Below are 61,969 nucleotides of genomic sequence, written 5' to 3' on the forward strand. Positions count from 1 at the left end.
TATTTGTTCTAGCAAAATTTCTTCGTGCATGGTCGAAAAGCGTTTCGCGCGTATAAGAGTCTTAACGGTGACGCCCATCTACGTAAAAGGGAATGTTTGCCGGCGACCGGGGTATAATAGGTGGGCCCCATAGAGAGGATGCGCTAGTACCCCGATAATAGCCCCAGCCGCAAAATAAAAGACCGCGTAACGATCGGGTTTAGTGTGGTAGACCGAGCGACATACACAGGGCCTTCCGCGCTTCCGCTGCCCCGCGTCGTCGTCTTTAGCCGTCGTAAAACACACCGCGGAACGACACGTCGTTTCACGAAATGAGAAAAAAGTCGTGGTTGAAACGCGCATGGCGCGGGGGGATGTTCGAAATACAACGAAACCCCACCCTCTCGCGCGGGAGCCACATGTTGCGAAAGACGGTTCGCTTTTCTATTATGGTGCATCTGTCCTGCGCTTAATTACTAATTAAAATACTTTTGTGATTGTTAATTGAAATGCACCGTCATCGTCTGTGTGAAAAGTTTTGAACCGAATATATTTTTCCACAGCGGCTCTTCTTCAGCGAACAGTTTTTTTTCTTTTTTTTTTAATAACAAATCTTCGACTGAATCGTTTGGTAAAATCCATGTTAATTAAGGATGAAGGAGTCACCGGAAATTCTATATGTATAATAATATAAATATTTTAATATGTTGATGTTTTAGTAAACTGTGCACTTGCTAATGTAACTCTTTATGAAGCGAAATACAGAAGCATTACACAATTACATTCATTACAATCTCTATTACCGTAAAAAATGTTATGTTCACGTTCATTAATCACGAGTCATTTATGCAGAATTATATACGCGTTTCTATTGGGATTTTATTCACCTGTATTTTGGTCAATGCTGATAGTTAATAGATGCTTCTAATCTGCTAACTACGCCTGAAATAATTATTAAACAGATGAACGTACTACGCAAACATCCACAAATGATATACAAACAATATAGTAACAATATAACATAACAACGTTATACTACATAACTATGGTAACAGGTATTGGATCAGCAGGATGGGAAGTCTTATTTACTGCTGCGGGTACGGATATTGCATCACGATAATTAGGCGTTAATGTTTATTCAAGTACATATATCGATACAATTTTGCCGGAAACGTATGCGTAATGTCACAAATATGTGAAACATCCAATGCGTCAAGCCGGTATACATTCGCAAATAACGCATTCTTTTTACTGCAATGTATGTCGCTCGGAAAGTAAATCTAAACGAATTTCGGCCCTCAAATACATGTGACTCGGGTTATACACTATCTGATTTACTAAAAATATATTATATCTAAAAATTCTTACACACCTCGTTCCGGAAGATTTTTCTCTTTTACGCGTTTCCTACGTTTTTTCAATGTAGTGTTCTGAAATGTAGGAAAATGTGGCTCTCAAGATACAAAATACACTATAAACCCGTGTCGACGCAGTCGATAAATCTCGCAGATATGTTAGTAAAAAATTTTGAATAGAAATTATCGAAAATTCTAAAATAAATCCAGGTAATAATTAACATATAGCAATTAAAAGCACATCATCATGAATGAATTTAAATCAATTTACATAAAATTTCAAAAGAAAATACCGTGATATCATATCAAGATATATTCCATGTAGGTATGTTGAATATTTATTTCTTGAAATAATACAACAAATCTATATCTAGATCTAAACAAAATTTTCTTTGCATTCAGCGAAATTTTATATTCTCCTCAAAATTTGAATGAGAACGCATGTATTTGGCAAAAAAATTTGCAAAATATTTCACGGAATACGTGTTCGAGTATCATGAACGCAAATAATTCTTTTAATAATTCTGATTATTTATAGTAACAAATAATATAAATGATACAAATAATTCTTTCATGCATCGAATGCGTATGACGAGGAATTAAGGATTTAATCGAAGTTTACGACCAAATTTCAATGAAAGGGGAAAGCAGGTTTCCTCTTCATTTAATTTCTATTCATAGGAACAATACTGCTAAACTCAGAATTTTTTTGATTTTCAAACGATAATATTATACACTGTATAAAACATTCATACAATGTATACATGTATACAGAAATATAATTTATGTAACACATTTAATTCTTCGTAGGAATTTTTCTGGCAACGAATACTGATTCGTTAGAGCCGTGATTAAATTATTCGTGCGGTCGGTAAATACGCTCGACAATAACGCATATGCAGATAATACAGACATTGTCGTGTAAGTAATTGCGGAAATTTATGCTCGTAGCCCCGGTCGTGCCTGCGCACATTGCAACATTGAATACATTTACAGAATACAGTTACACACGGGAAATACGTTATTATACTATCACGCGCTGAACAAATGTTTGTAACGTTACACATATAATTGCAGTGTTGCTCGCGTAATGGGTGTGAAAGAATTTTTTATGTTCGCGTGTCATTGAATAATTTGTTGATTAATAATCAGATGGTCGCGGGATTCGCGCCCGCGGCGCGGCGTGTACAACTATTTTGTTCTAACATCACGATCATTAGCAAGCAGTCGCCGTGTTCAAATCAGTAAAATATGTATCGCAATTGCCGATCTATCAATCGCTAAGCAAAATTACAAATTAATAATGCTAGAGATACACGTTATTCAACGTACAGACCCAACTGGCTTATAATATCGTTCGGTTCTTAGCTTACTATTGGAAGTATTTCGCATCGCAACAGTACGGTACTAAAATAGAAACGAATATCGCGTTAAGCTATCAGCCATTTCTTAGTATTATACAACGTCAACAATTGCAACACTTCGACGAATAGCGTTTTCGCGATTACGAGTACTTTACGGACTAAATAAGAGAAAGTATTCCCAATTAATTAGGCCGGTTAAAAAAGCGCTCTCTCCATTTGTCGTTATTGCTTTTCTATTTTGAATAAATGAGAAATTTTTCAGATAAAAATGTTTTTACGTTGAAAAAATGGTATAAGAATTTAAAAAGAAAGTCATGAGTAATAACAATTTTCTTACTAATAATGATTTTCAGACGATTTTATTACTAAACGACAAAATGATTTTATATTTTATGCTGAATTTTTGCAAGAAGATATACTTTGACGTTTGAACCGATTCGAACAAATTAAAATTCTGGTTGCAACTTTGATTTAGAAAATTACCAAGACAACATTTTTTGTGGAATAAAAGTCTCAATTCCTTTCGAATAATTTTATAAATATATAACATATCTTTTTTATATAAAATTTGATTTTAATTTTATAAAATACTGTTAGAGAAGTGTCCCAGACACTAAATATTCTACTGTAATTGATCGGAAGTGCTGATTGTAAATGCAAATGTAATTGATTGCAAATGTTTTCTGTTTAAATTTGAAGCAACAGTTATCACAAAATTAAAAAAATACTTACATCACCGACGTTAGATATTTTAAAAATAACATTCAGTTTCAAGTAAAAAACGGAAGTTTTCTTTAATCCTATACATCGCATCATAAACGCATTATAATGTTTGCTTTAAAAAATGTGTAACTTGAAAAAATCTGAAACTTGTGCCGTCGAAGTTGAATGCAGAGTATAACCTGCTAGAACTTTGTGATAGAAATATTCTGTATCTTGCTACAGTCCAGTTGATTATTGCGACTGGTTGGAATCGAAAATATCTCTTCTCGGTGAACGCGTCTCCATATTTATTACGAATATTAAAAATTATATTTTTACTTCGTTACTTGTACTTCAGATATTGAATATATTTCGTAACTGTGCCAGTATCCTTATTCTATATACGCTATATTCTTATTATATTTCATGTAATTGCAGCAATTCTCTTAACGCGCTCACCAGGAAGAGCCTTCAACTATGTGAACATTCACCAGTGTACTTGGGAATAAATCAAAACATAAATTTCTCTTTGCCTTGCAGACCATACTTCAACGTGAGAACCTTCTGTTTCCTCAAACCAGCCGAATTATCAACTAAACGACTTCTCCCTCCGTTAAAAATTCATATACTTATCGCGATATGATCGCGATATAAAAATAGACTTCTTTCAAATTGCCCGTAAATAGCTATCTGAATACTAGCGCGGTTTAATACTATTATTACTTCTAAATATTCCTTCCCGTCCCGTTTCCAATACTTATTATACCCTTTATTGAGTATCTTATCAGCTTGGTCAACACGTACGAGTCTAATTGCGATAACCAAATAATTTTCTTCTCGATTAAAATTCTCTATCTTAAAACATTAACAGCTGGCATAGTATATATGTTAACAAAGTATTTAAATAATTGAATTTCGAACATGTTTTATGAGACAAATATATCCTTATCTTCTTTTTAAAACATTAATCTATTATTAAAATAGTATATAATTATCATATATATATATTATATATAATTTCTTTTAAAAAAAGTCTCTTTGAAAATGTCGTTTCTCTTGTAAGCAATAAGAAATTAAATATGATAATGTTAAAATGCTACAGTCAACCAGCTATTAAGGAATTAAGGAGAATCTCTGACATTCTTACCAGAAATACGTCACTAAAGAAATATATTACTGACTTATTATTAAATAAACAATAGTGTAATGATTGCTTAACTGAGCATACCTGTATGAAACTGATTAGTTTGACACGCGTCCATTTTGACACAAATTACTACTGAATGTCCAATTGTGCTGGACCCACTATATATAGATATACATATTTATCTTACTATAAATATTACTTTTAAGATAAGTATAACCTAACAAGTCAGAAGTGATCGCTAACGCTAATCATGTTTGACTCAGGAAACTGTTATTTTTCGTAATTAAGCCCGCGCTGCTCTCCGACATGGGTATCACGGCTGACTTTTCGCCTTTCGGTAACTTTGCGTGCGATTTTATATTCGGTTGTAAACCTTTCAGGATATTCTGAAAAAGAAGCCATGATGGTAGATTACATCTACAATTCAAATGAAGTTTGCGGCAATAATTATAGCCATTACCGCGAGATTTACACGATTATAGCCCGGGTAGCTTTTTCATCACATGCATATGATTTGCACGCGAATGCGTTCAGATTTACCTCTTTAAATGATCCTGGCGTAATTATGACGTAGAACAACGCATATCCTGGTATCCATAACATAGACGAGAGACTCAGGCATACGCCAACTATTTCTGCCCACGTGGGATACTCGTAGTCGCTGCCATATTTCAGTGGTTTGTATTGCACAATTTGGAATATGAAGATAAACTGCGAAAGTAAGAAAAGAAGCTTTTATTTTTGCTGCACATAATACATAGGAGCTATTCTGCACGAATCAGTTCCCTTTGAAGGGAACAATCAATCTTGATTCGCTATATAATTGGATGCAAACGTGATATGATACTTACGAGCATGATCACCGGCGCGAGTAAAATCCAGCATATATACCAGAATTTACTTAATCGAATACCCATCATCTGATGCACGCAGTCGCAGAACTTCTTCGCCCCGAAAATCCACGATATCGCGATCGTTTGGAAGAAGCACACCCACAGAATAGACATTCCGCTCGCGGAGTAGAAGTCCATCAGTTGGAAAATATAAATTCCCCCCTGAAACAGACGTAATATTTTGATTCCTTTCTTGTCGATAAATTGCGCCTGGAATTTTCGGTTGTACATAACGCGTATCGGATAGAAACATGTTTTCGGATACTAACGTTTGTGACCATCGGAATTCCTAGAGCGAACATTATCAGGCAGATAGCGATGGTGAATTTGATTCTGTGAGGACGAAGGGTATCTGGCCAGTAGTCGACCATGCCGGTTATGAAAGATTCCACGATGCAAAATTCACTGTCGATGCCGAGTATCTGTGTGAAAACGGAATGATTCGTATATAATTTAAGATTTAAATAATGACTCGGTAAAATTCTAGTTTCTCCATATGCTTGACCGTTGCTCCAAAATCTAGATTTAAATTTAACACGATACATTTACAGCGTTACGTTAATATTGTTATTTAACAGCTATTTACCAGCTAGAGAAATGTATTTCTTATTACTATTTATACAATTATTTTAATTTACTATTCGATATTTATTAATCAATCTTGCGCAAAATAATTATACGAATAATAATTTGAGTTGGATTAGAAATTGATATTCTTAAGGAAAAAATTGAATAAAGTTTGATTCAAATAATTATACTGAATTTATAAATTGTGAAATTGTCTATAGGAAACTTTTAGAAATTTAATTTATTGTGCAAACATTTAAATTTGCTATTAAATAATTTCTTTTTAGAGAAAAATATTTTTTGAAGTACGTTTCTTAAACTTACTTTTTAATTTTGCACTTATATCGTTTCCTATGAACATTTCACAATTTCTTTTAATAAAAAGCAGCGATATTAAGTGACGATATATCGAGAGAAACTTCCTGCCGAGGGCGACAACATGTTCAAACCCTTTTATAGCGATGCACATGAACAAATATAGACGGCGACAGCCGATTCCGTCGTTGGAATAACAATTTCTTACGAGCAGCATAACGAAGAATATAATGGCCCACAACGAAGCACCGGGTAGCTTCAAAACGACCTCGGGATACGTGAGGAAGACGAGACCAGGTCCGCTCTTGACGACCTCGGACACCTGCGTTTGCTGTTCTTGGGCGATGTGACCCAGTATCGAAAACGTTACGCAACCGGCCAGAAGACATGTCAGGGTGTTGACTACGCAAGTGATTATTGCGTCTCTGCAAGACAAAACTATCTTTTTGAAAGACCCCAGCAGCGACGTCACTGCGTTTAGTGCGTCGTTATATAACTACATCTTTCTTGAATCATAATTTACGAAATAAGAACCAACGAATTCTGAAGTGGCTAAAGTAGCGATTATGTGGATTGTTCGAAAACCACTTGGAGCTGCAAGACGAATTCAATTCAATTAGGGAAACATATGCTCTTATCATCTTTTTTTTTCACACATTGGTGCCTCAACATTCTGACGAAAAATCGATGAATATTATTTAATCGGGCAAGCAAAATCTATTATCAAAATTTTAACGCTGTGGAAGCGAGGACGTCTTATCGGTGTCCAGCTACGGGTGGAACAGCTGCGCGTCGCTTACCTATAACAATTATGATGGAACTTGTTGTACGAGCCCAGAGCGGGCAGGGCACCGGTGCCGATGCTGTACGCGAAGAAGATCTGGGTAGCACCGTCTATCCACGGTCCGGGATTGAGCAATTCCTCCCATCGTGGCGTCACGTAGTAAAGCAAACCGTCAACGGAACCCTCCAACGTCACCGCTCTTCCCAAAAGAATGAAAAGCACCACGTACGGGAACAAGGCTGAAAACCAGATGATCTTACCGCTCTGATGAAGACCGCGACGGATGATAAAGTAAACGAGCAGCCAGCCGACAATCAGGCAGCCTAGCAGCTCCCACTGGATCTTGCCGATACTCTCGATGCCGGATGTAATGCCGAGGACCCGCTGTCTGAAAGTTCAATGCCGTTTTTTGCCAGTCGGTTCGAATGGTTACATTCGACATAAAGCTGTGATAATTAATATGAAATATTGCAAACGTTATTTTACAGAAAGCGCTTCTAAAAGGAAGGAAATGACGTAAGCTTAAATATCAGATTGAATTAAAATTATGCATATTATCCGATTGCACTAACAATGTACACGTGTGAAAATTGCATTTTTACAACGCAATGATTTTTTATTTTGCTTGACTTGTTTCGTAAGATATATCTAATCTAATGACAGTTTTTTAATGATTTTAATTCGATAAATTGCAAATCTGCAATGCACGTGTAAACGCATTCTGCCAGCATTATTATATCATCGATATTTTACATTATGTAATTGCATTTATACACGAGGGAACTCTATACTATGACCTGATTTGAGAAAATCAATGTTGCATTTCTTATAGTTGTTTCATCGCGTAAGTCCCCTAATAACTTTCATCTTACATCAGAGCCTATATGACTCACAAGCACTGCCCAAGGGATATAAATCTGATGCATATATAATACCACTTCCATTTCATTAAACTCAAAGCTTTCGAGTTTGAAAAGTTTCTTTCGAGAGATTACACTTTATTGAAAAAAGATGGAATGAGATTGAGGGTTTTTTCCATCACATTCATTGTGTACACTTTATGTACAGCATTTTATATGTGTTTCATATTTTGTATAGCACTTTTTAATGCTTTACTTACTCCCAATATTCTTCTACTGGCGTGGTATGATGATAGGTACTATTTTCAGTGAAATTCGAATAGTTTATTTTTCCGTACATACTCTTGTTTTCTTGGTTCGCATCGTAACAATCGTCCGTGTTCCACCAGTTTCCTGAAAAGGAAATAATTTATTACATTTTATGGTAAAGAGACGTTATTAGATTCATTCAGAGTTTTATGGTATTATAGTATCTTATATCAATATATCGTCTAAAAATAAAAACACGGAATTAAAAACATCAAAATATTTTTAATTATCTTATTTTTTAAGCAATACTATGAAGTACGATACTACATAAATGTTAGCGTTTAATAATTGAAAAGTATGTTATTTACCACATCCACTCCAAGGTACTTTCGGTAAATTCACGAATGTGCTTATGAGGTAGAAAAGAGTCCAAGAAATAATTATGCAGTAATATACGTCGAGAAAAAATACAATGGTCATCGTAGCATACCCCACACCTGAAATCCGATAATATATTTGCGATCATTAATTTCTTGTTGACATACCTAGATTATATAATCTTGATGTCGGGAAATGTCAAGAAATAATTATTACCTTGCAAAAGAGGACATAATTGTCCTACTAGCGACATTCCGCCAGCTCCAAGATATTGTCCAATGGCGACTTCTTGAAAAAATATAGGGATTCCGCAAAACAGCATTGCAATTCCATAAGTGATCAAGAAAGCGCCTGCGACAAAATTCCAAAGTAAAAAAAAGTTTTATGGAAATAATAATAATTTTTATGTCACAGAAATAATCTGTCGCGATCGCGCAATCTAAACTTAAGCAACTTTGACTTGTTTTCTTTTTTAATTTTATTTTATTTTAAATAAACATGAAAGAAATTTAGTTAAACAGCGAGATAGTAATCAAACTCGAGAAGACCGCAAACATTAAATTTTAATGCATGCCATTAAATCATTATGTTAAAGATTGCATGACTTCATAAATTAGAAGGCAATTATAAATGTCGGACATTATTGAAATCCGATGCTGTCTGTATCCTCGACTTACAACGGCAAATTTAATTAAAGCACGGAGGAGAAACTTCTAAATAGAACAACAGAGTTCTGTTACTTTATATTAAATTTATATTAAATACTTAATATTAACACCATTAATTATAAATATTTTCCATGTTAGCTGCGTTAGCAAAATAAATCTTAAAGTGAGAGATTCTTTTAATTAAAAATAAATCTTGTAATTTGTAATAATGAAAAATTTGATAACATTTGATAAAATATAATACAATTATGAATTTACACGATGATTGAAAATCTTAACATTTAAAGAGCGTTTATAATATATTTATAAATTAATATTATGAATAAAAGTTTTAACATTTGAGAACCGTTTATGTGTAAATCCAGCAGCGTTGACACTTACCACCACCATTTTTATAACACAGATAAGGGAATCGCCAGACGTTTCCCAATCCGACAGAAACGCTTATGCAAGAAAATAGGAAGTCGAGTTTATTGTCCCAGCCGCCGCGTTCGGCATCCTCCTCCCTTTTACCGAGTTCAGTCATTTTACCCTGCGGCGAAGACACCGTCATCTTCGGCACAGCACGAGACGTCTCGCGTCTCTTGTCCGCCACTGATTTGGCCTTGAATTGTATGAAGGTCTGATCAGGATCGACCTGATCCTTCTCCTCGCCCCAGTAATACATTTTCTCCGCCATGGAGCCTGAAACATGTCGAAAGTTGACACTAAGTATCAGAGAAGGAAGCGTTAAACCAGTCCTTGAACGTAATTGGAAGGATGAAACGCAAATTCTTGCGACCTTCGTGCGATCGATTATTATGAATTTGTCCTATGTTATAACGCAGTTAAGCTATAATATTCTGCTAGAAAGATACACGCGATGTCTTGCTATAACTTGATAGAATATGAGAAAACTTTACAGTTTCATTCTTTTAATGTTTTTTGAGAAATTAAAAATTGACAAATAAATGAAAAATCGCGAGCATTTATTCTGTGAAAATAATAATCTAATCCTCAAGTAGTTCTATACTAATCAAGTAGTTCTATACTTATTAATTCAAGAATAATTAAGCTTCTTCTTGTTTCTTTAAATTTCTTTGAAAATTAAGTTTTAAAACATTTGGGTTTCCTTCTATTTTTTCAAGTTCTATTCTGAAAAAAGACAAGAACGTTTCCTCTTTTTTTTACGAGTTTACAAAGTTTTACAAACTTTTTATTGATATTTTTTTTATTCGACTAATTATAAAGATTGCTTCAAAACATGCAGATTTCTTTCTTGAAAGAGAATTAATCTCACTAATGTTAGCAACAATTTAGATTTCCGAGAAAGCAGTAATATAAATGCATATTTGCTCTAACACTGACATTTCGTCATGACCTCTATTGCATTCACAGGAAAAGAGCGATGCACCTAACGGTAAATTTCTCCGCCCACGCTTCGATAAGGTCCGGGCACGCAATTGTACGTAAATTACGAGTGTCGCTCGACGATTGCTTTTCCGATAGCTTTGCTCAGTTTTATTTACCTCGCCGATTTTCCAACATGTTTATAGATAGCGTATATACATATCATAAATATCGTTGACCTTTTCAACAATGTAATGTTGAAACGACGCAATTGTACACTAAGAATGGATCATTAATAACAGCGTAAGCTAAAAATGTAAATAATTTCTATATTTACATTAAACATAAAATAATTTCTATATTTACAATATTTATCGAGAACAACAGATATCTCTTGCATCTATTTTTTATTAATGTTTTCATTAAATTTTCATTAAATTTAATATTATTAAAATTGTAGTGCACTCTGAATATTCTTTTGACCATATTTTTATACATATAAAACAGTTTTCTCTTTTACGTTTCTAAGAAAAGAAAACAAATTTGAATTATTCACAGAAAAAAATAAAAGTAATCTTGCAATATTTCTTTTAGAGTCTATATTATTTGCTATTCTTTCTCTATATCTTCTTTAAATAATGTAAAATTAAATTCTCGCGGAGAGAGGATCATTTCCGACAGACTTTTAATATTCAACTTCAAACATTTCTGTAATTGATGCCGCAATTAAACTTTCATAAAAATATACATAGAATTAACCGAATGATAAATTTCTGTCCGCAATGCTGGATATCTTTTAGAATCATTTGCGCTCAATATCGCATTAACAGCTGAATTCTCTAATACCGTCAATGAGATGAATTTAAAAAAGAGGCAGAGATAATTATCTAACCAGGTTTGCTTAATTCAGACTCCTCCTGGTCAATTGCCTTGTACTCTTTCTGCAAAAACTTTGCATCGATCCTGGTCGGTGACCAGTGCGGAACCGGTTTCCTATTCAACGTATTCGCGACCATTCGTGCGTATTGTCGTTGTTACACGCGTTGTTTGCATTATCGCCGCGTATTCGCTCATTCTCATTCAAGTTCACCCCTCCTGCCCAGGAATCCTTTCCCTATTTCTTTCACGGTTGTAGCCCGGTTGATTCGGGATCGCCGATGAAGAGGGTGCACGTGCCAAATAGCGTATACACGTGCTACGTGCGTGCGTGTATGTAACCTGCATATGTTTGCGTTTAGATGCGCGCGCGCGCGCAGTTTGCCGTGCGCGCGCTCCACGCGCACGGATGCTGGACGCAAAATCAATATCAAGTTTACATCGCGCGTCTATGTACACACGTGGACTGTGAACCTCGTCGTCGAAAATTCGGACGCGTCGCAACGCCGAGGCCACTGATACCCAATCGGATTGCGATTGCGTCAGAACGTGATTGTATACTAGGATCAATCAGGAATACTTTGAATTAGAGGGTGGAAAAGGGAAGTCACGTAGAAAATAAAAGCGTACATGTTAGACGCAAAAACCCATGGAAAATTTGAAGCGAAAGATAAACTTTGAAGCGATATGTGAACGTAAATAAAAAATATATCTTATCTTGTAATTATCAATAAGAAAGAAAAATATTAAAATTATTGTGTTTCGTTAAAAGGAATATCTGAATCTTTAATTAAAGTCTTGATATTTTATTTAAAAAATATTAAAATCATTAAATTCTATACGTTCTCATAGTGCTAACGAAAATATGCTCAACATTTGTTTACCACGTTACTTAATATTTTTTAGCTCTTTTTAATATCGATATCAATATAATAAAAGATATTTTCGATGTTTTTTTAACACAGATTGATTAAGAAGTAGATTTAATGTAACGCGACAAGATTTTAACGAAAAACGATCATATATATAGAGCAAAAAGCATTAAAAGACAGTTAAATAGTATAATTAAGAAGAAATAAAAAGAATGTTAATGCGTAATTTAGTTATTCTCTCAAATATATTTAAAGTATTTAAAAAATTGCGACTTATAAATTTATTATTACGCGTAGTGTAATGCTACGTCCATTCTTGCCATAATTAACGGACCTTACATGCTATAACGATGCAGCTGCTGCATCATGCGCTTGCCTGTGCGAGGGAAATACTTAATCGTTAAACGAATCGCGTAGGTCGTGTACGAATATAATCTTGATCATTATACGATACGTGTTTATCGATTATCAGATACTTAAATTAGATTTGTTATTGTTAATTACAACGCATTATCAGCATTATCAGATACGTAACTTTACGCAATCTCTTTCTGATATGAGTAAATATAATTATATTATTTATAATAGTATTAATTTATAATAGTATTATTTATAATAGTATTAATTTTTTTACCGCCGCATGTAATTTGCGTCTCAGCCGGTGTGAGAAATTTTTGTTGTTTATTTACACTATTTATTCTAAATTTAAATAGAGATTTAAATCATTCAGACAACAAAACGAATCTTAAAATCTTAGTGTCTCAGTCGTGACAAAGTGCTATGACATTTATGCGATAAAAAATTCTATTTCAATATTATTTTTCGAACTTTGAATTGTCTTACCAAAGGGTGCGCACGGTGTTCCAACGTAGCAGCCGTGACCGTTGATTTTATAGTCTGGTGATAGTCGTAAAATTCAGTATTGCGTATAATCACATCGTACAAGGAAGCAGACGTTAGTTACGCCGCGTAGGACCGTTCACGCCCGACTCCGCTTCGGAGGAACAAATCCTCTTCCTGAATTCCTTCCGGGGCGGCTTTCCCGACCGGAATCGATCCCGGAGTGACTCACGCGAGTTCACTTGTCAAGGGTGACGTTCGGAAAAGCGCACTTTCAGAGCGAATGAGGTTTGTCTGACGTATATATCGTCACGTTGATCACGAATATCTGCGACCTACCCCACAAGAGTTGTAGTTACAGAATAATGCTCCGGTTCAAGATGGGGAATGTTACCCCTTTCGGACGCATGCGCATTTCTGTGCATCCCCCCTAAGCCGGCGAAGCAAAGTGACGGAGTCCTGGGGTCTGGTGGAGGCGGGCAGGACGTTTTACTCGATAAATAATCAAAGGGAGGGTGGCTCGACGCGTACACTGTATTTTATAAAGCTTTTTTTAAGATACTAACGAGAAGATGTGCTAACGAGAAGAACTCTCGTCGCCGTTTAATTTTTTTTCTACACAACTCTTCTTTTTCCGATGTTTCTCACACACAGTACTTTCTTATAATACTTTTTAATTAATCAAAATTAATTGAACATTTAGGTATATCTTCACGAAGAGAATTTTCTCTAAAAATTTACCCTGAAATCATGGTGGGACAACATGTACCACCAAGAATTTTATGCGAGCTATTAATATCTACCATAATAAAATATATTAATATCTATTACATTAAAATATAAAATATGTTTGATTAATTTTACTAAAATATATCTAGGAAATTTCAATAATTTTTCAAAATTTACCAATCTGCTCGGTAATTTTTCTCACGTTGTTTGTAAAATGTCTTTTGTATATTTTAAAAATTCCTTGGTTGCCAAGTTGTCCAAGTTTAAGGGTAAAATATAACAAAAAATTCTCTCTGTATTGTTATTTACTTGAAAAAATATTATGGATATGTAGTAAAATTGCATGTAAAATTTTAATATTTAGAACTGTTTGTAAAATATAAAAAGAATAATACCTATATAAAGCAATTTTGTTTATTCTAAACAAACATAGCGGTGAATAGAGTAATATTTTTATTGGAGATCCTAACATTGTTATACTAAAATAAAAACATTTATGTCGCATATTGATAGATTATCAACATAATCATTACTGGGAAAAAAATTCAATTGAGTTCTTGATTGGTGTATATTACAATTTATTATTATAAATTCGTAGATTTGAGAAGAAGTTATTCAGGTATTAGAGAAATTTATATAAACCAAATGTTAAAAGTTTAAATATTTATTTATAAAAGTTTTATATACATACATTCTATTGATATAATTGATATGAGATAGCACATGATCTTACGTAACGTTACGCACATTGGTTTTACGTAACTATTGCACTTCTTGAATGGTCGTTCGACTATTGTTCAATCTCAAAAATAAAATCTGGATTTTACATATTACATGTATAAAATATTTCTGTAAAAAGTTTTATAAATTTTCGTCAAATATAAATATTAGATAACTAAAAATCTTATCGGTATATATATAAACGCCGTCTCATCGTTTATGCAAATTACGTGTCATCTGCAAAGTTGACGCGCCGCCTTCGAGAAAACTTTTTCCCATGAGCATTGCTCAACGGAAGACCTCTTTGATGACGATCGTTCAATGAACATTGACAAGTCCCTTCAACATTCGCTCGATTGCTCGCTGGAATTGCTCGGTATCACGGTCTGACAGCCGCGTCGGTGTCGCAATTGCTTTGCTAATTTGTCAAAATCCTGAAAGCAACAACCCGTGTTACGGTCATATCGCATCAGCATTTGTGCAACACAATTAGAATTTCTTTCAAAATTCTAACGAATTGTTGCAGTTGTATTGCATCAGCATTTCTTTAGCGCAATTAAGATTTCCTTCAAAATTCTAGCAAAGTTTTTGAAAAGTGTCTTGCTCTAAAATGGTACTTCAAAGCCTTAAACAATGTAATCGCTCAGCCTATATCAATTTCTTTTAAAATAAAGTCTTGATTTTACATGTTACAAGTTACAAATATAAATCATTTTTGTATAAAATTTTATGATTTCTTTTGGGGCACAAATATTAAACAATTAAAAATGTTATCGGTATATAAACGTGTTACCGTTTATTGAAAAAATTAAAGGTGAGCGTAGAGATCGTTGCAATACTAATTAAACATTAATCTGACATTAATTAAACACAGAAAGAAGCTCTCTTTCTCTTTCTCTCTTTGTCTTGTTGTTACCTGAACGTCATTTGCGCCTGTCACTGTGTGAAGGGATTTCATTGATATTTTGCGATGCGCTTCTTTGAACGGTGAGAAATTTGGCTGTGGCATCCAATTCGTTCCGTAGGAGATCGGATGTACATCCCCGCGTGCCGCGTTGTTTGTGTCATTCGACGTTTCTGAGCGACCGCGTTCACAAACTGAGGTGATTTCGCCGTCGTCCATTGCCGCGTTCGCTTCAGTGGTTACGAGTGTCTCTTCCGCTCTGAGAGCGAAAATGTTTGCTCAAAAAACGTTTTATGTTATGTAAATTGTTATTATTATACGTAACACTATTTCTCTTGCTTTATTTTGCTTCTCTTGCAACGAACTAACAAGCTAACGCGCGAAGAGAAAAAATTAAAACACGAATTGCGATACTAACTCGTCCTGTGAATATTCCACGCAAGACTTGACTACCGCAAACGTATTCCCAAATTTAGATAAGGTTTCTTTAATGACAGTTTCCAAGCGATCTGTAGAGTTCGCGCATCCCAGAGCGATTATCGCGATCGACATCGCGACAATCCAACTAATAAAACTGGCCGACATCACCGGCGGCTGTATAGGTACAGGATAGTACGAGGACCAGACTTGTTGCCACCAGGGATACGAAATATCGCGATGTTCAGACTCCTACGTCGATGTAAAGTGTAAAATTAACTATAAAATTTAACGCTTAATCATTATATTCTTATAATAATTAGTTATACTAATTATAATAATTAGACTAAAGTTCTCTTGTTCCATAAAATATTTTTAATATTTTCTTCTTTGGAAAGAGTTATAGACAATTAATGCCCTTTTTCTAGCGTATACAAGCGCTTATCTTCTCTTTCATAAAAGCGGGCAATTCAAGCGTTACGAAAGCAATGCCTTTGTTAGTTACGGCAAGAATATAATAACGAGTTCACTCACGTAACTCCAATAATGCCAGACGCTGCAATAGAGTATCCTCTGGAGGATCAGCCATAGCCATAGAAGCGCGTTAACCGCGAGCCAGCTGACTGACACCTTGAAAAACGCACGTGTATAACGCACGGAAGGACATTAGCCAACACGGGAGATCGCAGAGACTTTTGTACCTGAAACCCTTTATAAATGAATGTCTCGCCTACGAGGCCCATGAGCCGCGTGGAGGACGGGGGATTCTTCCAGAGGACAAGTACCGCGGCTGTCAGAATTAGGAAGGACGGCAGGGTGTGGATAAAGTCCGGCCCGACCGCGATTTTCGCATATTCGCGGAAAACCCTGTGTCGCAGAAACAAAACCTCCTGGGGCACGGAAAGCAGGGTCCCTATCTGCGTGTGCAGCGCGCTCAGGCAGGACATTACTGCTAACGAGGCTGCGCGTCAGCCTGACCTCGGAATTATCCGTCACCGGCGAAAGAACGAATCGCGGTTATGGCGGTTATACAGCCGGTTACATCGAAACGTGTCTGACGTGCACGCCGAGATGAACCGCGAAAGCGAGCCTATCCTTTGTTCAAGAAAAAAGAACGAGTGACAGCGGCGGAAACACTGTAGCGTAAACGGTAGAAGTCGCGCGCTAATTCCGCTCGCTAGGTTCTGAGACACGATTATACTTTACGACGATACGAACGTTGCTAAGCTTAGTTGTTAAAAGTTGAAAATTACGAAGTCGCGCCACGTCTGTTCCGACAAACTGCGAATTTCCTGGAACGACTTGTTAATGGCGAAATTGTAATTAAAATTTTTAATTAATATCAAGTTTCTTGAAGTTGAAACTGGAAGAGTTGCAAAGAGGTTCAATTAAAATTTTGTGGAGGAAATAATTATGATGATATGAGAATTTCCGAGACAAAGGGGTGAAAGAGTTTCCAAGCGACTAGCGAACGTAAATGGATATTTTATTCATAAAAATTCGTAAAATTTATCTAAAAGCGACTGTAGGTTCTTGTCCGGCTATCATTATATACAATTATATACAATTTAACGTTTAAACAGTCTATATGAGGAAGTAATCAGGTCCGACAAAGGATCCACATTTAGGAAAGTCTTGTGGCGCGGTCACCATGTCGCTAGGTTCTCCGACTTGCAGGATAACATCTAAACCACGTGTCCAATCGGTCGCATGCTCATCCCGCAACATCCAATAACCTGCGAAGTCAAATAACAGTATTAGCCTCATAGAGTTAATACACCGCGTCGCTATTATACAATATGTCCCATATTTTGAAGACAAATTAAAGATCGATTTTTCTCGAAAAAATTTATAGAAATATTTCAATATTGGATATCTAACGATTAAACTAAAATTTAAAATTAAAAACCGAAAGTTTTCTTATTTATTATACATCTTGAAATTTAATTCGCAAAAAATTCTTTATCTGATCGCTAATAAATCATGAATTGCTGATATATCCTAGCCTATTTTAATGATAAAATTTGTATCTCCAATTTGTCGAAGAAAATTACCAAATTAACAATTAAAGTCGTTAGAATAGAGGCCTATATATTAAGTATTTATGTCAGTTCGATTAGCGAGAAGAGAGGATTTACCTGGATTATCGGCTTTAAACCGCAGCGCTACGGCACCGAACTTGGGCACGATGACGGTATCCTTGGATAACGCGCAATCGAGATTCCGCGAGAATAGCTGCCCCCTCTCATCGAGTTTTTTCACCTCTTGCAGTGACATACTTCGCCCAAATTGCTTGGCTCCCACCACGTAAAAACTATAGCCGTGTAGGTGATAAACTAGATCATTCAGACCACCTGTGGCAAAATGATGTTGGATTAACGGCCGTTCTTTAATAGAATTCTTTGTGGCGAAAAATTATTATCAAATTACCGCTATTCGTGACTTTAGCTAGAGAATTATTCTAATAATATTCAATTATATTATTATTTTATGATACTAAATTATACATTATGATTCTGAATATACACTGAATTATGTAACAAGAATTTTTTCCGCAGTATGAACAGGTCTAATAGAAAATGTATTAAAAAATAATCACGGCATGTAGGAAATCGTTAGGCAAATGGTCAATGAAAATATAATTCGACGAGAAATATCACGAACCCATGGTCGACTGCTACAATTAGTTTCGTGTAATTGCGAAGCTTTACGAAGGAGACCAATCGTTCCACGTGCTATTATCAGAAGTCGCGGGATTTCTTTCGGCTGTCGCAATCGTATTGGAAGAAATCGCGCTGACGCGTCAAATATTATTCTTGAAGCGAAATAATATACACCTCCCTCACGAGATTTATGATGATGGAAATCTCCAAATCAATAACTTGAACTTTTGCGGCACGAAACGCGGACATCGGGGTCAAGCGATAAATTCTATTATGCACTAATGTTCTCTCAGTCTCTCACGTGCCGCTTCGCTCTGTGAGATTATCCCCAAGCATCGGGGACTGTGTAATAAGCTTAATAAGCTACGTCGTATATAATATTACGCAGAAGACCGTATACTCCTTCATATAATGAGTTTTTGCAGTAACCTTGTCATGCGTTTCATATTATCTGCTTTATCTTGACTTTTATGCAAGATTCTGAAGTGTAACATATATAATACATGCGATGATTAACAAATATATACAATAATTTAAAAATTGTTTCTTAATCATAAAGTGTCCATTGAAATATTGATCATTAGAAATATGTTTAGTATGATCTTTGATTGGTATACGCAGTATAATGAAAAGAATCAAATTATGCTTAAGAAAGTATATGATTCTACTTTTTTATATATATAAATGCAGTTGCATCTTACATCTCTCTCTCTCAGTACACTATTATTTGAAAAATATAGATCTCACACTAAACAGTGAAAAATCTTCCTTTACTACTTTTTTCTTTCTTGACTTAAAAATGCTATAACTCAGCTCAATTATTAAATCACTCCGTATAATATCGATAAAATTACAGAGAAAGAAAAACGAAGAAATCTTGGGCCTCGTAAAATTACGGATGAAAAATCTATCTTTGCCATCTTTTCTTAGACTTTCTAAACATATGAAATAAAACAGACATCTGGACCTTGGATGAGAACGGAAGAGAAAAGGATTGTAGAAAAACGTGGAAAACTCAAATTAATCAAGAACGTACACGAGACGAACGAACACGTGTCATCACGAGTCGCATTTACGTTTTGATCACGTTTAAATGAGACTAATTACCCTGGTCCAAGAGAATAATCTCGACGGTGGCCCCGAGCGGCACGTGACGCACGTGCACGCACTCGCATATGTCGCCCGCGCCAACATCGCCGACCGGACGGCACCGTCGTCGCGATACGGTCTCGTTGCCCTCATTGAGATCGTCCTCGTTGCCGTCGCTGTTAGTGCACAGCATCCCCGGGGACACATCCCCACCTTGTGTCAATAGCGGTGACGACGGAAACGTGAAAGTGGCGTTGTCCACGTTCAACACTCGCGTCTCCGTCCCGCCGTTACCTGGACAGGAGGAAAGATTTTTGATTGAGTTGCGATTAGATAATCGAGCTTAATTGCGCGTCGCTCCCTCGATTCGAAACTATCCTGCGGCTCTCTTAATATCTATTTAATTACGCACTGTTTTCTCGATGTGCGTTGCGATGCGAGCGTCCGGAAATTTCTTCTCCGCGTGTACAAAAAGTGATCGATGAAAATGTAGACCGTCCCATTATCGGTGCCTCATTAGCAACTAGATATTTCTAAGTGAATTTAGAGAGTTTTTCATGACGAAAATTTGATGAGAAATCAATACAGCATCTTCTACATTCAATATTTTGATGAGTTACAATAAAATCACGTAAAATTTTTATTGCAATCAAATTAGTTGAAATTTAAAAGTAAAATTTATATTTTTTAAATTTAATTTTGCTTCAACTTTTAATAATATTGTAGTTAAGTTTTTTGCGTTAATCATCTTAAGGGAAAAGATAAACTCTTAACTTAATTCATTAAAAAGTTAATCGGAAAGAAGTTTTGTGATTGTAAAAAAAAATAAAAGTGGTGAAAGTGCTTTCTAATCGGGATACGCTATTATGTAGAGTAGCAGCAAAATTTTTATAACCCGGATTTGAATATAATGCGGTGAATAAAAAATAGTGGTGAAACTTAGTTGGAAGAATTTGTATCGGTCAAGTCTGCCCGCGTTAATTAATGCCCCGTGCAATTATATCCCAGTTTTAATTGGCACTTTCACTCCCATCAGGCGCTTCCATTAGTTTTTTTTTTTTTTACGTTAGTTACGCACCTATCAGTTCCGTCGCTTGCATCTTGTAGTTAATCGGCAGGTACAGTGTCACATCCGTCTTGGGATTAGTCAGTATCTGCGGCATTTTGCGAATATTTTGAATATCCATGGCGCACAAATTCTCTCGATCGCCGCATTTCTGGGCGGGATTTGTCGTCACGGCCAGCCGGTCCGATCCTATCTCGTGGATATCGCGTTGATCGATAACTTCCGCCATTGCTGCAGGATTTTCCGAATTGCCTTTATAGTTGAGTATCGCCGCGCCATTTATCGCGCTCGTTCCACATTCCTTCGTTGTATGAACGTTCATCCAGTAGGAACCGATGCGTTTGCTCGCTTTGAGGACAAAGTCCGCCCTTTCACCTTTAACGAATATTGAAGACTGCTCAAGTCTCGGCGTACTCGATGAAAATCGGATTCGGATGAGGAATCGGGAAATGAAATCTCGCTTTGTGTGAACAATGACAAAGCTAGGCCATCGATCTTACGTTTGCAATATTGAATTCTAACTCGCTTACAAATCCTTAAAAGGTAAAAGTTGCGCGGCGTGCCACTTAAAACTCAGTGTACCCGAAAGCGGAAGCGTTTAAGAAAATAAATGTCATCGACTGTTACTTAATTTACAACTGAAGAATCAAGCCAACTTGTGAGACTTGCGCAAGATGTTTTCACCGTTTGCCGTTCTTGGGTCTAATCGCTTTACGCAATCAACTTCTTAAGTCTTAAAAAAGTATGCAGGATGTAAATCGGAGATATTTCGATCAAATGTATTCAATTTTTTCTCTCGACGATATCGGAAGATCGTTAAACGTAAAATCGACATGTGTCTGCACCGTGCTTAGCGTATAGAGATCCGATTGAATTCCGAGGGAAAAATTAACAGGACTCCAACCTTTGGCCAGAGTAATCGAAGTGACGTGTCGCGACTCTATAGGATGTCCGTCGAGCGCGATCAGGAAAAGCGGATGGCTGTCGACGGAAAGCGTCACCGGGCATGCACCGGCACCTCCGGCATTAGCGACGCGAAATCTGTGACGTCGTCCTGGAATGACCGTGAATGTGCTCAGAGGAGTCGCGGGTCCGCTGGGCTGCCGACCTCGTCCATTGATTAAAAGAATTGCCGGTTTCGAATGACCCTGATTAAACGATACTTCCGGCGAATGTTGCCACTGGGTCACCAGAACCACGTGATTAGGATCGTCGATGTCGTAAAGGGCACGATGGGGTTCCCGAAGGTCCGCCTGTCTCACGATCAACGATCCGATAATGCCATTTGTGATGTCGGCTCCTGAAAAGTTTTTGTTTGTTTGTTTGTTTTTCGAAAAATGAATCAAACAATTTGTATGCTGGTCATATATTGTATAATTCGTTGCGTTGGAAAATCATAATTAATTATTAATAATTAAAAGTAAATCGATAATATATAAGTCAACATCGTGAAAAATTAAATCTATTGACATCCGATATAAAACAACTTAAAAATAAAATATGCATATCCTTAATTTTGAATTCTATAAATAATTTTATAGATGATAGATAAAATATATATATAACAATTTTATAGATAATTAAAATTGAAGAAGTATAATTTTATAAATAAATTCTTATTAATAAATTAAAATACATTAATTAATTTGATTAATTTTAAATCGATGGCAATATTTGCAAAGTATAGATATAAATTTTAATTAAATATGTGAGTTTTGTAAATGCTTTTTATTGCGATCCACAAAATATTCAGCGCAAATAACAATTACCAACCTGCATGTGCATGCCAGAGATGTGTGCCCGGTGTGGAAGCGCGAAATTTGTATTGGAAAGTGGTGTAACTTGGTATCGGACATTGCGTGACCAATGGTGCGCCATCCATGTAAGGCATCTCCATTTGCGTTTGTCCACGCCAATGTACCGCTGCTGCTTTGCCAGGAAGACGATTTATCACATCCACCACTAGGATATCGTTTTCACAAACCTGTAAAAGCGTAAACACGTGTGAAAGTTCGCAACTAATCATCGGGCGCGATCATTAGAAATGTTTACTGAGACGTTAGAGACGTGCTTACGAACAAGACCACTATATAGTTATAATTTTGATTGTTACCGTGAAAGTAATATTATAATATGTAATAATAAATGCATTTAATAACTGACTTTAATATATATTGTTCTTGTTTCATTTTAGATCATTGTTACACATATATATAACTATAAAAAAATATTCAATATTTATATCTTTAGAAAAATTTTATTTAATTTTGATTTCATATAGTTTTGAATATAAAAAATTAAAATTTTAACATTTTAATTTGTATTAAATAGCATCTGATTTAGTTCTTCCTTTAAATACTTTCAATTTCAAGTATCATCAGGTTTAAGTAACATGTCCGATGAAACTTTCTTTTCTTTCTCGGTTAGAAATAGAAATAAACGTTTTAAAAGTGTATTAAAGAATACCAAACAAAAATGACATAACAGATTTAAGAGAGGCTGTTAAAAATGGGTAATTAGCACTTGATTCCGCGAAGTGAGAAAAGGCACTTAGCTTCAATCAACATTTCTAAAGCTTCGGAATGTTTGCGGCCAAGGAAGACCAATCGGATGCCTAGCAAATTTCGCTTCACTTCAAAGTGTTCACTCAGTTAAACGAGGCACGTGCGCGAAATTATTCCTATATATTGAAGGGGCGTAATTAATTACCAAGAGTGTGTATATTGAGTACGTGTCTCAATCATCACGCGGCATTTAATTTTAACACGAGATAGAACCTCCATTTTCATTGCAATTACGGATTACTAATTGCATATGAAAGCGTATTGATGTTGGCGGAGCCGCGTGAAACAGAACACATTCGATTCTACATAAATTTAATGCAATTTTTCTAAAATTATAGCAACCACATAGCAGCGAGAACACATTCGTATCATGGAATTAATCGTACATTACCGATCAATTGCATATAATATCTACTCATCAGTTTAATCTCGAGTCCCAAAGTAAAATTCAATATTCAATTATTCAGTTAATACCTAATTCCGGATTTAGTTTAATAATAATCAAACTAAATATATAACTGAATTGATATTTACTTGACAGCTAAACTCGTTCTATGATTGCTCCCGCGTCTTAGACAATAAAATTGCAAAATAACACGGAAAATTCTCAATGCGTATAATAAATCATTATGGTGTATATGCTCTAATTAAAGAGAAAGGGAGAGTGTAGAAAGGAACCGTGCGATATCGTAAGCAAATTGTGCTCTTGCACTGAACTTCATTGAATTCCCGGCGGTAAGTGTGATGCACCCGGACTATTGATCGCTGGTTGAACATCGAGGTCATACCTGAATACTGGGTCCTGGCATTTGACGATTGGCCGTAAGTATACCCCGTCTCTGTCCATCCGCGGAAATGCAATGGTTAGCCAAGCATGCCGTCTGATTCAATAGACAGTCACCGCATGATCTATAAGGAACGTCGTAAAATCGCAATCTCTATAGCAGCTCTAAAGCAAGTACACACCTACTGGAAGAAATCAAATCGTCGTACTGTAACTTTGTTAGAGTTTTGCACGAGAAACTTTTCGTGAAATTCCTCATTTACTTGCCTTATACAGATTTTCCGGTGACCTTCTAAAAATACTTTCACATACGCGAAGATAAGTTATTGCATATAAGTGCAATTTTTGCAAGAAAAATAATACTGGATGATTACAACATCTTAATTGAAGACGGTTGATATGAATGAATTATTCGTACGATTTATGAAAGATGAAAGGTAGCGGACTGTATTATTTAGTGTAACAAATACTTGCACCGTTTATTTAATTTTATTCGCGTTTATCAAATAACTGTGAGATCGTCGATTTGGTCTCCCCGATAAGAATTAAGAATAGTCCTGTGCCTAATGCGATATTCGTTTTGCTTGTCAGTTTCGACGACACATCGCACGATTGATCGCGAGAGTCTTCCGCATTACACCGGTTAACGCTTAGAAATTGCGTAAGAGCTTATTACGCCCCGACGAGTCCGAAACCGCCGATGCGGCACTATATATGCGCTGCCATAATCGTTGCACGGTTAACGTAACACCCAGTAGAAAAATCGCTACAATTGCTACAATAATCCTGCAATCGCAAAAAAGGAATTCTGTAATAATAGCGCACGTAAAGAAAGATATAATTGCCTTGCATGAGGCAATTACGATCTAAGACGCGTGTTTTATTAGATACATATAGAGACACTTTCCCTTTCGAGTGTATCTTTTTGTTTGAAATGTTCGAATAAGTGAATTTTCCATAAGAGGATACAGAAGTTAATGTATTCATGACTTAACTTCTCAAGGTTGTTACCTTAATATAAAATAGATATAATTATAATATAGATATTTTACAAAGTAGAAGATAAACGCAATTTTCGCGTTTGTTTTTTGCGCAATACTTAGCAACTCAACTTTCATGTAATACATTCTTATCTAATTTTCTTATATTTTTCATAATACATATTAAATTTATACACAACTGGCTGAAATATATTACTATGCAAATCCATTACAAAATATAAGTAACTAAAATTTAAATATCTAATTCTCTTCGCGAAACCTTTATGATATATATTCTTCCCTAAATCCTTCTGGCTCGATTTATTTATTGCTTTCTTTATTTTCCATATACACAACATTTAAATATCTACTTTAATTTGAAGAATTCTTCGAAAATATGTAAAAGAAATATAAAAGAAAAATGAAAATATAAAGACACGTAAAAATATCATAATTCGACGCTTGCTGATTATTTATTAGATTATCAAAACGCTGATCACCTATGTTAGTGCGATACTCAGCCCCATTTGAGAGTCCGCGTAAAAACAGGATGAGTATTATGGCTTTTAATATTTTTTTACGTATAATAAAGTTTATCGAGTGTCACGAGTATGTAGATACTAGGTCTTTACAAAACGGATTTAAGGCGCAGCTAAGTGATTTTCTGGCTTACTTGCTGAGCGTTTGGAAGACTTCTAAGGTGAGTTTCACCCGGCAGATCATAGGCCAATCCAAGTGGTGACACGGTCTGTCACAGGAGAGGAATGTTTGTTCTGGAAAAGAAAAATAGAAAGAGTCAAGGAAAGAAAGCAAGGAAAAAAAACATTTTTATCCTCGAAGCGAAGAAAGCAGTTTTCCTTGCCCCCGTCAACCGCAAAAGAAAATCCAAACCGCCAATTGGTATAAGAGATGAAAGTTCAAATCACATAGAAAGTGCCACGTAAAGTGCGTATAGTAAAGAAAAGTTAATGATGCGCGCACATGGTAGGTACACACATCGGATGCTGCGCGCATTAGGAAGAACAAAAATACACTTTGCACATTATCATTATGGTCATCATTATTTATCGTTATTGTATAGCAGAGCTCTAGACTGCATTAGCAAGCATTAAGTCGTTTTTAACAGATTATAACTATAAGTCTTCCTGTATTCAAGTACGTCTTACAATTAACGTTATTAAACATGTACCCATTCTAAAACGTACTGTTTTAATGAGGGAAATTTAGGGATTATGGGACACAGAGGACTTACATGAAGCCTGCGTATGTCCGCGCACTTTAACTTTTATAAACTAATTGATTCAACTTACTGGGCCTGTAATTGTTAATATGCAAAAATGTGGCCGCAGCGAAGATCATAGTGACAACCACGAGACATCGTAGAATGTACGTAGTCGGTGTCGCCACATGATGGTGACCGGATTTAGGGGAATACATCGCCTACCAACGTTGTTATGCGACGATAACAAGAGGTGACGACATTTATTCCTCGTGAGCTTTAGAGAGATCGACGGATTGCGGATGCAATTTAGGTGAACGATTAATGTTCACAAAGTATACATGTGTCGATTAAATTGTCGAAAACCATGAAGGCTATTAAGCAGCGAGGTGTGTGTATTTAATGACCAATTGTCGAGATATCGTAAATTTCTGTCAATAAGCGAGAATCATTTTTTGTTTCCATTAGATTGAGTTTTCTGCTGAAAGGCTTTGAACCAAATATCGGTGTCAAGGGTAATAAAAATGGAGGCGCCCGGTGGAGAAAACCGACTCTGAAAAGAAAAGAGTAGCCATTTGTATGAGACGAGACCGAAAGTTGAGTCGTTGCTTGCCTCGTTAGGCAGACTCTTTCAAGCTCCCGTCTTTGAAACAAGCCGTTCATCGATCAACTTTCGTGAGGCAACTGTGAACAAATTGTCGGAATCAATTTTGAAAAGTAATATAATTAACGATGATTAATCACGTATTGGATTTATCAGACGCTATTTGTCACGCTTTAACTACAATGCTTCTGAAAATTAACAAGTTCTTTATTTAATTATAATTGCAAAGTTGATAGGTTGTTCAAAGATTTTTCAACAGATTTTTATAATTATAAATGCAATGAGTTGTAATTATTTCCTTAAACTTAAATATCGCTATATTCCTGAATAAAGTAAGTCTTATGGATGAAAATCAACGGAATAGTAAGTAAGGTCAAGAACGTTTGTGCTATTGCCTTATAATCATTTTTTGTCCTCCATTAGATGATCATTATCACGTAAAGGCTTATTACGTGGACTAATCTAATATATTGTATAATATTCATATAACGTGTAATAATCCGGTCATGTGTGACGCACGGAATCACGCATTCGAGAATTCTCTTGACCGAAAACGTTAGTCACACTGCCATGAATTTCACCACAGGAATCTTTTTGCAGCACGGAAGCGAATTGTATAATACAAACGCATAGAGTTTATCTCCCAATTATAAGGTGATATGTTATCGAAATTCTGTATGAATAATTTCAATGTAAATTGCGACTCGCGTAATTTTTTTATAAAGTTTGAATCAACTATTGATACAAATATATAGGAAATCTTATCGGTGTTTTAAATCTAAATTATATCCTGTGTGCAATTTCGTTTATCTATCAATATATTGCATTACTACGTCTTGATTTATTCTATTTTTGGACATTAGCCTTCCATTGTGAAACGCAAAGTCATGTTTGCGTCAATCGATAATCTATTCATGCCGGTGTATCGCGTAGTTAATGCAATACGCGAACAATTATCAATCAAGCATTGTATCCCTAAACCTAGACGCGACAGAAAAAAAACGCAAGAAAAATACGACGAAAATAATTCGATTCCCTTAACGCGAAAAAAAACGTATATCAAAAGAAGACGTATATATGAGGAAGAATATAGATCTTTATGTCACTGCACCACTGCGGACATTTACGTGGGCGACCGATGTAACAAAACCGCGGGCACAGTCGCGCTTCTCGTCGAAGACTGATAGGAACACCGAGACTCCGAAATTCGTTGCCAGAACTGACGTTTCTCTCCCGCTCCCTTTCGCCGTTTCTATCGTTCCTTCTCGCTTCCTTATTGCCTTATGATCGATAGTACGTCTAAGTAAGAATTAGTTTGGGCTTCGCTTACTCGCGTAAAATCGTTTAAAGCGAATAAACCGGACCCGCAAGAAGAACAACGGTCAAAAGAAATAACACTGACAAAAGTCGCGGTAAAAGTATTTACGATAACTTTACGAGCGTTCGCTACATGGGAAATATGAGACTGCTTTTACGAATTACGACGTTGCCTGCATTATGTTTTATGGATTCAGTCGCATCGAACAATCGCGTCGTCGACAATAAAAGAATATTTCGTTACGCAAAAGCGGTTACAAAAAAGTTGATCGTATCAAGACTTTTTCCATTCGAATACAAATTGCTTGTTATTATGTTGTTGCAAAGAACCGCTGGGGCTGCGTACATTGATGCGGATGATAAATTAATCGAGATCGATCTGAAACTATTGAAGTATATACGCGATAAGTAACAACGCGACGTCTTTTATTTTATATTTTGCTATTAAATTGATATATCTGTCGTATATTATTTCATCAGTTTGAAATTGATTTTTATTAGCATATAAAAATATATCATGATGGGCTTGAAAGAAAAGTATTGAAACGACAATATTTTTAACACCCGGATATTTATCTGTCAACAACTAATAAAATCGAAAAGCGAATTTAGATCGCTAATGAAACGACGTCCTAAAGATGCCTAAAGATGATTATGATCGGGACGAAATGATGGCTGGATTCTCATAAATCACTACACCACTGTCGGTTATCGGCACGTGAACCTGCCGTGTAACGACCGACGACGTCGCCGGTACCGTCGCGCACCCGGTAGCCAACTGACGAGGAGGCCCAATTTCGTTGCTGCGGTCGTGCAAATGGTGACGTCATCGTTTTCCCTCTCTAGCCCACCCCGGTGGTCGTCTACGTCCTCCAGGACCAAAGATCATGATCGTTTTTTATGTACCCAACCAGCTTTTTATATGCGCATCCCCGCGCGATTGCGCCAACACCTCGCGTGTGTTGAACATGAGACGACCTGTATGCCCGAGATATGTGTCAGAGGCTCTGTAACGTCAGTGAAAGTTCGCCGGCGGGCCCCTCTGATCGCGGACCCCTACCATCCTCGAACAATCAGACCCCCGAGTTCCATCTCCCTCAGCCGGCCGCGCGAATACTTTCATCTCCCGACCTTTCTCCTTCGAGTTGGTCCAGACGGCGCATAGATTTCGCTTTCGCTGATGCCCAATCGATTCCACTTTTACTTATGGATGGATAGAAACAGTCGCTACTATATGTGATGGAAAACAAGTGACGTTTCGCTGTAGCAGGATACGTCTAAGCTCGCGTTTTCTTCGGTCATTCACTGAGATTGCGACATCGGCGGCTTGCTCGAGCAAAACTTTCTAGAGAGAAAGATAATCAGATATTTGGAATGTACCTGCATGATAAATCCATAGATTGAAGATGAAGGTGTAAAGTCGATGAATTTAATTATCCGCGCCGCGAAGTATTTCTCGGTCAATACAACGAGATGTTGGCATATCGAGAGAAACTATCCAAATTCGTTAGCGTAGGACAAAACATATGTATATATATAATGTACAAAATATATATAATATAAATATAATTCTCCCTATGCGCTTTTTTAAGATACTAGACACTACAGACGCGCGCTACGCGCGCGCTATTTATCTTTAACATTTCACTATTAACCCTATTATACACAACTGTCAAAATATACAATGACAGCTGCAAATGAAGTAAGCGCAGCAAGGAAACCAATCGGCATCGCGGAAAAGCGGCAACAATAAACTTCACATCTCCTTTTTAGAAAAGGATACAATCAATATTTAAAATTATTCCTTTGCAGTGGAAAAAAAGAAAGGATGAAAAAAAGGAAAAAAGTGAGAAAAAAAATAATAAAAATTTTAATAAAATTTGAATTATGATACAACCCTACTTTTTCTAAATCTCTTTTCTATCAAATTTCAAAATTTTTTCAAACAAGATTACTTTCTTCTTAAATCTAGTAGCAATTCTTTTTAAACAAAATTTTCTTTTAAGTTAAAATAAAATTAGAGATATAGCATGCAAAAGAATTAAATGATGAATGGCGTGGATTTGTGTAGAGTTAATTAGAATGATCGATTTAAGTTTAGAAAGAAATAAAATGGAAATTGCTGAAAACGACATGGCTTTGCATTTTTCTCCGGAAATGTATTACCGATACGTACAAAGCACTAAAGAAAACTGTTGCGTTTCCTGTCGTCATGACACAACAGTCCGAGCATTTTTTCTGCGCAAACATGTCAAAGATAGTACACGAAGGAAAGAGCTGTGTGAAGCCAGGGTACGATTATTAGACTTCGAGATCGATATGTCTATTAGAACATTTTTTTTGTCCGAGTATTTCACCCGCAAATTGATACGCAGAATGTTACATGAATAAAAATTTTTTAAACTTCAATGATTGGCAGTATACCATAAAATTATAACTCAAGCAAACATATCGCGAAATGTAAAATTCCTATACATTTCTCTTACGTGTTATTACCTAATACATATTGGATAACAAAGTTACATTACTTAGATCCGTACACATTACGTTATCTAATCCGTACTTAAAAACCGGTTGTCATTCACGTCATTCTGAGCAAATATGTTACTTCCTAACTTTGTAGGTATAAGAACGCGTGTTTCCAGTTGTCTCGAATAATAATTGGACATTATATCTTTCTGTTATTTAGTAGCTCTCCTTTAATTCTATTACGTTTCCGTCTTTGTCTGCTTATAAAGATGCATCAGGGAGAGTTGCTGGTAATGCAATCATCCGATCTAACTTAACTGTAACTCGCTGTCGCTCGAACATTGCTCAAAGTGAAACTGTTTAGTCGCGAATTTAGCGAAGTCATCGTAGTAAAACTAAAAACATTACTTGTCACTTAGGAAAGTGAAAGACACATCTGTTTCCATATTGCTAATAAAAATTATCTTCTCTCTTAACAAAGTTTCTTTTTCTTTAATTGATATATTAAGTAGTACTCGAGTGAAAATCTCTCTTGCATAAAAATGTTTTGCTCGATACATTTTGCGTTCTGCATTCAGCAGTTGCCGATATTGATCTCTATGTGATTCACTGGGTAATCAAGATTCTATTTATCTGAATGTGTTAAAAAGGAGGTTAATAATTTTGGCGTACGCATATACGATTGAAAATGCTGTAAAATAAGCTGTAAGAAAGAGAGAAAGGCTTTATTTAAATGAATAATGCTTTTCCTTCCTGTATCTTCTTAAGGTAAATGTACCAATGCCTGGATAGTCAATGGACACGTACCTATCTGGACACCATTATCATTTTAGTTCTTAAATAAGTATAACGCAAATTAAGATCACGGATAAAAATACTTTTTCTTGTATTTCGAAACTTTAGTTATAGTATCCAAACGTTAATTTGCGTTGTACTTATCTAAGGCATAGGTACGTATCCACTGATTGTCCAGGCATTGATACATTTGCCTTAATAATTTTATGGAAATGCAAAGCAATGTGAGTACATCGATCATATTTTACTTCGTTGCAATTTAATATTTTTACACTTCCTGCATTATGTTTTTTTCAATATTTATATTAGGTGACAATATACTTTCTATACTCTCGTTATTTATCAGGAAGTTTTCGGAGTGAGGCTCTCGAAATTATATGTTGTTGAAACAGCTTCATACAAAATAAAAGTCCACGCTTACCGTGTGTGATAATAATTGACGCTTTCACTTATTTAATTGAACGTAAAGCATCTCTCATACTTTTTACTATCTATTAAATTTAAACAAGTATCTCGTACGCGTATTTTGCTAATAAATACAACTTCTAGGAAGCGCGAATGGATCATGGATAGATTCACGTGCAAGTTACTAACATATATCTACGCAAGGCTGATCACGACAATCAATTTAATCGTCAAACGATCGCAAATGGCAAATGCACAATCGCGTATGTTTTGTTACCGAAATCATAAAATGTGTGATAGGTATAATCACGATCATCAACGAAAATTCAAAATCATGCATGTATAGGTATATAAATGTATATACGCTCATTTACTGATTGCGCAATTAAAGCAATAAAGATATATATATATATATATATATATATATCTAAATAAAAGTATTTATATATTATTTCCGTAATATAATTTTCGCACTATATCGACATGTATATAATCAACCAACACATCTTTCGTGTACGCATATTAATTATTCCCTATGCAATTTGTCCTTTCGATTAACAAATGTGTGCAAATTATTACGATGAGAAACTGGGAATAAATCGGAACATTTTTACACGCGATTTGTAATTTCCATAACAATTGCCAGGGAAAATTAAAAAGAAGTTGTTTAAAATTATTATACAAGAAATTATATACAAAAAATCTTAATAAGATTTTGTCTCCTGATTGAACAGATATCTATTATTAATTGCAAGCGAATAAAATGTTAGCGATTAGCTTTATAGCTTTTTAAATACATTTGTTTGTGAGTTACAATTAAAGTTGCTGGAAGGCAAAACACCGGTGAAACTTGCTATCAAAGCCTGAGCAATCACAAAGAATAAATTCTTGACGGATACTTTTTCGAAGTATAAAAGAGGAGAAAGTGAAAGATATTTAGTCAGCCACGAAAAAAGGCATTGATATTCGGACACGTTAAATTGTAATTAATAAAAAAATTCGAGCACCTCTAAAACGGAAGTGACCCATTATCGAAAAGCGACATTGTGTGGGCGCATGCTGTTGCACACTTTCACACAGGACTTTCGATTTTAGTGTCGGTACATTTTAACAACATATTACTAGGCGCGTGAAAAAATTTATCATACTATTCACGTTTTCAATATTGCGATAATGCGAATGATAATAAACAAAATTTCTGTCACATATTATTATTTATATTATTTTTTTTTTACACTGCATTCATCCTAACGATAATTTTTTTATCAGTTTTGCAAATAATTCAAAATATGTAATAGAACATAATAATAAAAATAATATTAATATAAAATAATGTAAGATAATATAAAATATAATAAAACAATTTAATATAATAATAATAATACAATGTAATAAAATTTTTTCCAAAGTTGCAATTTATTTATAAGAGCGATGTGTACTTGTATTATCAAGAAAATTGTGTATATAGGTATACATAATAATTATGCAATATAATAATTATAAAAAGAATTAAATTTATTTTGTTATAATATAATTATTGTCTGACGTTCGAGACATTCGAGTTATTTTTAGAATTAATTAAATGCATGTAAACGTGTACGCAACATATTTTTTCGGTGCATTTCATCAAAAGAATTAAAAAATACGTTTGTATGTAAGTGAAGGCAAACAACTTTTACATTCTTATATAAGTGAAGGCAAACAACTAACAAAACTGGTAAAAATAAAAATAATAATACTATATATAAAATATACGATTTCTGCGTGTAAAATGTGCGGACATTTATTTAATTGTGCTCTATTTAAAAAAAAACATGTAACAAAGATATTTTTTCGTTACAAAATAGAAATATTTTACATTTTGTATCAAATAAAAATAAAAATCTTTAATTGCTGCCAGTTGATAAAAAAAAAGCCATATTTATGACAGAAATGTTATTAAATAATTATATTATTTTTGTATACTTTTATTTGTTAATAGTAATAATCCTTTTTCTGCTTGATATTTTAAAAAGGTCCTATCTACTTGCTTTCTATCAGATGTTAAGATTGATGACATTATGTCTGAAAACACGACAGTTAAGTACAATATGTTTCGAGTTGACATACACTATACACTATCACTGGCATTATATCTGAGAAATGTAGCCGCGAGCGATCAGCATCCTTGGCAGTGGGTAGTTAGTAACAGAGTTGCATGTATGTACATACATATGTGCATAACTGTAAATTTTGATTAAGGTCATTCACCTCTTGCACAGACTCGATCCAATCATGCAAAACGCTTTTTCACTATCTCAAGCACCCTTGGGGACATATTAAATAGTATATCGTGATTCGGAAGAGGAGAATTTCTATATTCCTTTCTATATTGGAAATCTTTCGCAAATAGCATAGTCAATAGTTTTGTCAATAATAAAAAATAACCTATATGTGTATACTTTTAAATTTTATCTCGAAACTTTCGAAAAAATGGAATGTACTCTGCAATTTTAACAAAAACATTCTACACTGTAAATCATGTGAGAAATAACTTAACAATTTAATATAATTAATGTCAATGCATTTATATAATATAAATATGTACAATATGCTGATTTTAAATTTACATTTAAGCCAGTTTAAAGTCAACAACTTACACGATCCGGCATATGAGAATACTGGGTTGTATACGTTGTTGACACTTTAAACTAGCTTAAATGTAAATTTAAAATCAGCATTATATTATTTACTATATATATATATTATTTATATATATAGTATTATATTATATTATTTACTATGGCTGTATTGTAGTCTTTTATACCACTACTTATATCACATCTGTTTACGTACTTTTTGATATAAGGGAAAAAAAATTGTTTTTAGAAACTAATACTTATGAAATACCGATAGAAGCTGATATTTTGGCTGCGCTCCTTTTGACGCTTTCAGCGCTGAAAACACATCACTCTATCTTTGTTTGATATTCGATATGCAACGAAAGCGTCAAAAAGAACGCAGCCTTAGTTTGATATTTCTGCATTGTGCCCTTTTTAAATTCATTTTAGAGAAAATAACTGGAATTATATAACGTATTATAAAATGTAGACAGAGAGTTAATTAACATAAATAGATTGGTGCTAAAAAATCAGTTGTCTATTTTCGGATTTTTTTGTCATTTAATTATTAAATCATTTATCATTTATACAAATAATGTGCCATATAAATAATTAATTGACGTAAGAGCGTCCTTTCTATTTATTACTTATAGTGAAAATATAAGAAAAACTTTCGAATGTTTGAACATATTTGGACTTATTAAATTTATATTTGAATCAATTAGGCAGAAAATCAAATTTATATTTGCTTTTAAGTAGATTATGATAAAGAAATAGAATAGTAACATCTAAGTAAAATATATATAAAAATAATATTTATCTAAATAAATATAATCCATATACATATATAAGTTTATGCAGATTATTAAAGATTTTAAATATTAAAGATTTTAAAACAAGATAATGTATACAGTGTTTCATTATCAGTAGTTGCTTCTCTCTTTTATTTCCTCCGGAAATATTGCCGAAAGCTATGCCAAATAAAGCCGCACAGCATGAACTTTTGAACTGGTTCGACATTTCAAACTACAAAGCTGAATGCTTTGCGGTAAACAAAGAAGATTGCTCTCACGAGTGAGGTACAGGTATGGTTTTATCTCATGTTCCTATACTTCAAAATGGACGTTTTTGCTTTGGATTTATTTAATTTTCCTTAGTATTGGACCTTTTACTCACCTGGTATGGGCGTGAAATAAATAATGGTCGTGACCACGGAGCTCAGGCCAACAAAGATCCCGAATCTGAAGAGCATGGTGCGCCTGACGGATCGCGACTTGTTCAGCCGAGATAGCCGGAGAGTCGCGAAAGGCGTGAGAAAAGCAAGCCGAGAGAAGGAGCACGGACTGTCCGATGTCGTAGCCGCGGACACACTAACGCTCCTTGAGCAAGTTCATTGCCAGGGAGAGAGTCGATTCCCGGTTAAAAGAAAGATGTTTCAAGTGCGGAAGCACTAGCGTATACACCGTGCCGTTTTACGGTCTCCCGGCGCAGCAGAGTATACATGCATGCACATACGTATCTCCCCGAAAGATCGCGATACCTGCTAATCATCGGGGAAATCGTGAACTTCGATGACCCTTTCGCGAGAAGGTATTCTTCTCACTTCGAGCTTTCCTCAACGATATTATTATAATAGCGCGAAATAATTAAAAACCGCGTTCTTATGATAAGTGAATTATCTTCTTTGCGAGACGCGAAAGTTGGAATGATTATAAGTACTTTGTAACATTAATCACTTCTCTTTAGAACTTTAATATTTTCTATTACAATACGTTTTCGATTGCATTTATGTTTAAATATTATGGTCTGTTGTTTTCACTTTTTGCACATTCTTGGGAATTCTTATATTAATTATTTCCCGCTCCCTTATTCTTAACTCATCTCGATGATAACAGGCTTGAGGCCTCTTATTTTGTGAGCTTTATATATGCACGTTATGCACTTTTCTACATATTTCTATTGACAATAGACATATATTTAATTTATAACGATTTACAGTTTACTTATTTTTTACTTACCTAATGAATAACGTGTTAAAAGAACAAAATTAATTAAGCAGTAAAAAGTTAAATATTAATTTAACTGCAAAGAAGTAATAAGAAAGAGTAATCAATATACGTTAATATTTGAAAACTTTAGTTTACAGTTTTATCTTTATAACACATTACACGTTATACATTTTTATCTATTTGACTTATTATATGACATGTTATTATTTTATTATGCATTATATATTAAGAGTTACTTAATTATATTAATTAAAGTAATTTAAATCGACCGTAACTGGCAATCTATAACGTCTTTCCGATATGAACAATGAAAAACTGTGAGCCAACTTGGTTTGTTGGGGAGCAGTGTGGTCTAGTGGTAGAGGGCCAGACTCGTAATCTGTGAAACCGGGTTCGAGTCCACTAGAGCCATGTAGCATGGAATTAATTTTCCAAAAAGCAGTTGGTCCAGAATGGTCCCCCAGGTTGGGGATTGCGACGATAGGCTAGTTCCCTATCTCGCTAAAAAACCGAAAAAATTACTAAAATTTTCATGCGCGTCACTAATTAGATGACGAGGCATTTGGCTATTTTATAGAGAGTCATATAGTTGCTCTTGCCGTTTGCCCGCGCTTGCTTGAGTTTCTTCACGTTGACATTCAGAGCACTGCACTGGGCAGAAGTCGCATTGCGCCAGCGTCCGCGAGGGCCATCCGCAAACCTAGAAGAAAAAAATATATATACATATATTACAAGGAAGAAGGCAGTACAGAAGGCGATCCCTTCCATGCCGTCTGTCTTATAATATATATTATATATGTATATATATTTTTTTCAATATAAAAAAAACCAAGTTGGCTCACAGTTTTTCAATGTTCATATCGGAAAGACGTTATATATATATATATATATTGCCAGTCACGGTCGATTTAAATTACTTTAATTGTTATTCTATACTGGCGAAAGAAATTTATTATCCTGTTAATTATATTAATCAATTATTATGTAATATTAATATTTATTAATTACACTACGTTCATTTTATATTATATATATATTATTTTTAAAAATATATAAAGTCCACAGAGAAATGTAGGTACACTAAATATGTTTTGTTACTGTCTTTATGGAATGAAGACTTTCCTAATATTCGAAAAAAGGTGAAACCGACCCTATATAATATAAATGTTTTATATGTGGTATATCTTCCATAGAGTTAGAAATAAATAACCCTAATAATTTAATATCGTCTATAATAGAATATAAAAAAAATACATATATAAATAAAACTTTTGTGTCTACATTTCATTTTTAGTTTAAAAATGTTGTATAAATTTTAATAAATAAAAAAGACAATATGCAAGTAAGACGAAGAAAAAATAATATTTAATGCAAAAAAATGATATAAAGATGTAAATTAATATTTGTAAGAGTTCAAAGTATTTAAAAGCATTCAAAAAATAGCTGAAGAAAGTACATAAGTAAAATCACACATTACATTATACTTTATAAACACAATTAGAATTTCATTTGACAAATATATTTTGTTCGTGCATATGTGTATCATCAAGGGAAATCATTGCAGATTAGTGTACCATGAGAGAACGTGATGGCGATACCGCCGCGAACAGCTGGGACCTTCCTACTTGCGTTGCGCAGTAGACCGGTCTTGCATGAGGTCGTCCAGCAATTTAAGGTTATTACGCACGTACGAAAAAAAAATAATATTATGATTGAAGTCACGAATCATAATTTCAACAAGGTGTATCCACACCTGGAGCACACGTTGAAAAATGCAAGTTTTATAGCGATTGATGGGGAATTCACAGGTATAGAAGGCGATGATGCAAAAAATAGGTTAGTTTGCACTGTCCCGGGAACGTATAATCGAGCGTTTCGATGAATATTGGTAACAACGCTTCACATTTCGCAACATTTCGTTGCAGCTTGTTCGATTCCGTACACGAGCGCTATGAGAACAACAGGAGGCACATTCAGCCGTACATAATAATTCAATTCGGTATCTCGGCGTTTCGACGAGTTCACGATGAGACCAAGTACACTGCGGAGACCTTCAATTTCTTTCTGCTGCCTAGGTCCATTCCGTCAAAGAACAGACAATTTCTGTCGCAGGCTACAGCGTTAGAGTTCCTGACCATGTATAGATTCGACTTCAACAAAGTATATATGCATATCTTATGTATCCATTACAGATATTAACTTATTTTTTACTGCGAGTTACTACTAATTATAATTAGGATCTTAAATTATATCTGACGTTTCATTCTGTAGGAATAAAGAATTTATGTGTATGTAAAAAATTTTAGCTTGTCTATGAAGGTATTTCATACCTGGATGAAATCGACGAGGCAATCTTACAGCAGCAGCTACAAGAGAACACGTTGTTCGACAATGTGGAGCAGTCTCTCTCTTACGGAGAGGAAAAGGATTTTAAAGATGTAATTGTTCAAATATATGAATGGCTGAAAACAGCTGGTGAAACAGACTCTTTTAAAATTGAGTCCCCTACTCCAACTTTACAGTATTATATGCATAAAGAATTGAGGAGACGTTTCCCAAATGTTTGGACCTACTCGGGGAACAATATGGTATGTATGGCCATACTGCTTTTCAGGAAATAAAGACTTTCTTTCAAATTTCTTAGGATTTCTTTAACTTTTTAGGTAAATGTGATTAAAGTGCCACCAGACTCAAGAAGAATTTTGGAAGAGGAAGAAGGCTCTATATTAGAAAATGTATTGCTCGAGTCATACATAGGTTTTTCAAAAGTGTTCAAGCTCTTGGTTAGTCTGAAAAAACCTATAATTGGACATAATTCTTTTTTAGATTTTATGTTTATGCATCAACAATTTTACAAGCCATTACCACGTATGTATAATTTATTTTTTAAGTTTTTCCGTTATTCGCGATACACCAAGGGGGTGAAAATTAAATCGAAATTAGTTATGGATAACGTTTTGCAGGAAAATATACTGATTTCAAGAATAATATACATAAACTATTTCCAACAATTTACGACACAAAATTTTTAAGCTTTGAACTGAGAGAGATTCTCCAAACAGAAGGTAATTATTTAATATTTATTTATTAGTTTGTATGATTATTGTGCAGAAACATATTAAATACATTCTTTTTTTTTCAGAAAGATGGAAACTTAATACTCTAAGTGCTTTAGTCAATTATTTTACAGACGAGCGAGGAAAACGTGTAGCGTTAGGATCGCCTATTATTCAGCTCATAAATTCAGACGAATTAGATGGTAGATATGTAGTTTTTTCTTATATCGATTCTGTATAATACTACTGTTAATTTATGAGTTATAGTATTTTCCTATTTTTAGATATTATGTCTTCTAACAATAATAGATATCACACCGCAGGATGGGATGCTTATTTTGCCGGTTACATATTTATTAGATTGGCTCATATATTTGTTACAAAACAATATGGACAGTAAGTTACGTATTGCATGTACAATTAAAAGTCGATAATTATTAATTTTTACTCAGCATATTTAGTAACCATATATATATTTTATTCTCTTACAATTTTACAGAAGTTTAAGTTCAAAGCAGTTTACGCATACAGAACTGATGAATGGCGTAAAAAGATATGCAAATTGTGTAAATATTATACGCGGCCATACGTCATACTTGGTAAGAATAATGCGAAGTATTTTAACGATAAATATATTATTTACTTTGCGAGAAGAATAGTCGACCGTATACCATTTTTTTCATAAAGAAAAAATTTGCTAGAGATTTGACGGACCTGAACCGAAATCGACTCGACCAAAATGGCTTTATGTGAAAACGTTAGAATCGAAACCGATAACCGCCTCACAGGTATTATTTTTAATTATTGCACATAATATTGCAAATACAGTAAAATTAAAATCTTAAATACATATTTCGCATATTTTGCATATCGCGATGTACGTAAGATGAATGGTTTGCAATCACAGTCTGCATTATTATGAATTATTTGATTTCAGATAGCTGAAAAAATGTCACAGTTTGGCGCCGTTGACGTAAAACAATATGCACCGAAGCGCCTGTTAGTTGCAGTAGCAAATCACGGAAGGTTAGTACTCTGTACCTTCTATCAAACTCTCTTTCTTTTTCTTATTTATAATAGTTTTTCCTGTGTTCTACATTACATATATAAATAACGGTCATTACACCAATTTTGAGTGTATGAGAAATAGGACGCAACTTTATGCATATATTGAAAAAGCGATCGCTGCCAACTGCGTCCGATTTCAAGATATGTATGAAAATAATATAATTGAGAACTGTTGAAAAGCGCGAGAAATTAAATCTGATAAAGGCCAGAAGTATCTTATATTCAATTTTATTCTTCCACATATCGAATAAATATGAATATTGAATACATAGTTGTACAAAGAAGGGAGGGGAATTTATAATAGTGTGAAGCTGCTTCGGTGCAAGGTGGCGGAACTATTTTGGATACTCTTCAAGGGCAGCCGCATATACTCACCAACGCATCGTACAAAATGTGATTTTAGCGTACCTTACTTACCCATTTTCATATAAAACAATTATATTACGGTGCAAACTCGCACGTTTATCTCTTTTCCACATGAATTAAAGATTGATCTCATTCGAGCATTCAGAATATAATTAAGAAAACGTTAATTTAAAAAATTAATTTTAATTCTCTGAATTGGCATATAACAAAAAACACAGGCAACTTGAATTTCTTTAATTTTAATATTTCTGAAGAAATGATAACCATTAGTATTTGTAATAATTATTTTTATTTTAAAAAGTTACTGTGAGAGAGTTTGATGTAAAATATAATTAAAGAAACTTCGCGATCAAGAAGAGATGACTCAATATTTTCAATCTAAAGTATGCTGTATCTCAGCTGTGTCATTATATTTAAAATATTTATTCAAAGATTTTGCGACTGAGGGGATTGGCACGATGTTACTTATATCGAATTATTACAGCATTTCGTAACGGTGAATCGCCGCACACGTTCGGCCAGAGAGTTTATTTTTCCAGTCTGATTGTACGATCCATCGATCGACTGTGCGCGTCTGTCTAATTCGAATAGTCTGAAAACACAAACCGTCGAATATATCGCAAATTCAGTAAATCTGTTACAATCGCTTGTTCTACGGGGAGCATGTTGAGATCACGAGCGCATTAAATACCTTGCGATCGTTTTAACGCTGCAGGTGTTCGCGCGGCGCACCTTCGTGAGTTTCGTTTTTTTAAATCAACGAACTAAAATAATATTTTGTACGCTGCCACTCACTGACCTATCGTCACGGCACCACGGTTGATAAATTGCGCGTTCTCTGTTATCACTCTTGAAAGTATCGAAAATTTTTCTCCTTATCTTCAAAACGATTTGATAAGAGAGCACTTGAAATATTCACCTCGCGTGTTTCTGCACAGCAGATAATCCAGAAGACATCTTTCCTACACCGAAATTAAAAGACTAAATTATCCCATGGAATGTCGATAAACGATACCCCTTTTATGATGAAACTTTTCCTGAATATTCGTTAATGACAGATAATTGACTTGATGCCGTCATATTGTACGCGTAAGATTTTCTCCGTCATTGGCATCGTTCCCGTCTTTATGTCGCTTTTACCAACGAACTTTTGCGGATATATTTACAGACCGCTTATTAAAAGACCGCCACTGTCTACACCACCGTGTACATTATTATTAACGGTCTATTATTACACTTGATGTGCCACACGTGTGCAACTTTTGTCACGCGAAATTGGCTTAACGCGTTATTACGTTTATCTCGTCGAGCGAGGGACTATCGGAATTGTTGGACACGTTTCTCATTTGCGACGCAACCGATTAAACGCGATTTCCTTAATCGTTTTACACAGCGCACGGGACATATTGATGCACTTCAAGCAAAACAAGGAGCTGTACGTGGCACCTTACAATCCGATACGGCATTCACCCTCGGTTCAACTTGTCCTATGGTATGTATAAGAGTCGATAATTAATCAAAGTGTTCTACACTGTTCTACACAACGCATGATAATTTGGCATGAGTCCCGTTAACAAATCGTCTTTCGAGACCAGACGTATGAAACCAGACGTACGTACCGGTCTGCTTAACTTATTTAAAGTAGCTTGTGCATTTCTGTTCATTGGCGATTTGTAGCATATCTAGACGAGATTATCAGCATTCATTGCCTTATAATTTACATAAGTTAATTATGTCATGCTGTTGCAAAATATCTCAGAAACTTTTTTAACCTGCAAGTAACTTAATCTCTATTCGATAAAGCGTTCTTCCTACGTTTATTCTACGTACGATCTTCATGCATTATAAAGAGAGAGGAATTAAATTTATTTCAAAGTTAAATATATTTCACAGAAATAGCTTCAGCTTTTCTTCTGTATTGAGGAACTTTCGCCGTCTCGTATGATAAAGTCAAAGTATTATTAAATGAGACGAAAATACTTGGAAGTCATTAGTCAACTAGTTAAAAATTATCTTTAGTAATTTGAAAAGACACAATAAAGCATAATTCTGCGATTTGAAAGGAAACTTGGAGATTTGTTTAAGCATCAAGATATTTAATGTGGAAGAGACTGGTTTGAGAAATCAAATATTGGTCGTTCGTAGCCGCGACAAAATGTTACAAAGTGATTCTGGGATATCTGATCCCTACGCATTACGACTTCGAAGCACCTCCCGGTGTCGCAATCGCGATTTCAGTCGACGGTCGCTGATGCATTAAGGCTGATCCGATCCCTATTAGTGGCGGAACGCCGTTGATCGCATTACGTCAAACAAATTAATGGCTCCCAATTGAGCTGTGTTTGCGTAGTCTCTAATTAGCGTCGGCATTGCCGTAGATGCAGAAGCCGCGCGGCTCGCGTTGCCAATTGTTGCGTCGGCATTAACGAACGACTTGGTCGATCGTTGCATTACCTAACGCTCGAGGGTGAAAGACTCGCCGTTCCTTATCGTTTTCCTGGCTATCCCATTTCGTACGATCGATATATCAATCCGCGCTCATCATTATACTGCGTTCCAAGTGCAATGAAAATGCTATATTTAGGTCACCAAACCCGTCTCGTTTGCATTCGCACGCGTGTGCTATGTAATGAAATTCTTTTCTGAATTTAATATAAAGAATAAAGACTCGGTGCTCATCGATGATTTTCGTGATTTTTTTTCCGCGATTCTTTTTTAAAACGCCTTTTATAATCGATAATGGCAATGCGAGTTTTCCTCGAATAAAACTTTCGTCCAACATTCTTGTTGACTTTCATCTTATTGACGAAAGAAAGAATACATGATTATATAGAAATTAAATCCTTTCACGGTGCTTTAATTACGGAATTGTTTGGCAAATTCAAATATTTAAATTTAAATTTTATTTATTGATTTTTTATTGTCAAGTGATGTATGTTTATATAAGTTGCTGATTTTTTGTTAACTACAGGAGCAGTATAGTCGTTTCCGGCGGGATTTTCGCGTGGGTGATGCATCAGAAGTTACAGAGAAGTTCTTAAACAGACTGTAAATATCTTTAAGATATAGCAAAAAATCTAAAGTTTTTATGCATTATAAGAATGTATTAACCATCGAATACATTAAGTTTAAAAAATATTAAGTTTTTAAAAAGATAAGATTTTAAGTATATGACGTGAATGAGATATATTTTTTAAATAATATAAAAGATTAAATATTGCAACTTGTAACTATTTTGCATGTCTTTTCTTACCCTCGATTTGCAGCCAGGATCTCTGAGAACATCGACTCCAGGTTGGTGAACGGATTTATCATTGAGATTAAGATTGGCGACTCTGCGTGTAAAAAGCTATTTGTGACGTAAACAACAAAGCTGCTTGGCGTTCTGTAAAAGACAGCGAGCATAGGAACGGTTACGGGTCCAAGATGCAGAAACGATGAGCATTTTACGCTTCGCCTGTTGCCTGTTGCCATTCTGTTTAAATTTAAGATTCAGCTCGGCAGCAGAATCTTCGCGGGAGTTGTTATTATTATGACTCGTAGCGAGAGCTCGAGAATTCTAAGCCGGACGGAGCTTGAAGCTCGGGTTTTCGAGTCGAGCAGGAAGTGTGATCCACCGTTCTCGCTTGCCAAAGAGACATTCTCTCTCGTTTTTCCTTTTTGAAAAAAATCCAATTATCCCTGTCACGATCGCGAGCCGTCGATCCGTCCACACACGTCCATTCGTCAGGTTCTTTTTCCCTCGATATTCTTCTTTTCGTCACCGCCCAACCGTTCCGAATAATCATATGTTAGGATTCTTTCATGTGTGTTTTCCGCGATACTTTTTTTTTCAGTAACGCGCGGGAATTTATCTGCGAAAGAAAGTGAGGTGAATTTCTGTGAAACTATACTTCGGTGTCCGGTATATATTCTGAAAAAGTAAGACTGCTTTCTGCTATAATATTGCAAAATACACTTATTACCTTTAGGGAAAAAAATTTTTTCTTTCAATTTTATGCGCAATGTAAATCTTATATTTTTATTATATCTTTATTTGTATATCTTTATAGAAGGAATATAAAAAATCGTCCCTAAATATATTTCTTTCGAAGTATCCGTTGCCATATCTATAGGTGTTGAAAATAAAGAATTCGCGAGTGAGGGCCGCCGATTACGCTACCGGATGATGCATCCTCCCGATCGAAGTAGTCCGCACTTTATCGTGCTCCTGAGGAAGAAGCAGGGATATCGGCAAAAGTTTTCTCTGGCCGTTACCCAAGGCCAAAGCACTCGAAATAATGCGGCAGCAATTTGTGTAGGCGTGCGGCCGGACAGTCAGCTTGGTCGCACTGGTATCCGATGGCAGGTGGACTCCTCGAGAGACGGTCCCTCCCCTCGTTCTCATATCTCGCGTAGATGAGGCAAAGGTCGCCCGCGTGGGCTCGGGCCCAGGGTTATGGAATTGGGTTAAAAAACTGCGAAAATTGGGACATCTCGAAATTGATTGGATATTCGCGATGCAATCGAGCTCGATCTGATCTAGAAGTAAAATAAAAGCTGAAGATTAAGACTGCCTATCTTTTTCCACAACGGATCGTGATCTGTTGTAAAATTTGACATTGCAAAAGAATTCATCGTTGTCACATTACATTTGTTACACTTTAAAGATATGGTCTTTAAAAAATTTACAGCCAATTTTTCTATAACTGAAAATTCGTTGTGTAAATACTGTTTTAACGGATCCTTGAGTTACAAATCTGTGCTTGAAGGAGAGCGAGACCTTACATAACAGACTAATTTCTAGTGCGATTAATTTAACAATTAACATTTATAGTTAATTATTAGATAATTATGTCTTTTTGCTGTCTTAATCTTATTTAACACGCTATTTTATAATTTAACGATCTAACGCGTCGAAAAAAATCACATTGACACATAAATCTCATGCGGTTCCACATGCGCAAATGCAATTCTGGCGAACGATCAACGTGTACAAATACAGAAAATATAACGTCGGCGTGGGCGGACGACATTTCTCAAACATATATAATAAAAAAACGGTATTGGATCACGACACACGTAAACACGTTTGGCAGCTGCATCTACACGCACGCCGGCTGTGAAATTGAAGTCCTAGGCGATCTCCTAAGAGGTTCTTCAACATACCGGAACATCTATCATACGATCATATGATCACTCATCATCGCAAGATTATTATATCATGTATGATGTGTAAGTTTTGTTTTATCGTCATTATATAATTTTCTACACCTTATGCACCATTAATCAATTTCAATATCACCTGTCATATTTCATGTTTCTTTTAACGACAGACTGAATATTATTAAAATGTTTGAGTGATTGCTTTGATGATATCGAGTTATCAACTTAAATTAATGATTAATATTTTTTTAAATCTCGGTTAAAAACATATGTTTTATTATAATGAATTTGTTTGCCATTGTGATTTGAGTGGTATCTATATATTGCAAAATTTTTCGTCCAAATGATTATTGAAGTATCTATAACATCGAGTATGTATACACAATGAAAAAAAATTGCAAAGAGCTTAAGAAAAAATTGACACCAAATTTGTCAAGTATTACGTGTGCGGCATGAAAGGGATGAATCAGGAATGCTTCGCATCAAAATGATTTATCTCAATGTATAACGTGCAGAACGGCGACGAATCATTAATTCGAAGTGGGACAAAGCCACGGGTAGGTATTAATGGAATTTCCCCGAAAATTGGCTGCCGGCAATGTCGAGTCTACCAAAAGCAACGCGAGTCTGTCCTCTTCAAACACCCCTCGTCTCTCTATTTCCCTTCATCGTCACATGCATATTACGCGTAATCCTTTGTCTCCGTCTCTGGCTCTCCCTCCCCTCTCTCTCTGTCTCCCTCCCCCCTCTTCTTTTCTTTCCCTCTCTGCTCCTCGTTCTCTTTCTCCACGACGAGCTCGTTACCGCTCGCTTGCCGCCCGTAAAATCGTATCTCGTGACTGCCAGAAATATGCTCTGCGAACCCACCTATCCGTTCGCCTTCACCTATCGGTCCGGTGCCGTTCCCAGGACGACGCGACGCGCGACGGAGGAATATCGCCCAGCGACCGTAAAGACGATTGAAAATACTCTGTCGCGAGCTTCTCTCGTCGGCGGATTTTGAAATCCTCACCTCGTCGTCGTCGATGCAGCATCGCGCCGCCGCCTGGGATAGCTTAGCACCTGTCGCACCGTCGCCGTCGGCAGTGGAAATAGCCGTTGTACACAGACCGGAGAGCGACCGCGGACCCGCGGCCCGAGTAGTACGAATAAACGTGGGCGCCCGTTGACACGTACCCGCCGCTCGTCGTGATAATTAAAAGGAAAAAAAGCCTGGCTTTTCGAATTACACTCTCTTCGCTCGTATTCTCTAAGCCACTTAGACAATATAGAATTCGTGTCAGACTTTTTACTTACTATTAAATATGTATACCGTATGTATTTTGATATATATTTTTTTACGTACGTATATTCTGATTTTTCAGATACTTTTCATATTTACACGACATATAAGACTGTAAACAGAATTCTATCCTGAATTCTGAATTATGGATCCAAGTGAGATATAGGAAATAAAGATATAAAAGGAAATATCTCTATTAAACATATATAATTATATCAAAGATGTTAAGATGTGTCCGTCACACTTACGATTCTTATAAGTAAAGATCTATCCAAGTAATACACTCTAATTCTTTTTAATTTAGTACAAATGTAGAACTACTAAAAATTATCTTCCTATTTTTGCCTATATAAGCTGCACCCCTTCAATTTCTTTCTCATCCATAAGTACAATAATAATGCATAAGAAACAAAATGTAATACAAGACATAGGAGCTAGATTTTATAGTTTGCTAATTACGAATATGAAATCAGATTTGGAAAATTATTTGTTTAAATATATATAAAAATTGAAAAAAATACGGTGATATATACCGCTATAAGAGTTATTCGGGCAAATAATTTTAAATATGGCGTCAAATGTGTAAAATAAATTGTTTTACATTATTCTAAACATTATTCAATAAACGGTCATTTTGTTTCTTATGCATTATCACTGTACTTACCTATTGAAGATAGAAGAGTGAAAATTGACAGGGTGTTAACTATTAACTGTCCATAAAATCACTTACGGGTAAAAGTGGAAAGATGGGCGAAATACTTTTCACAGTTCTACATTTGTGACTTTAAAACAAAGTCGGAGTATATCACATATCACTTGGGTAGATTTACTTATTAGTAATCAGACGATATTAGACAAAACAATCATTGTCTATCTCGTTTTTTCTTGCTTGTATCATTCGAAATAGTTATTGCTTCGCACCTTAATTTTTAAATGCATTATTAATTGATCCCCAATATGTTTCATTAATGAAAAGTTCCAAACTCGGCTTCTTGCAGCCAACGTATTTCTTTTCTTTGTATATGTAATATTAGTATAATTTTAAAAAATATAAGGAAAGTTAGATTATAAAAAAATTTATTTAATATAATTCTGAAAAAGATATTTTTTTTTAACTTGATTAAAAAATGTGGAACGATTTTTATTTCATCGAAGACGTTAAGCAATTTTGCTACTCTTCGCTTGTTATCGTTCCAATATATGGTAGAGCCGAAAGCATATGTGCTATGTAGTAATTATTTAATAATAAAAGTTACCATGATATATATATGTTATTAATTGATTAGCGCAATAAATCTTCTGCTTTACATTATTACAAGTATTTTTAAAACATGAAAAAGGAAGAGTAAGAATTCCCGAAAATGTTTTTCAAACAAGACAACCAAATCGAGATAAACCGGCGCTTGTAATTCCCTTCATATATGAAAGCCAGCCATTTATATTTGCCGCTGTGTCCACGTATTTTCGAAAGAGACATTATATAATCCGCAGAGATCTACAGCGACGTCTGCTAGATTACTGTCTATCTTAATCCCGATGTGTTTAGAAAACTAAACGGTCGCAAGAACAGCAAGAACTCGCATTCTCAGCGGCACGCTGCGCTGTGTTGAACGGTGATGAAAAATCGGAAAGAAGTGAGATTAATCCCGTGCTAGTCAGATACACTGGGATTCTCGTGGACAATCCCAACAGTTTCTTGTTCCGAATATCTCTCTCTCTCTTTCTCTCTCTACGACTATTTCGGTCCATAAGCTGAATCGCGGAAATAGCCTAGCCTAGCCCCTGGCCTAGAGCGTAGGCTTGACCGGCCGTAATAGCGGCTTTCTCAAGGATCCTTCGGGACGTCATGCACGTTCTCATCGGGTGAATGTAGCGGGAGATTATTTTCTCGGATCTAAATAGGATTAGTATGACTCGTTTCTTTACTAGCAATCGTATATTACGCGGATGCCGATCCGTTGTAAACGTGATATATTTATCGCATGCCCGACCGACAAGGATCGTATTGTTCGCAGAAATAATCCCGCGTCTGCCACGCGAGTTCGTAAAATTATTAATACTTCGCACATTTATCTTGCTCAACCAGTTTTCTTTATCGGATAGAGAGCACTCTTTCCAACTGTTTTTGGAAATGACGGAGCGAAATATTACACACATATATAATATACATGCAGCATTACGTCGCGAGTAGTCTATAGCGAAATTTAAAAAATAAAGATATGAAAAAGAGCATTATGCCTTAATAACTTAAATTCTATTTTACTAATGCCTTTTACTCATTCATTTTTTCAGAACCAGAATTTGTTTTTTGATTGAATAGAACTTAACAAAATACTTTAAACAAAGTACTTTAACAAAATTTTAATTGGATCATTGTCGAGATATTTGAAAATTATAAGAAGCGACAAATTGATAAATCCAAAGGTGTTTTATATGAAATTTTCTCTAAAGAAAAACCCATTCGACATTTATCAAAATAGCTAAAGAGACGCTATGTATTAGCTATACAAAGAAGTCAAAGTTGATTCTCGGCGCATATTTTTATCATCTCCCGTGTGTGCGTAATCGACAGCAGCCCTTGCCCTCATGTTGCATCTCGAAATATTCTTCCAATCATTGCATAATAATATTAATAATACGTCTTTCGCGTGCTCTTAAAGGAATGAACCTACTTTGCCCTTTCCACAGCTTGAGATACCTTTGATAAACCAACGAAGCACGACACGTACATAGACTTTCCTTAGATATCTATATTTAATATCATACGATTAATATCCGATGATTAGCGTATCAAGAAGCGCAGCCTTGGAAAACGATCTTTTTCCACGCAAGAATTAATTAATTAATTTTTTAGTTAGTGATTTTTTGGCACGTGCGTACACAGAAATGAAAAAATTAAAATATATTCGAGATTCCTTAGAAAGTCGAGAACGCTAAAAAAAAAATCATAGAATTTGCACATTTGTCTGCAATCTTGAAGTGATATCTCCGTATCCTCAGACTTCGCTTTTACGAGTGATCTGTCTGTGACAGAGATCAGTGATAACGTCGCGACAATGACGTGGCCTCGCACTACTCGCTCTATCAGGGATCTTGGGAGTCCGATAACTCATGCCGGCGCATGATCGCGCACACTCGCGTGAGCCCAGCGCCAAGTTCGACCCCGAACGTATCCTTGCGACTATTTTCGCGTTACGTATTTCGACATGATAGATGAGACTTTTCTGCGTTTCATCGACGTCGCGTCGGACCGCGCGGTACCTGCCAAAGAGTCCCCGGCAGTGGAGAACGACGAATAATTTAGGATCGCGGGCGATACCTGCCGCGCGCGCTCCTCGCAGTCGTTGGAATATTTTTTCATGGAAAACTGTATATACGTACTTATTATAATTGTTTTTGTCCTGTAATATAAAAATGACTTAGTTTTTCGAGACTAATTACTCCGAATCTTGCTTTATATATTATTTTTATATTTTTGCATCTGACATCTGTCTGTAACATTTTGGGAGTCCTAACGTTTCACAGTCGCTCGCATGCATGTCAAATTAAATATTTAACAGCTTAGAAAAGATCTTTCAGAATAATCTCAAGTTTTTTCACATTTTTGTCTACCTTGGATATATTTAGATTCAATTTACATACTAAGAGGTTACCTCACAAACTTATTTTTAAATAATATTAATTTTCCTGAAATATTTTTAAATTCTGATGAAACTTTTTATGAACCCACGTTTACAAAAATTCATTAGAAGTTGCAATATTTTTGTTTACGATGATTTTATTAACTTTTGAGTAAAGATCACAAATTTAATATTTTATTTCAGCAATAAATAAATTTTAGGCCTTCTCCTTGACAATTCAGAGAGGCGTATAAGTTTACTCGCTCACGACGTCATGCGTCACGCAACAACCGTGACGTTCATGAAGCTGTGACGTTGCCTTCCTCAAGATAGATAGAGACCGTTCTTAAAGTGCGACAGAATTTCTGGGATGTCAGCACGCACATCTCAGCCTTCGTTCATCCGCTACTTTTGTTCTTCTTAACGGCGCGGGCCATTTCGATGTTAAGAAAAAGAAAAATAACAGTGTATCTTTTCTTACAATTTAATTTAACATATAACATGCTTGTGAAACATTAGGATCCTCAAGGCACTATTAAATCCCTTTCAGGATTTTCTTTTCTGTGCTTCTTTGTTTTTTCAGAATACGTTAAAGGGATAACGTATAAGTTGCTGAATATATGCTACAAAGATTTTCTTCAAACTTTTTGTCTAATAGGCTCTTTTCTAGTGATATTCGTCCCGTTTTTCTAATCGAATAATGCAAAGAAATTGTCCCTAATGAAACCCATTCGATGCGCTTTCTTTATATTCTCAGTAAAAATTATGAAGAGCGTCTATTTTGTTGAATGCTCACTCGTTACCAGGACAAGGTTGCATCTATTATAACGGTTTACATGCAGTTTTGCAGGCGCGCATAGAGAAGATAAATACGTATGTCGCAGCCGTTATTTATATTAATGCGATTGTTCTCTGAAGGGCGAACCTTTGCTTTTATTATTAAATATTATTATATGCGGCTCTCATTAATTTGATTACTATAAAATACTAGATTTCATATATATACTTGTACAAAAATAAAACTCAGAGACATTGGCCAAGTATTCAATATAAGTATAGATAGAAATTCACATTTAATGTCTCGTTATACTTTGCTAATTGTAAGTGAAAATATAACTGTACTCGAATAGAAAATTGTAATAAGCATTAATGTATATCAGATTGAGCCATTTTATGCGTTTCAGGACTAAATTGGCAAAAAATAACTTTTTGTTGTTATATATAACTTTTCAATATTATTTTTATTTGATGTTATGTATTATAAAAAAAACTCGCGCATTACGTATTAAATTATTCACTTTTCTCGATCGTATATTCCACACAAAAGACCTTCTCTTCAAAGAACGTATATAAAATTTACGCTTTCTTAAAATAAACAGACGTATCTTACGAGATAATTTGACTTTCCGATATAGATTTATATAGAACGTGTTACATAAAATCGCCTCTCTCAATACTCTGGGAAATATACGCTGAAGATATCTCGCGAAGAGAAGAAGATGCGGATTTGCATCGAAAATGTGGCGACATAAACAAACGCGCGTCTCTTATTTTTAACTACTCTCCTCTTCGCCGTCTACAAAGACCAAATTAAAACAACCTAAGTGACGTGCGTTTCCTGGCCAGTGCCCCGTTCTTAGGGACACATTTGCCGCTGACAAGCTATCCCGTATTTTAGAGGAGGACAGCAGCCACGATTTGCGCAGCCCGATAAAGTGGGAAGTAATACGGCCGCGTCGACTCGAGCTCGTATAAATCGATCCATTTCGCGTAATGATTACATCACTCGTACCGAATAGTGCCGAAATTGCGTTCGACTGTCGCTGGGCCAAGTGCATCGGCACTACAATGACAAGGTGGGGGACCGAATGGCTGTTCCTCAAGTGGGAATGTGTTGAAAACCGCGATCACGCTCGCATAGAACGGGACACGCGTCTGCCATCGGCATCATTATCGCTTTTGACGATTTCGACTGATGCCGCGACTCGTAAATCACTCGAAAAGTTTATCCAAGCTCTTTTTATTTATTCATTTTCCGTTCGATAGCTATGCAGAATAAATGAATTTCAGTAAATGGAAAGAAAATCTGAACTTTTTAAAAAATATGAAATAAATTGTTAAAGTACCATATTTTCGGAAAAATATTAGAAAAGTACCCAAGTAGCAAAAGTGACGTTAAAAGATGACATAGTGACGTCTAATAAACCAAAATAGTCACCATGTCACCTTTCAACGTCACTCTGCTATTTGAATTAAGCAACACGAAAAAAGAATATAAAGTTTGTTTGATAGATAATGGTACCAGTTGACACATGCAATCGTGCTTACACTAAAGGAGATCACGCGGACAAATTCCGGCTTAACAAATCAAGCCGCAACGGAGTGGAGTCAATATATCGCGCGCAGTACGACGGGACGGCACGAGCTATCCCAGAATAAGCGTGAAACTCGCTCCGACGGCGACCGCGGTGAGCGAATCCATCGGGGAAATCGCCGGTGACAGATCACGAGTATTATGCCACCCGAGATGCACTCCGCGATTGGGCGACGGCAGCGATGCATCGGCGGCGCGGGATAGATCGACGGCCATGTAGATGTCGGACTATATTTGGGACGTTGAGCCACGGCTACTTTACTGGCCCAGTTGGCCGTTGATCGGACCCCCGGACCCCCTCTGGCCGGCCGATTATTTTTAGTTTAGGTCGCTAGCCGCGCGCGGCTAAAACCGCCAGTGTGCAGCATCGCGCAAATTGCACACGCATGCAGGCTGCAGAGGCAGGTACCGACAAGCGTCGGCACGAATCGCAGCTAGGCGGCCGTGTTTATAATTAGCCCCAATGTTACTCGTTCAAGATTTTACATAAGTAGGACCGATCCGAGTTAACCCTGAAAGAGGCGTCGTGCGCGTCATATTCGGCGGCCGGAGTCGATCTCTTCCTCGATCGATCGGGGGACCATCCGTCGCCGTCTGATGAGGCGACGGATCCAGGCCGAGCGAGCAAGCGCGAATAAACACGCGAGTGAACAACTTCCTTCCTTCAACGAGTCCGCTAATACTCGCGGCACTGTTCGCGCACTCGTTGAAACAAAAGTTCGTTTATTCGCGTTTGTTCGCGCCCTTTTGCCTGGTCTAGACCCGGTTTGGCGCTAACAAGCAGAAGAGATGGGTACTTGAGAGTTACAGTGGAAATATGAATATGAAGTTGTAAGATCGGAAATATAAACACATTTTACGCCTGAACAAAAAGAAAAAATGTATTATACTTGATTATCTTATTAATTATACATGTACAGAGGTACAGAGGTTAATTGAATGTTTATTTGCGTTTATGTATAGAGATTGAAGAGTTTAGTTTAATATGTCAGGTAGGACCGCATAACGTATAGCTTAAATAACAATTTTATGCTAAAAATGTACTTATAATCTCTCTCGTCATAATCTGTCATCATTTATTACCATTATAATATTTTCGTCCATGTATCATTATTAAATATATCGTTATCGTATAGTTAAAAAATGATGATGAATTTCCAGCTATATATATATATATTAGATCGATGGTGAGAAATTTAAGACAGATTACATAATTTCATTCCGCGATCACGATTGCAATTATTAGTCCGATAATTTTGATGATAATAATCTTCTAATATCATTGTTAATAATATTAAATCTATAATTGACCTGATATTAATTGAGAATGTAAATTTAGATTATAGTCGACCCATCTAATCTGCAAGACTAATAATATAATAATCCACGCCAGGGGAATTAATTATAATCAATTGCAATTAAGTGCTTCCGATGCCGGTTCGGGAGATGCGCATTCGCTGCACCGCTCATTTCGTCGTTCATTCATGCCGCGCACGCAAGAAATCATCGACGTCATGTACGCGATGACGGATTACATCACCATCGGCGTCTGTGCATTGCGCGGGGCATGCATTCTTGATTCGGGCCTGTCGCTTAGTATAGGCCGTGCGAGCTTGACAGACACGGCTCTGACCGTGGAGACTTCCGAACCGGAAGGAATGTCATGTACGTCGCGAGGCAAAGACCCGTGATGAATCATATAAATAATAAATAAATCAGTACTTCGCACCGATGTCTGTCACTTTCGTTTGTCGTGCGAACCAAAATGTTCTCAACTTGCGCTAAAATGTTTTTAAATTTAAACGAGTGACTTCTATCTCGGAGAAGTTACTGTAAGTTTATGCAACGTTTTAAAAACTTTTAAAAGATTAATAAAACACTGGATAAATTGTTATTAATATAAAATTAAGCCGCTACAATCAACGGGCTGGATATTACCCGTTGAATTAGTTTGTCTAATAAATTAAACGTACGTTATACGTGACAGAAAATCGTAGATACTTGTGGAAACTGACCACGTTAATTCATGGCCGTAACAAGGAAAATTTAATATTTGATCGCAGTCTTGTCCGATATTAATTTCACGCGGATCAGAGAGGCGCATACAAATTACAAAGATATAGAGAGAAATGGAAACCATTATATAAAGTGTATACTTATCGCGTAGCTTCTCAGTCACAAATTTTATTTACAGTAAATTTAAATCGATTTAAGGAATCCAGATTCCTTAAATATTTTCTTGGATAAAAATTCAATATGCAACCGCGAATTTTCGCTTCTTGACATTAGACTCATAAAGATCGCGTTAATGAAAGAGTTTGTAGAATTTAAGACAGGATGTTGCGTATATATCATGGACATATATTTGATGAGAAAGAATCATTACAGGGCTATTAGAACATGTGAGCGAGAGGAAGCGTATTTATACGTAATGTCTGATTGTGAGTAGTTTAGCAGCGAAAGCAATCGCTCGGCAAAAGAAAGAGCGAAAACGGATGCGGCTTCAGTCACCCATACGCTCGATGCTCTTCTCGCTCATATGCCCACAGTAAACGTATTTATGGAGCAGTACTGCTCACGATGTGAGTATGTTGAGAGAGCACTGGCAAAGATACAGAAAGACATAAACTCGTAGCCGAAATGAAATGAACAAACGGGAGTTCATTTAACTTACAATTAGATTGGATTTCAAATATTCTCGGGTGCCAATTCTTTTTTATATTACATTTTAAATAATTTCTCGCTATCATAACATCATATCATGCATGGTTGTTATGAAATCTTTAGAGGAATAGTAAAACAACGTAAATTTTTGGCGCGCGTTAATCGAATGCTCTATAAATCATTGACTTTAAACTGCTGCTCGGACATAATTTTGCTAAAGTTGCTTTTTCTAGCATAAAGAATCACATTGTGCATTCGTATGCGCAAAATCCAATATACATTTTTCAGAAATAAATATTAATCTTGGAAATAAATAGATATTAAAGAAAGAAAGAGTCTCTGAAGTTCTTTTTGAAAATGGCATGTGTATAACTGCTATTTTTTATTGTATTCAGATTAAAATGCTTTATTAGAATGTGTAATGCTTCTTTACTCCAGTTGATCCCCAGAATTTACGCATATGTGTAAATTTTTTAATCTTTAAATTAACAGGGTTGGTGCTATCCCCTTTCAAACTGTCGCGGCAGCAATTTCCGGGTGCTAATGATATCGTTAGACATTGAAGCCGCTTTCGCAGCAATAGAGCTCTTCTGACCAGCGATAGGGGAAAGACGTGAATTGCTCTTTGATAATATCTCGTAAATTTCGACGAATGCGATCTTACTGACGATGATTTATTATTATTATTCCAACGATCTTTCTTCAGAAACATCTCTGACGAAATATGAAAATACACGGATCGTTTAGCATTCATCCTTCGTGCAACGAAACATAGCGTTTGATGTTTTAAGGGGGATTGGGACGTTGATGCCCACAATTAACAAAGTTCTTTTAAAAAGTAGCGTCAAAATTGAATCTCTCGTCTGATTAAATCTTTATTAAGACATCCTCTCTTTTTAGAAATTTTATAATTATTTGAATATTGCTATCTATTAAAAATTAAAATGTCACTAGAAACAATTTGCTCAGAAAATATCGAAACCATATTTTTCGAAAGAAGATACTTTCTCATTACAGTAGTAATTTAAATATTTCTGTATAACATTCATTTCCCTCTTTCTACAATCAATTTATTTTAGTTCCATGATTTTACTTTCAATGATATTTTCACCGATAACATTAAAGCCGATATGCTCGATTCTTGTCTGAATTGATATCAGTTCAATGTAACACAAAACACAGATACATACATTTCGCGAATAAAGCAATCGAGTGGTAATTATTCATGCATATATCGAATCGATGGAAACATTGGAGACATATATGATAAAGATGAACGGCAGGCAATTCATTAGTCTGTCAGTATTTGAACTCGTTTTAGAATACGTTGTGATCGATCGCCTGTTTGTCTGGCAGGTGGCTTCATCACGACTGTTTAGCACTTCATTTATAAAAATCGTTTATAAATAAATACGATTCTCTGTGCCGTCATCGACGCGTGCTCCGTAATACTTCTCGGCTCTCTTTTTCTCTTTCCTCTCTCTTTCCCTTTCCTTCATACATGTATACGTATATATATTTAGATTAACTCCTCTCAAATTCGCGTTAGCGGCGAATAAAGCTCGCCGAAAACACATGTTCGGCCTGATAAACTATTATTATAAAAGTTTTCGACCATATTGTCGCTATAAAAAACGACATAGTTTTCTGGTCTAGAGCATCGAAATACAGCAAGCGATATTTACAGCTGTATAAAAAGCTATTCACTATTCTTCCGCGCTCTTTTCGTATGCAGAATGTGACATGTATACGGGAGGTTACTAAACTTGGTGATTTATAGATTTTTCAAGCAGACGCTTGAATTTGTGAGTTTTTACAGCGAAAATTCCGCCGGAAGGCAAATTCCTTGCAGTCGATCAGAAAGGTATTTCTAAATTAATCTACGAGCTTTTCTATTTTTATCCGTTAACTCATTCGGGATAGCCGTCCGTGCTGCACTTGTATGACGTACCAGTCTCTTCCGGGTTGGTGGTGAATCTATACCCGCGCGAATGGCCGAAGACACGTCGGGCATGGAGAAACGTTTCTAGCGCTAATGATGCTCCAAAACATCGCTATACCGCGGGCCGGTTTTACGTAAGAGTTTGAGTTTTGGCTAAGAATAACGCCCGCTTTTGAGCCGCCGGTCAGAGTAAGCGACGAAGTAACGACGTCTATTTTCGTACGCTATAATGAGAGAATGCTGATAGCGCGGATGTTTCATGGGGACGGCCGTCTAACTGGTTCCGACAGTTCGGTCTTTCGACAGGCCGCCGGCCGCGGCCGGGGCGGTGATCGTGCGGCGTGTTACGGATTCAAGGACTGCTATCCGTCAGTTTATGGCGCATACGTCTGTTTTCGTTGTGCGATGAACGCATATGTTTACTTATTTTTAATAGATGCTCGCACATCTCAGAATGCATTACAGTCGATAAGGATGCATTTCTTGCTCGGAGCAATCCATTTTTACATCGCAGACCGAAAAGGGTGTGGAGAAAGCATCTCGTTTACTTATGAAACAGTAATATGAGATTTCAAAGTACTCCGATGAATTAAAAGTTTCTTTTAATTTGAATATACTGATAAGACAGCGACATCCCCGACATTGTCGATCAATAAAGATAGAGTACTGATCGAAAAGTTTAACGAAAAAGTGGTGGGTAACTGATAGGCGAGAATTATTCGTTAAATATGTATATTTAATGCCGTTGTGAATTAGGATGTAAAATAGGAAAAATAATATTTTCTATGCAGAGCGAAGATTGTAAATTGTAACTAATACATACCGATTGTACAATCCAATATTGAGAAAACAGACTTGTCTCTGCAAGTATTTTGAAAAGACTGTTACCGAAACGTAATCGCCAACACCGCACGTCCATTGATGTATTTAAAACAAACGTATTCGAGGCACTAACTTTCGCGATAAAGCGTATATGGCACCGACATGTTTATCCAGCGTGCAGAACTGCTCGTTGCTTCATCTTTGAAGTATATTGCGATGAAGAGATCTTCTCAGAAAGCATCCGCCTTTATGACACACTTTTTCGCACTTATCTCCCGTTGTCCCGAGCGAGATCTATTCTCATCTCCTTGTTTCGCAACGAAAGGTTTTCGACGAGTTCGCACATGTCAATCTGTTATTAATCACGAACGCCTTTCATCGCGGAGCAGACAGCAGACTTTCGTGTATTTTTTGCATATTTTGTTACCGATTATTCGTAATGAAATACGGTGGAACGCGTTTTATGTTACCAGAAGAGAATACATTTTAAAATCGCTATACTTAGTTCGCGCGCGTACGTAGTAAGGTTCAATTTTGAAAAATAAAAATTAATTTGAAAGATAATTTTCAAAATTGAAGTCTGATTTGCATGAAAAAAATTTACCTGTGACAACAATTTTGTAAAACAATTTTAAGGACAGAAATTCAGGATATTTTTAGTGAAAAGTTATACAGAAAAATTAATTCATCGTTATAAAAAAATATATTAAAACGAAAGGTAATTATACAGAAAAATAAAAATGGTTGTTTTATTTAATCATCTTTTTTATATCCTTGGCCGAAAGCTTTTGGACTTTATATGTAGTTTTACCATTTTTCTCTCTCTCTTATATCACACATTATAAAATTCGTGATTAACAGGATTAGATAAATTGATACTGACGTCAGTGTCTCTATTATTCGAAATCTCGTTATATTCCACGATATCAATATTTCGCCATTTTAAATCAAAGCGAAATAACTCGAGCCAAGCAATTATGTGCGGCAAGCTACGGCGCGGATTCTGACGTTGTCATTAAAGTGAAACTAGGACAGTATTTTGCTACTAAATACCGCGTACGGTGCCATTGTCTCATCATATTACGTTGCTGCCTCGTACAGCAATGCCCGTGCAATGCGATACCGGCGTGGCGTACGTGAGATAACCGGAGGACTTGGCAAATTCGACGAGGCGCACGCGGCACGGCGCGGCGTGGCGCGAGGGATATCTCACAGGCGCGAAACGCACGGCGAGAGTGCGGACGGGCACTCGTACATTAAATGTATTTGGGATTCGAGAGAAACGGGACGTTGACCCGACTCTTTATCCCGTATTCTCCTTCGCGTCTCTCAAGGTGTGCTTACACTTGGAATGTGCTCCATCGCTGCCGGGGGGCATGCACGATAACTCGTTCGTTCATGCGATAGGTGCACTTTTCCAAAAAAAATAAAATTATGAATCGCATTATAATTCCAGCTATTAATGTTTTTAACTTCTATAAAAATGCACTTTCCAGTAAGTAATCCAATATTCCGGTCCAACGATTCTCTTAAATTAATTATAATAAACTAATTCCTTGTAAATTGATTTAAAAAATTGAAAATAGATTGACATATTATTCGTATGATAAAACATTATAAAAGATGGGATACGTTACACATTTTATGTTACACATGAACGTATTGATCTCAAACGGAAATATACGCCAATTACGTATAGGGAAAACGTGCTTGTATATTATAATCCCTGTGTGTGTATTATATCTCTGTATGCATGTGTGTATATGAATGTAGAAATTAAAAAACGATATTGATTAAAGGGGATATAGATAAGAGGCTATCCTTAAAAGTGTTAAGTACACAGAATACGGTGCGGTTACGAGGAAAGATTGATGCTCGCGCCGAGAAACCTTGATCGCGTTAATGCGAAAGATGAAAACGGGATGGCCGAAGAACAAATTTCCCAACATAATGCCCGCGGCGGATTGTCCTCGAAGATCTGCCTGATATCGCATTTGGATATCCGCCAATCGGTTATTTTCGTTCTTGAAGAAAACGCGAGCCTTGTATAATTCTAATAAGAATAATGCTTGAGAGCGCGGTCGAAGCGGAGTTGTGTATTTATAGCTGAATCTAACGTGGTCGTTTATGGTCATTTTTTTATTTTAGCATATTTTTTATTTTCTTAAATTTCTGGCTGTAACGAAAGGATAGGCGTGTTGAAGGACTTTAAACTTCTACATATCTCGCGATGAGCAGTATTTTTAAAAATTATTATGTGATACGTGACATCATTATATTGACTACCGAAAAAACTTCGCTATTTATATTTACTATTTATATTTGCTCGCTATTTATATTTGCTCTGTTAGAAAATAATTTAGAAAATAATAACAGCTATCTCGCCGAAAATAATATATTAGAAATCGTCCTAAGGTTTGCAAGCATGAACGATGGAAAATGACCGAGTTTATTCGGAGTAAATGATTAATTAGCTGATGACTCTTGATATTAAAATTAACGAGTATAAGGAGAAGTAAACTATGAAAGTCAAACGCGGTTAGTTGTGCGTGAATTGACGCTATGTAATATTCAATTAATAATTTAACTATAAATCGTACGTTTACCAACTATAAATCGTACGTTTACAAACTATAAATCATACATTTACAAACTATAAATCACACGTTTTGGCTCTACTTTGAGCCATCTGCAGCGAAGCGATGATATAGATGAAATTAAATAATCTCAAGCTCTCCGAAAAGTATAAGGTGAGAATTTAAAAAATTGAATGTACAAAGAAAGTGTAAATTTCAAGAAGAAAAATCGGAAAAATTCTGCAATTATTCATAGTCCGCAAAATATTCGGACTAGAAATGAAAATGACTAATCGACGAAGAGACATGAAAGCTACTCACCAAACCAAGTTCAGAGAACGTAAAATTGACAAATTGAAACTCTGAAAAAGACAAAAACTTAATTTGGAGTATTCACATAATGGATGCGCTGAAAGTCATGCGGAACCCCCCTATATCGCGCCGGAGAAGGACACCCGGGGGTTTTAGCCGGTAACAAGAGTCTAGCATAACTCTTGGCCTCTCCCCGGGCCGAGAGGATTTCCCCCGCGTTAAAAAAAAAA

The 61,969-nt window shown here is 35.8% G+C and overlaps 4 protein-coding genes across 8 annotated transcripts; 1 reads left to right on the top strand and 3 right to left on the bottom strand.

The window, feature by feature from the left end:
• Nucleotides 1-1,098: 1,098 nt before the first annotated feature.
• On the bottom strand, nt 1,099-13,540 carry LOC112457312 (sodium- and chloride-dependent GABA transporter 1-like). Of its 2 annotated transcripts, XM_025020274.1 has the most exons (11): nt 13,182-13,540; nt 9,643-9,945; nt 8,810-8,944; nt 8,584-8,712; nt 8,227-8,359; nt 7,123-7,494; nt 6,531-6,747; nt 5,710-5,862; nt 5,399-5,602; nt 5,088-5,258; nt 4,796-4,933 (listed from the first exon to the last, which is right to left on the bottom strand). In XM_025020274.1, the coding sequence occupies exons 2-11, from the start codon at nt 9,938-9,940 to the stop codon at nt 4,796-4,798; spliced, it is 1,950 nt and encodes a 649-aa protein (XP_024876042.1). In that variant the 5' UTR covers nt 9,941-9,945; nt 13,182-13,540. The 2 variants fall into 2 exon arrangements, with proteins under 2 accessions (XP_024876043.1, XP_024876042.1); XM_025020275.1 differs by lacking the exon at nt 13,182-13,540 and having other exon boundaries at nt 1,099-4,933; nt 9,643-9,940.
• Nucleotides 13,541-14,626: 1,086 nt separating this feature from the next.
• Nucleotides 14,627-17,334, bottom strand: LOC112457320. The gene is made up of 5 exons (XM_025020298.1): nt 16,650-17,334; nt 16,483-16,578; nt 15,950-16,200; nt 15,544-15,790; nt 14,627-15,061 (listed from the first exon to the last, which is right to left on the bottom strand). The coding sequence occupies exons 1-5, from the start codon at nt 16,893-16,895 to the stop codon at nt 14,969-14,971; spliced, it is 933 nt and encodes a 310-aa protein (XP_024876066.1). The 5' UTR covers nt 16,896-17,334; the 3' UTR covers nt 14,627-14,968.
• A 79-nt stretch (nt 17,335-17,413) lies between these two features.
• On the bottom strand, nt 17,414-35,866 carry LOC112457319 (laccase-4-like). 4 transcript variants are annotated; one of them, XM_025020294.1, is made up of 10 exons: nt 28,934-29,006; nt 26,405-26,866; nt 25,768-25,867; nt 24,119-24,239; nt 22,540-22,750; nt 21,671-22,066; nt 20,779-21,141; nt 19,719-19,994; nt 18,087-18,302; nt 17,414-17,684 (listed from the first exon to the last, which is right to left on the bottom strand). In XM_025020294.1, exons 2-10 carry the CDS (start codon nt 26,529-26,531, stop codon nt 17,533-17,535), a joined length of 1,962 nt encoding a protein of 653 aa, XP_024876062.1. In that variant the 5' UTR covers nt 26,532-26,866; nt 28,934-29,006; the 3' UTR covers nt 17,414-17,532. The 4 variants fall into 4 exon arrangements, with proteins under 4 accessions (XP_024876062.1, XP_024876063.1, XP_024876064.1 ...); XM_025020295.1 differs by lacking the exon at nt 28,934-29,006 and adding an exon at nt 28,029-28,925; XM_025020296.1 differs by lacking the exons at nt 26,405-26,866; nt 28,934-29,006 and adding an exon at nt 35,680-35,866.
• Nucleotides 35,867-38,083: 2,217 nt separating this feature from the next.
• On the top strand, nt 38,084-44,236 carry LOC112457346 (pre-piRNA 3'-exonuclease trimmer-like). Its single transcript, XM_025020336.1, has 12 exons — nt 38,084-38,348; nt 38,438-38,672; nt 38,819-39,100; nt 39,176-39,380; nt 39,476-39,577; nt 39,655-39,771; nt 39,853-39,964; nt 40,068-40,167; nt 40,270-40,356; nt 40,506-40,594; nt 42,396-42,494; nt 43,974-44,236. The coding sequence occupies exons 1-12, from the start codon at nt 38,101-38,103 to the stop codon at nt 44,041-44,043; spliced, it is 1,746 nt and encodes a 581-aa protein (XP_024876104.1). The 5' UTR covers nt 38,084-38,100; the 3' UTR covers nt 44,044-44,236.
• The last annotated feature ends 17,733 nt before the right edge of the window (nt 44,237-61,969 follow it).

Source organism: Temnothorax curvispinosus, unplaced genomic scaffold, assembly GCF_003070985.1.
Source record: "Temnothorax curvispinosus isolate PA1 unplaced genomic scaffold, ASM307098v1 QBEX01007734.1, whole genome shotgun sequence".
In the NCBI taxonomy this organism is placed as follows: Eukaryota; Metazoa; Arthropoda; class Insecta; order Hymenoptera; family Formicidae; genus Temnothorax; species Temnothorax curvispinosus.

Coding starts and splice junctions, on each gene's coding strand:
- LOC112457346 (XM_025020336.1), top strand. CDS start 38,101: ATGGCGATACCGCCGCGAACAGCTGGGACCTTCCTACTTGCGTTGCGC. Junction 39,381..39,475: donor ATTTTACAAGCCATTACCAC/GTATGTATAATT, acceptor AACGTTTTGCAG/GAAAATATACTGATTTCAAG. Junction 40,595..42,395: donor GCAGTAGCAAATCACGGAAG/GTTAGTACTCTG, acceptor CGTTTTACACAG/CGCACGGGACATATTGATGC.
- LOC112457312 (XM_025020275.1), bottom strand. CDS start 9,940: ATGGCGGAGAAAATGTATTACTGGGGCGAGGAGAAGGATCAGGTCGAT. Junction 8,945..9,642: donor GTGTTATAAAAATGGTGGTG/GTAAGTGTCAAC, acceptor ATTTTGTCGCAG/GCGCTTTCTTGATCACTTAT. Junction 7,495..8,226: donor CCAGTAGAAGAATATTGGGA/GTAAGTAAAGCA, acceptor TTGAACTTTCAG/ACAGCGGGTCCTCGGCATTA.
- LOC112457320 (XM_025020298.1), bottom strand. CDS start 16,895: ATGTCCTGCCTGAGCGCGCTGCACACGCAGATAGGGACCCTGCTTTCC. Junction 16,579..16,649: donor TCATTTATAAAGGGTTTCAG/GTACAAAAGTCT, acceptor GCGTTTTTCAAG/GTGTCAGTCAGCTGGCTCGC. Junction 15,791..15,949: donor GTGGAATATTCACAGGACGA/GTTAGTATCGCA, acceptor TTTCGCTCTCAG/AGCGGAAGAGACACTCGTAA.
- LOC112457319 (XM_025020294.1), bottom strand. CDS start 26,531: ATGTATTCCCCTAAATCCGGTCACCATCATGTGGCGACACCGACTACG. Junction 25,868..26,404: donor TATTAACAATTACAGGCCCA/GTAAGTTGAATC, acceptor TTTCTTTTCCAG/AACAAACATTCCTCTCCTGT. Junction 18,303..19,718: donor GATTATTCTCTTGGACCAGG/GTAATTAGTCTC, acceptor ATTTTGCCACAG/GTGGTCTGAATGATCTAGTT.